Raw genomic sequence first — 52,069 nt, 5'->3', positions numbered from 1 at the left:
ATTAAAAATATTAAATGAATAACTAAGTGTATAAATGTATAAATACCTCACCCAGGTTTTTTTACCCATTGGCCAGCCACTCCTACTTCCCCAACTCCAATGCTATCACCATAGTAAAATTTTCACATCAAGTGTGAAACAACGGTGGAGCCACAGCAGGCTTCAGGGGAGAAGGGCTATTTTGGAGCAGTTATGGCGATCGTAGTCCTCAAATTTTACCCCATAAGAGGGCCGTTCTGCCTACGAGGTGAGAATGGGAGAGAAAGGAAGGGGCTTTGTACTGAACAATAAGAGATTTTTTAGTAAAGAAAAAATGAGAACAAATTCTTTTTGAGAGCCGAATTTTAAACATTAATTAATAATTTCCAGTAATATAGAAAGTAAAATAATTGTTTTTGGCTTTGGTCCCTACGCTTGTCATCCAGTTTACCTTTGGTACGGCTCTGACTTCTCTGAGGACAGCGATAAGGCGCCTAAGTGCACAGGGGACAGTGCCACAGCCATGTGCCGTTTGCCTTGGCAAATCACTTGTCATCTCATTTCACTGTGGAGATAATACGGAATTATTAATCACAATGATGAAAGCATTTTGTAGATCAGTGAATATACATATTTTGTGTCACGCGTGGGGTACGTGCAGCTGTGAACGTCTGGCTGTCTGCCAACCTGTCCCCAGAGTGTCAGCTTCTGCAGCCTCGGATGGGTAAGATCCATCCCACATCCCAGAATCCTGCTTGTTTTGCACTTGGGGAGAGTATAAACAAGTAGTTATTCATTTCTTTGGCTGGGTGTTGTGATAGACCAACATGTCTAATATTTTGTGTGTGCAGCATCCAACATTCTAACCACTTAGTAAAGACAAAGCAACATAAGATCTCAATTTGGATCCAAATACTAGTCTCTTTGCCTTTAAGCATAGTAGTCTATTTATCACCTTTTTCCCCCTCTGCTGGTTATCATCCAATTAAGTCTAAAAAATGACCATCCCTGAAAGCAGAGCCTCTCCTCTCTGGGAACAAATGATAAACAGCTATCCTTCCCCCCAGCACTTACCAGCGCATTTCACATCTCTAGATGTTGCAATGTTATCAGTGTACTTAGGTGAGACTGAAAAGACCATTCCTGACAAACAGTTCCTTCCGCCCCAGCTGACTACCGGCTGCCCAGCAGTTATTGTAAACAAGCAGTGGGGCCTGTTACTGCTACTTGTAGCTTTGCTCCTCCCCTTCATTGTTTTAAGAGTAGAAAAATTTCAAACCTACCTGAGACTATAAACCTTCCTGTTTGACATTCCAGTGTTTAGCTAGGGGTTTTCTTAAATCCTTTGCTCTTTGTAAGACTGAGGTCTGGCTTTGCAGTAATGTGACAGGCACTTAGTTTGCATTTTGGTCCAGCAGAGATTGCTCAATCTAAATGAACTTTGTGGTTTGGTCTCCCCACCTCCTCTCCTCACTTTCTTCTTTAATGTCCTTCCGGGGAATTACTTCCCATCAGCAGTATTTGCCCCCAGCTGGTGAATCAGATGGAGCTCCTTTTTATAGTTAATAAGCACTAAAGGCTGAGGGCGGAAAGCCTACACTGTGGTGCTAGCTAATGAAGAGCCTCACATGAAAGCTTATGCAAAGGCGACAGGCATGGTGCAAACGTCCTGGGATCCAGGACTACTCACCCCTCTCCCACACACTGCATAACCGATAGTAATGATTATTAATTATTTAAGCAAAGAACATGAGAGCCAACACAGGCAGCGCTCTAGGATCCTCTGTTGAAATAACTTTAATTAGACAAGCAATAGAGCCAAGGGAAATAGACCAAGATGTGTAATAGCTAAAGAATTTTTCAGAATTTTCTACCACTTATTTTCCCTTAAAAAAAAGACAACTTAGGCTATATTTGTATACAATGCTGACAAACTGGAATATGAAAATGAAACGGCTTCCACAGGCTCCCTCTGTGATGGCAGGTGGGGATGGGGGTGACATGAGGAGGCTCAGCCAGTGAATCCTGAGGCTGAGTCCCACGTCTCCCCTCGAGATGTGTCTTTCTTGTTCAAAACTCTAAAAGTTGTAACTCCATCCATCCTGATTGTTTTCTTTGTACTCTGAACTGAAACCTTCATGGGATTTTCACTCCAAATTTCAAACCTTGTGTCATTCCCTGTAGGTTTTACTTTTTCTTTGTATATATCATGATACCTAGGGTTTCTCCCTACTGGATAAGCTGTGACACTTTACAAAGAACCGAAAAAGACATAGTTTTGACCTTATTTTCAAATTCTTGGACTGTCTTCACTTGTTGGAAATTCACTGATAGTTCTACAACAGTCCAAACTTTCCACATTGTCAGTCCCCCTCCAGATAATGGCATTTCCTCTTATAATCAGTTTTCACTTCTAATTCAGTAATAGTTAGGAATCTAGCTCTCATTGTAACTACCCTGGCTCTGCGACTAATAAGAGACCATGCTTCCTTTGCAGGTGTCTTTTTCTGATTGTGTTCCAATATTCACACTACCTCACACTAAGTTCTTACAGGACCTTTCCATTGAACTAGTTCAGATCTTCAACATCACATGTGAACTATTATGTATCCTTTGGCTTTTGTTCAGCATAGTCTCTTTAGGCAATCACTCATTCAAAAAATACTGAGTACTTCCCAGGTGCATGTCTCTGTGCTAGGCAAGGGATAAAGTACAAATCAGACACATACTGTCCTTGTCCTCATGAAGGGTAAGACAGACACCGATGAGTTGCAGAACTGAACAATTCTTTATAACTATAGTTGAGTACTAAAAGCCGAAATGCAGTGGGCTGTGAGACCATATAATTGGGAATCAAACCTTGCATCAAGAAGAGCTTCTATGGGAAAGTAACATTTAAACTTACACTTGAGGTGTAAGTAGGAGATAACTAGAGAAGAGTGGGGAGGACAGCACACAGTGGGGCCATGAAAAGGCCATGAAGAGAAAAGAGAGCACGGTGACATCAAACAACTGAGCAAGAAGGCCAGATGGCTGGAGTGGAGAGTGACGGGGGAAGAGGCCCCAGTGAGGCGGGTGGAGGCCACACTCAGATCACAGAGGACTTTGTAGGTCTTTATTCCGAAAGTAATGAGAACTAATGGAAGGTTTAAACAAGGATGGGACATGGTTGGATTTGTATTTAAATAGACGACCATGGCTTTAGCATGGAGAATGGGCTAACATGGAATAAGAATGGTGTATCAGTCAGCTATTGCTGCATAACAAACCACTTCAAAACTCAGTGGCTGAAACAAGCCACTTGGTTTTCGCTCAGGCATCTGTGAATTGTGTAGTATGGGTTTACTTTAGGCAATGGGTTGGACTGGGATCAGCAGGGTTTAGCTAAAGATTGGGATTAAGTCTGCTCCACATGTCCCCTCATTCTCTTTGGACCAAATGCTACACAGGGCACGTTCCTCTTACGATGAATGGCAGAAGAGCAAGAGCAGCAAGCCAAACTGTGAGAGCACACTGAAGACCCCTCCAGGAGCCATGTCCATAAACATTCCCTTGGCCAAATTGTTTCATGGCCAGCCCTAAACAATGGGATAAGTATATTCTACCCCAAGGGAGGGAGGTGTGAATAAATATTTGTTGAGTAACATTCAAATATATCAAAGCAGTTATGATCAAGGCATTTTCCACTCTGATGGAAACTAAATGGTAGAGTCTATTGCTTTCCCCATCCTAAGCCACCTTGCTTTAGCTCCCAAACAAGAGCTTTAATTTCCCCAAAGCCTCTAATGGATAGGATGTAAAACTTGTGTAATATTACCAGCCTAGAATTACTTTGATCATTTACAGAACAGTTCAGGGTCCTTGACCCCAATTTTTTTCACTGAGCCTGTGGATGCAGTGTATATATATGACTTGCAGGTGATCAGAAGCACATACTGTAAAGATGGATGGTTTTACAGGTTTTAAGAAACAAATTGATCCCTTTTTACACTTATTTCTAAGTAAACATGAGATGAGTTTCCTCCTGTCAGGGCTGGCTCCAGCTTGCCCAGAAATGCTCACTCTTCTGCCCACTGTTCCAAGGATACCTACCAATTCTACAATGTTTCCCAAATGAAAAGGAATAGTAGGTACTCAATTTATTTGGATGGCTATGGCACACTGTTATGTACTCGCATCAATTTTTAGATAAAATATTTTTCTTTTTAAAAATAATTTAGTTTGAGGGGGAAAAGAAAATCTTTTTCCCCCCCAAATCCTGATTTCTTATCTTTTTAAAAAATATACATATATATAATTGATTTTGAGAGAGGAAGGGAGAGGGAGAGAGAAAAAGCAACATGGATCTGAGAGCAGAACATAGGTTGGCCGCCTCCTGCACACTTCCCATGGGGGGATTGAGCCCACAACCTGGGCATGTGCCCTGACTGGAAATCGAACCAGCGACCTCTCAGTACATGGGTTGACGCTCAACCAACTGAGCCACACCAGCTAGAGCATGTCTCACATTCTTGGGCTCAGCTTTAAAGGGGTTCATCCTTTCCTTCCCTTCTTGCAATTAGGCATACATTCACAGCAATAGTCCTGGGTCTCTAATAAGAAGCTAGTCTTGCTGTGGACATCAATACTTTGGGTGGGGTGCGAGGCTGAGGGGAGAGTTCATGTAACTTGGGAGCAGCCCTGTGGGGAGTAAAAGTGAACTATTTTTAGCTGAATTCAAGTGGAGGCAATTCACTTAAAGGATCCAAAGGCTTCAGCAATATCTCAGATGGGCTTTAATGAGTAGTCAGACTGAAATAGCTCCAGGCCCCAGGGGGTAGGCCAACCATTTGAGGCCCCCTCCTGGAAGAGAAAAAGGCACTTTTACAGCTCGCTTCATGTGGTGTCAGCCTCTTCCATGCCCCGAGCACAGCACTCAGCATGCAGCATTTCTGCTCATCTTACTAATTGGTGGCTAAATACAGACGGAAAAGGGACACTTATTTTACCAATAAGTAGAAAAGCTTTCTTAGGAAAGAGCAGAAGACAGGCTCATAGAGAAGAGGAGGGAGACATTAAGAAAGCATACAGGTGACACTTGTGACTTTTTAAAACAACTCTGAACAGGCAATTTCCACTTAATTTCTTTTCAGAGTAGGAGACATAGAAGCAGCACGCTAAAGAGGCTATGGTGTCTACAAAAGATAAAGGAACCGGTTTTAATTTGCCTTCCATTTCTGCTGCTCATGACACCCTGCTGGGATGGACTATAATATTAGCGCACAAATTCCCACAAACCCAGTAACATTCTCTCATTAGGATGTCTTGGGTTATTGTAAGATCTCTTTAGCACAACTTATATTATTAAGAGAAAGCACAACAGAAAAAGTAATTTATCTCACCTCCAAGAAAGGAAAAAACAAGAGTAACAGAATTTTATATTTATATTAATTTTATATTATGATCTTTATTTCCCATTACTTCAAATGTCTAGAATATGAACACAAGCTTCCTTTAGTCAAACCAAACACAATGACTCCATTTTATTTAGTATTCTTAAAATGTGTTTTAAGATTTAAAAAAATATATATATCTTTATTGATTTCAGAGAGAGGAAAGGAGAGGGAGAGAGAGAGAGAGAGAGAAACATCAATGATGAGAGAGTCATTGATCAGCTGCCTCCTGCATGCCCCTAACTGGGGATTGAGCTGGCAACCGGGGCATGTGCCCTGACCGGGAATTGAACCCCAATCACCTGGATCCTAGGTCAACGCTCAACCACTGAACCATGTCTGGCCGGGAAAGATTTTAAATAATTGTTAATAAAAGTGGTATTATTTAGCTTTTATACAGTTCCTTATACTGTAGTTTCAAAGTAATTTATACAGTTAATAACCATTCCTCATAAAATACCTACATGAATAGTTGGAATGTGACTTGACAAAATGGGATAAAAACTGATAATGGCAGAATTAGCCCAGCTGGCATGGCTCAGTGGCTGAATGTTGATTAGCAGGTCAGGGTTCGATTCCCAGTCAGGGCACATACCCAGGTTGTGGGCTCGATCTCCCGTGAGGGGCATGCAGGAGGCAGCTGATCAATGACTCTCATCATTGATATTTCTATCTCTCGTTTCCTCTCTCTGAAGTCAATAAAAACATATTAAAATTTTTTAATTAAAAAAATAAAAGGGTATCTCTGGCCTTAAAAAAAAAAAAAAAAAAGAATGGCAGAAAGAACTAAAAATGGAATGATGAGATTCAGGACATGATACCCAGAAATCTGGCATCTTGGCATTTTAAGATGAAGGCATTTGAGAAATGGCAGGTGCAGGAAGAACTTTCAACCTTCCCCTGAAACAGGTCATAAAACCTCATGAGCGGTGCCTTCCCAGTACCTGGAGGAAAGGAGAATCCTTATCTCCTGAAGACGAGGGACAGAGACCAACCTGAACAAACAGATGTTGCTAAGTTTTCCTCTGTTTACTGTATTTAGCTTGCCTTTGTCCTGTCACATCTTTCCAGGACTTTCCGCTCTCCATCAAAGCTAGCATAGCCCTGGCTGGGTGGCTCAGTTGGTTGGAGCGTCTCGTACACCAAAAGGCTGCAGGTTCGATTCCCGGTCAAGGCACATACCTAGGTTGCAGGTTTGGTCCAGGGTGAGGGTACACATTGGAAATAACCAATCAATGTTTCTCATATTGATGTTTCTCTCTCTCCCTCCCTCTCCCTAAAAAAAATTTGTTTTAATCAATAAACATATCCTTGGGTGAGGATTAAAAAGAATTTTTTTAAGCTAGCATAAAAAGGCTCAGGTTTAATTGTTCCTCTGGGTCTTTATTTCCTTATAAAGGCTCCCATGCTACACAAAACTTATATTAAATAAATTTATATGCTTATCTCTTATTAATCTGTCTTTTGTTATAGGAGTCTCAGCCAAGAACATAAAAGGGTAGAGGAAAGATATTTTCCCTCCCCTACAGTAGTATTCCAACTTTTTCTCCATTTAATAGTCTCCAAAACAACTTAATAACACAAATATTTTAATGAGATATGCAGTTTACAAGACTGATTAAAAGATGAGATGGAATTATAGTTGAAAGAGATGACTTAGATCAAATTGTATATATCAGGATTATTTCTAAGCATAATATTCTATACAGATACACAGCTGAAGTACTGTTTCTAAGAATCCAGCTAACCATGATAGAAACATACTTTTTTTTAATGTGAGGTCTATTTAAAATACAATTTTATCATTGTAAAATAAACTTTTGGTGATGCAGCTGGATATCTAAACCTCTATTAATTATATAAACACTTAAGAGTCTTATTTAAAGAAAGGATTCCATCCAATATCCATTTTAGAAAGTTTAACAAAAAGAGCCAAGTACTGTGTCTGCATATATCAGCACTCAGTAAATGTCTAAGAATCAGAATAAATGACATAATCAGAAGAGTTAGCAGATAGAAACTGTCCCTGCTCCCACAGTCATTAAGATTTTTCCAAAGCATGTTTTCCTCTCAGTTTCAAGACATAATCCCCACCAGGGAAAAACACGTTTTGAGTTTTCAAACCAAAATGGCCTAGTGCACACAATTTGTCCAGTGCTTTGATTGTAACAAAATTAACCTGGCACAATCAACCTCCACTCGGGCGAGAGCAGCACTGTGGGAGGTCATAAGTGTCTTGTGGGAGACATGCAACTGGTCGTGCAACTAGTCGGGTCAGACTCCCAGAAGACGCATGCACATGAGTGAGCACATGCTCACATCTCTCATCTCTCACTTCTCCCCCAAGCTCACAAGTTAAAAGACAGAGCCCATGTGTTCCTTTCTGAGAATGCAAAGTGGATTTAGGTATGTCTATATACGCTCCTCTGTATGGAATCTTGTTCATGATATTTTCTTGCAGAGGAACAAGCCACTCATACTTCTGGTAGGATGAAAAAAAATGCCACAAGGCTCAGGCTAAGGGGCTGAGAGTTCACCTGTTTGCTCCAAATATACACATGCTCCTTTTGTGAATAAATATGAAACAAAATATTTAAATAAATGAGTATATCCCCAGAACTTTATAAAACAAATCTAAGGTACAATTTACCAAGACCTGAATAAACTTGATGTATGTAAGGTTTGAGATGCTAGCAAAGTTATCCATTTTCTTTTTTTTAAAAAATGCATATGCCCTGACTGGGGATTGAACCTACAATCTTGGCGCATCGGGACAATGCTCCAACCAACGGAGCTACCTGGCCAGGACAAGTTATCTTTTTTATTTTTTAAATAGTAAAAGCACCACATTTTCTAAGGTCATAATCAAATCAGGGTTAAGGCAATCTGTTATAATCTAATCCAGGCCAAATATCTGTTTTTGCCTAAATTACCAATCTCTTTGATTATCACTGAAGATAAGGCTTTCAGTTTTCAGCCTGGCTTGGTTTATGAGTATCGGAGGAATAACACCAGGCCTAAACGAGCCACGTTTACACACAAACAAAAAAAACCATGAATCTCCTCTCGTAGGAAAGAGTGTTCCCATGTAACACAAGTGAGCAGCACCAAAAAAAGTACCCCACCTACTAAGACATTTTAGTATAAACAGACATAATTAAGATAACTTAAGCTCTGAAACCATTTATTGAAATTATGACTATAACACAGAGGTTCTTGTGGGAAGGCCTCAAAAAATCAGTCACAGTTGCCAGCAGTCAGGGGCGGAGGATCTGTGGCTGAGGCATAACCTTACAAAGAACCCTTACTAGTACTGCCTTCCTCTTTTCTAACTCAAAAGAAAATTGGTGGCTCTCCCTGACTCTTTTTCAGCAAATAATTTTTTGCTAGTTTACTTCTTTTTAATTTAAGTCCAATGCCTGAGGCTGTAAGGGATGTGATCATCTCAGAGGAAGACAGGCATTAGGAAGCTTCCAACTGACAGCCTCAAACCTCTCACCTTTCCCGGTCCTCTGCTGGCAATAGCGCGGACTCTCCATTGTGAACTCCTGAGAACACTACTGACCCCTTGTGTCTGAGGCCCTTTCAGCATTACAGTCTCTCCACTTTGCTATCAGTGTGAGCAGGGAGAGGGATTTCAAAAAGCGAGCGAATTAGGATGACAAAAGGCCATATTCCAGGGGAATATCTAGAAGAGCCACATTTTTAACCTGTGTTTTTATGACTTAATGAAAATATTAAATGCTAGTTTAGAAACCCAGTTTCTAAATCTTTCCATTTCAGGCCAGACAGACTGGGAGCAATTACAGCTTGTTCAGGGGTCTGTGGGAATGCTGGCAGTTTTAATTTACATATTAATGCTGGAAAACATTTTCAGAGGCAAAGAAGAGCACTCTTTGGTCTTAATAATGAATAGAATAAGAAAAAAATAGACAGGAAAGTGGCTCAAAAGCTCTAGGCAAAATGGTCTGGGTTTATTTTTTTTCTGTAATAATTTCAAACTATCCATCATTCACTGTAATAAGATACCACGGCAATGGTGGCTTTGCAGTCTTTTCTTTTGCCTAAGATGACCATTCTTTGGCTGAGTGTCTTCAATAAAAGGCCTAACAATGAAAGTTAACAATCCATCTGTCCCAGCTCCAACTCCTTCCTGGGAACAACCCACTCTAGTTCTTGGTTTCTTCCTCTACCGCCCACCTAGAGTACTTATCTTACCACTCACAGAGTAAGGCAAAACACGGAAACATTTAAATTATTAGATTTCATTAAACAGCCTAGTTGGACACTTGGTCACTGGAATTTACTTTTGCTTCAACTCCAGTTCTTTGAAAAATGCAAAAATTCTTTTCATTAAAATATTAGCTTGACCCAAGGATATAAAAGAGTTAGCTGCCTCAGCATTAGTTATTGCAGTCTGAGACCTCCCAAGAGGTCTAAAAAGCCAAGATTAAATATAGCAAAATATGAACAGGAAACATAGTTTGCAAGTTATTTAATAACAACTATAGCTGTACAGAATTTTCAAATTATTTATTTTTCAAATTATTTTTCTGAATTAAATACCAAATTTGTGAAACAAAATCTATCATATGGCCCTTGAAAGAACTATTAAGTGGTGGATTAACTCCAATGCAAAACTTCTGTACTAAGGAAGAGAGGGAACACAGTCATCCTATGTGGTAGGTAGGTCCTATTATCCCCACTGAACACAAAAGGGAAATGAGGCTCAAAAAGATCAAAGGTCACATGGCCATGACTGGCAGTGTCTTTCGAGGCACTGCAAACTTGACCTCTTTTAAAGAGGGGTTGAGCTTCGACCTAGGATCCAGGCGACTGGGGTTCGATTCCCCATCAGGGCACATGCCCGGGGGTTGTGGCCTAGGCAGCCGATCGATGACTCTTTCATCATTGATGTTTCTCTCTCTCTCCCTCTCTCTCTCTCTGAAATCAATAGATATATTTTAAAAAAAGATTAATTTTAAATGGAGTACTAGTCATTACTTACAAAATGAATACATTAATGTGGTTAATGAAAATATTTCACTGATGTTGGTCTTATAGAAAGTTTAAGAGAAACCAAAATTAAGGACTCCAGATTCATCTAGGCCCCTTTCAAATACAAAATAGTCCTAATTTTCCTCATCCTGCTACTGGAGGGGAAGGGGAAGGTGTGCTATGGCTTAAAACATAAACAGCAATTCCACTCCTAGGTACCTATCCAAAAGAACTGAAAACAGGTATTTAAACAAAGAGTTATACACAAGTGTTAATAGCAGTATTATGCACAAAAATCCCAAATGTCCATCAAGAGATAAATGGAAAAACACAGTATGGTATCCATGCAAGGGAACATTTTCACCCACTGAAAGGAATGAAGTACTGCCCGGCCGGGCGTGGCTCAGCGGGTGAGCGTTGACCTAGGATCCAGGCGATCAGGGTTCAATTCCCGGTCAGGGCACATGCCCGGTTGCGGGTTGGATCAGTGACTCTCTCATCATTGATGTTTCTATCTCTCTCTTTCCCTCTCCTTCCCTCTCTCTGAAATCAATAAAGATATATATATATATATATATATATATATATATATATATATATATATATATATATAAAGAAAGGAATGAAGTACTGATATATGCTACAATAGGATTAACCTCAAAAATGTGCTAACCAAAAGAAGCCAGACACAAATGGTCACATACTGTATGATTCTAATTATATGAAATATCCAGCATAGGCAAATCCATTAAGACAGAAAGTAAATTAGCGGTGGCTATGGGGCTGGGAAGGGACAGGGAGTGTCTGCTTAAGAAGTATGGGATTTCGTTTAGAGGTGATGAAAATGCTTTGGAACTAGACAGTGGTGGTGATTGGCGAATGCATTGAATGCCACTGAATTATACACTTTAAAATGGTGAATTTTATGTTATGTGAATTCACTTCAGTTAAAACAAAAATACAGAATAATGAAATAATGATGATTGACCATAAAGCCCTAGATGAAGAACAGGTAATTTGCTTTTTCTTGGTTTGTCACAATTTCAGTGAGTTTTTAACCATCATAAACCAATATATAAAAAATTACCCATTAAAAGTTCCAAATAAGGCATTAATGTAGCTGAGTTCCCCTAATTTGTCCAGTTGACAGAGCACCTAGTTGAGTTTACAGTATATATGAAGCTTTAAAAAGGTTTTTAATTTGTATAAAATGCAAAGGAAAAGAATATTGAGAAATACATGAAAGAGTAAGTAGCCAGAGCCTAGGAAAGAAGCAAACACATGCATATGGGGAAAGCTATATGCTTGAGCATACAGAGAGATGTAAACACTCAGGAGAGAAACCTGCTTTTCCTCAGAACTTATTTTGTGTTTCTCCAAAAACTGACTAGTAAACAGCAATTTGCAGTCACCACCCAACGGGTTTCAGCAAAGAGGTCACACACAGGGAGGGCCTCTAGCTGCCACTTCCAATTGCTTCCCCGGTGAAACAACACAGGAGGTTAAGTTACTTCAGGAGACTCTCAACAGGGCTCCCATTGTTCCAAGCTCAAAACTCAGAGATACAATAGGCCCCATTCATCAGGAGAGCTTATAGGCTGGGGAATGGTCCCTTAGCGACAACTTTCTGTTGGGACATCGAATTTTTATAAACATGGACTTGCACAAGTACATGTTAATTATTTTTAAAGAACAGAACAAAATAAAAAAATAAAATTCAATAGACTCTAAACTGAGCTGGACACCCAAGTTTTATCCCCAACTCTCTGATGTGACTTTAAGAAGTCACTTTGTTTCTGAGCCTCGGCTTCCTTTTTTTTTTGTAAAATGAAAATGGTTTCTAAGATCACTTAGGACTCTAAAATTCTGTGAACACTTATGAGGTCTATTAATGGTGCTGCTACACTATTCACGCCAACAAGTGGGGATAAATTATGAGCAGGAAAGAACGACTAGTTCCCATCTTTTCATTTACTAACAGCACCTAAAAACAAAGAGCCTTAAAAAAAAACAGTCAGAGAAAACAGTCTACTCTCTCTCTTAAACAGACAAATCATAATGAATAGGTCTAGTGATCCCTCCATCCCACCAAGTCGAGGACCACTCAAGCAGATAGCCCTGCACAAAGCACAGTGGTGAAGGGCATAAACACAAGCCACAAGTATGTTTTTCTGTCACCTTTTCTTAGGTTATTAATGCACTTTGAGAATCTCTTGATTTCTTTGCAATGACTCAAAATCCCCAGAAGAAAAATGCCATTTACAACAAGAATGTGATCACTGTCCCAAGCTTCCACACCATGTCATTTTTTTGTTTTTTCAACCTCAAAACTTGCCAAAGCAAGAACTTTGTCTCCAGAGCCTAAGGAGAAAAACACATAAACGAAAAGGTCATTTCAAATGCATTTACAGTTCCAGGTAAAGAGGCAAAAACTTGTTACATACATATTAAAAAAGAAAATAAAATTAGCTCCTATTATTAGAGAATTACAATTTCCTCCCCCCTACAAACAACTCAGCTACATAGAGCCATTTATTGGTTACAATTTATTTTTATATTTATGTTTAGATGACAAATATTTTTAAAACATTAGGCTTTAATTTAATTTTTTAATTAGAAAGCATTGGGAAATAAACTCAATAAAGGGGATTTATAAAGAACACAATTCTGGTTTTACCTCTAAGCTTGAGAGAAGGCAATAAAGTTATCTCACCCATGCTATCTGTCTATCGGACAGTAATTCATGTCCAACTTTCAGAAATATGAAGGTACTCACCAAGATCTGTAGAGACTTTCTCAAACTGGCTGAGTATAGCACCTGCATTTGCTGACAAGAAGGCCTCATCGTCTGCAGTCAGCTAAACAAAAAATAAAACAAAACAAAACAAGTGGAGTGGGTTCAAATCTTAACAAGCAGTTCTAGGAACCATCATTAAGAATGTCTCAGGACCACAAACTAGATCACGGATCAAGAGGTTCTGTACCACATACTTTACATTTTTCTTAATGCCTAATACTATATTATATTAAATACAGGTACCTTCTCTCCAAGTTTCCTGAGAGCTGTTAGTATCTCCACTTTCTGTTGAGTGTACAGGTCTCTTTCCAACTTTCCTACCATGAGATCTCTATCCATCTACAATGGATGAACACAAAGCATATGGTATTTCAGTTAAAAACATTCTGTGCATAAAATCCAACTTTTCAGGTCTACTTCTTTAAAAAAAGATCCTTTAGCTGATTAATATTATAAGGAACTATAGAAACAATTCAAGACAAACATGACAGAAATGCTATTACACAGTTCTAATAAATCTTAATGCTAATAACCATTGTCTTAGCTATAAACTTTACTTAGTAGTAGACTGTAGGAATTAGGAATTACTAAGTCAGTAGCTTCCTTTAGAGAGGAGCCATCCTCTAAGACCTCATTTCATTAAACTGAAGTGTGGTTTATAGGCTTGAATGAGATAACTGGTATCAGGTCTCCTGGAACTTGGGTTAAATATTGCCTTTACTACCAGAAACACTGAGAGTATATACTATGCATTGGTACTATCCTATGTGCTTTATATATATTACATATTACACATACATATGTGCTCTACACATATTACTTCACTTAATTCTCATAACAACCATAAGAGGTAGAAACTATCATTATCACCTTTTTATAGGTGGAGAAATTGAGGCACAAGGGTTTAAACAAAATAACTTCTCCAAGGTCATATACCTCCATATGGAGCAAGAATACAAATCCAGCCAGTCTGACCTAAGTCCATGCTCTTAACCACTATCCTACTGAATTACCAGTGCTTGCAAATAACTGTTAATGCCTTAATTACATCCAAGTCTATAAATAGACTTCTCTTCTTCAAGTATTAGGTTTATAAAGAGGTTTGAAATTCTTAGGTGAGAAAGGCCACACACGCATAAAGCAATGCCGCTAATGAATTCTAGATAGGATTTCAACTCAGGGCTTCAGAAGTAAATAGTAAAACCTTACAGGTGGAGTTCAAGTAGAAGCAGTTGGTCAGTAGCAATTTAAACTGCCATTTGCTGTTTAACCTTCTATATTCAGTATCAACAATAACTGATCAAAGGGCTAATTTTGACCAATTTTTTAAAAATAGAATATTTTTTAGAGCAATTTTAGGTTCACAGTAAATTGAGCAAAAGGTACTGAGATTTCCCATATACCCCTTGCCCCCACTCATGCACAGCCTCTCCATTATAAACTTCCCCCACCAGAGTGGTACATTTGATGCAACTGATGAACCTACACTGACACCATTTATACTAGGGTTCACTCTTGGTATTGGTACATTCTCAACTGACCAATTCTTAAACTTCAGAATAACATAATGAGCAAATTCTTGGGCTAAGAAAAAAAACCCCACACATAGCAATTGGATCAATTTAAACAAACTTTGCCCAGTCGGGCGTGGCTCAGCGGTTGAGCATCGACCTAGGATCCAGGAGATCGGGGTTCGATTCCCGGTCAGGGCACATGCCTGGGTTGCGGGCTAGGCAGCCGATCAATGACTCTCTCATCATTGATGTTTCTATCTCTCGCTCTCCCCCTCCTTTCCTCTCTCTGAAATCAATAAAGATATGTTTAAAAAAATAAGTAAACAAACTTTACCTCTGCTAACCTTGTCCGAAGCTGACCTGGTTGTTTCTTTGCAAACAATCTGATGACCTCTGGGGTTTTAAAGGCCTGGCTGATAGCTGCTTGGATAGCCTAGAAATACAAATAGGTAAAAACTAACCAAAATACTCCAATGAATCGAACACTGCAATAATTGATTGATGGGTCTTCAATTATTAATAGGTCTTCTTTATCAAATACTGTTACAATTTTAGTTTCCATCTGCTATTTCTGTGCATGTCACTGGAGTCAAATACCTAACTAAGTAAAGATCTGGAAGCATAAGCTGTTTTATCCACAAGTAGACACTCATCTAGAAGTTAAACCCAAAAAAGGGTACATTTTCTATCTTAAGTATACTTACAAAAAAAAAAAGAAAGAAAAAAGTAATCTGTATCGCCAATATACGTAAATCATGCTTACCAGCTGCATTCCACTTAGCTCATCTACCAAAGTCATATTTCCAGACATAATTTTCTTCAGGGAATCATTAAATTCACTTAGTTGCTCCAGAGTCTCCTTTTTGGTTTCCTCATATTCATCTGTATCAAGTTCCTCTCTGAAGTACCATGAGCATAACATAAAAACACAGGGTTCCAAGTGAAAACAGCAATGTTTGTACACTAAGACTTCACACACGTGTGTTTACAAAAAATATCTTGGGGAAAAAGGCTAAAAGGAAATATCAAAATACTAATGATGGATGTATTCAGATATTTAAAATGTGGGCATTTTTCTGCAATGTAGTTACTTTGATAATTAAACATTTTTCTTTTATTAAAATGAGGCACACTTAAACCATATAATAACTTCCTTTTAAGCAGTCTATAAATCAATGGTACAACCTTGGGCAAGATGCTTAACACAGCCAAGCCCCAGTTTCCTTATCTATAAACTGAAGATATTGAGAGTACTCTCCTTATAGCGTTGCTAGGAACATTAATTGAAATACAGAAAGTGCTTGGTATGTAATAGGTACTAGATAAATAGCTGATATTATTACCATTAATGGTAGGTAAAATTTTGTGCACCTTGAAATACAACAGCAATGCAGTACTTGCCACCTGAAGAAGAGACTACTTTTATTCACCAAAGCATTTATTAAACATTTATTACAAATAACAACAGCTACCATCAAGTACCTACCCTGGGCCAAGCCTTTTGTTGGCCCCTTCATTTGTAGTATTTAGCACGGTTGAACAGTCTTGGTCCTTTAAGTAGTTAAGTAATTAAGGCTAAAAACACACCAGAAGTTCAGGTAGTACCTTCTCAGCTTGATACCAAACAGGGTTATTTTATTTTATTTTTAAAAAATATATCTTTATTGATTTCAGAGAGAGGAAGGGAGAGGGAAGGGGAGAGAGAGAGAGAGAGAAACATCAATGATGAGAGAGTTGTCATTGATTGGCTGCCTCCTGCACACCCCAGACCAGGGATGGAGCCCGCAACTTGGGCATGTGCCCCAACGGGAGACTGGGAATCGAACTGCTATCTCCTGGATCCCAGGTTGATGCTCAACCACTGAGCCACGCCTGGCCGGGCCCAAGCAGGATTATTTTAAATACTGAAAACAAGGTAGGTGTTATTATTTCTACTTCACATATAAGGAAATGGAAACCTAAGTATTTTGCCCAAGTTCACACTCAATTGGTAATTAAGTGAAAGACTTTCATATTCTGGCCTTTATGACCCCAAGCCTGCACTGAGTTTCTTTCTCCAATAGACAAAGCACTGTGAAGAACACTACAGGGGAAATCGAAATCACACATGGGCCTGAACCCATGGAGTTTGTAATTGCACTGCAGAAAAAAGCCATTTTACAGTATAACAGCATACAATTATACTATTACCTGCATTCTTCCAGATCTTGTAATTGCTGCATTAGTCTATCCAACTGTTCTTCTAAATTCTGCTTTAATTTGCTTGTCTCTGTCTTTCCTCTGGAAGCCATTTTAATCTCTAAGTAGAACAATAAACCCACATACAGTATATATTTGGTTATTTAATTGATTCAACATACCAGGAAAATTTAAAATAGGCTATACTCTTTCCAAGCTACAGGTGTGGGAAAGATAGTTGTGCAAAGAAAATCTCAATTTATATATAAAAGTTTAAACTCATGTAGTAATAACACTCCACAAAAATGCCTGGCAATCTTGAGTTTATGAATTAATTAGAAGTCTTCACTAGTCTATCTTACTTTAAACAAATCTGACAGATGAAAATACAGATTTATAAAGAAAGAGATTAGGTGTAAATACATATTCATTATAATATTCTTTTTCAATCTTAATAAGTATGTTCCAGGGCTTAGCACACTCCTAGTATTCTTGCTGGCTCTTATGTGCATTTAAGAGCCAGTTGTTCATGTGGGCATGAACAACTTTTGACATGAATTTCTTCTTTGGAAATGTGCTCATTTTTCTACTGGATTATATTTCCCTTACTGATTTATATAACATGGATATGAAGACTTTGTAATTATGTTGCAAATATTATCTTGTCTCCTGACTTTAAATTCTACTTATAGTGTTTTTGTCACGATAAATTATTATTTTTAATGGTCAAATCTGTCTTCTCCTTAAATTTTCTTAGTCTGTGCCCCATGAAAGCACACCCTAACCATCTCAAGATTTTAAAACATATACTATTTTCAATTCTAAAACATATATATATATACACATATATATATATATATATATATATATATATATATATACACATATATATATAAACGTTTAGCTCTTTAAGCCACTTGCATCTTTTTTTGTTAATGTTGTGAAGTAGGGGTCTTTTATTTTTTTTCAAATGGATAGTCAATTGCCCCAACACTGTTTACTAGTCAGTATTCATTTATGCCACCTTTAATGTACTCAATAGTAAGACTCAAGTCTGTCTCACTGGTAATATTCTGGTCCTGAGGAATTACCTCGCTATTTAATTATTATAGCTTTAGAGCTGGTATATACTGATAACCGATAAGTTGTTTTTATTACTGTGGTTTTCCTTGCCCAATAATTCTTGGCTATTCATGTGCATTTTCTCTTCTAGATGAATTTAAGAATCAGTCAGTCAAGTTTCCTTAAAAATTCAATTGAAATTTTGACAGGGATTACATTAAAATTAGAGACTAATATAGAGAAAACCTGTATCCTTGAAATTTGAACCTTCCTATCAAGCAATATCTCTCCATTTATCTAGGCTTTCTTTTGATTTTTAAAAAGGAAATATTATTGTTTTTTACAAAGGCCTTGAACATTAGCTATTCTTAGATATTTTGTATTTTCTGTTAATACTGGGAATAGGGTTTTCCTTATTACAAGTTCTGATTATTTCTGGTGTAGAGAAAAGCTACTGATTTTGGTGTTGATACTATATGTACTTAACATTTATAGCATTTAAGTTTTTCCATTTATAAAAATGAAACTTACATTCCTTTCAGGAAACACATTTTGCTTAATATTAGCTATAAACCATTAATCAAAACTTAAATCCTAGGGTAACTTATTAAAGCGTTTAAAATTTTCCTACACATAATTATTACCAATTTGATATGTGAACTTCAACGAAGAGAATTTCTTACATCATATTCCAAATAGAATTTAATCAGTGAAAATCTATGCTTACTACCTACCATCTCTCTTAAAACTGGCTTAAATCATCTACAATCATTAATAACATATAAATGAGTATAGCCAGAAGTGTAATTTATCATAGCTGTGCCTCATGTATAATTTCTTCTGGAAGTACACATTTAAATTTTATTTTAAATCTGTTGAATTTTCCAGTAAAATTCAAGGCAAACCCAAGAAAAAACTGAAAGTGTCTTTTCAGGATTAATTTCCCACAGTCTAACCACACTGGACTACTTGCTATTTCAGAACACATCCATGAACTTTCATCCTTCTCTTGTGAGCCTGCATTTTTTTTCTACCTATCAAGCCCAGGTCATGGAGTCGTCGGGGTCTAACTAAAGTTCCACCTCCTCCATAACCCTTCCTTGGTTACCCCCCATCATTAGATTGTGAGTTATGTAAGTAGGGGTCTTACTCTTTTCATACACCAGCATCTAGCACAATGCTGAGCAAATACAAAGTACTGGATAAATAATTGGTAAATGAATAATGAAGAGAGACTGCTTCTTCCACTACATTCCGCATCTCATTCTCTATTTATCACTCATCTCTTCCTTGAATTACATGAGTTCATTATAGCATGTTTTTTGTCTGCCTCTCCAGACTGTAAACGCTCTAGAAGCAGAAAACGAGTCTCATTCCGCTTAGCCTCGATCTTCAATAACTGGACGAAGTGTAACTGCATAAAGGCACAACATCGTTTAAGGATGTAAAGCTATTCTAAACAAATTTCAGGGAAGACGGAGGCACTTTAAAAGCCTTAACCTGGTTCTACATTATTCGAGATTTATCCCAGAGAGAGTAACTCGCTGGCACCACCTAGTATTCAATAACGGTGGTGCATCTTTTACCGAAACCGCAGAAATGGTTCTCAAACACTAATCGGGCGAGGAAACTACTCATTCACGCTCACCTGTCTCGTATTACCCTGAACTCTGCACAGCGCTGACCGGTCTCAAATTGCATAAACCTCCAGTTCTTGAAGTTCCAGTGTCATAAGCGTGAGGAAAGCGAACCTGTTCATCAGGACTGCAAGAGGCTCAAAGTTCAAGCCACCTTCGGGCGGAGCTGGCTGGGAAAAGAAACACCATGAACAAGAAGTTTTTATTCACTATAATCTTGGCCTGAAGCAGTCCAGATCACTTCCACTCGGGCAGCCTGCCATTGAAAAGCACCCCTCTCTTTCTAGCAGGACATCCTGGCGGCTGGGGGGAGTGTGGAGGGCAGCCTTTCTGAGATTTTTTCCTAGTGAGGTGTTACTGAGGAAAACCCCGCACGCGGACACGCCTTGGGGGAAGTTGTCAAATCTAGAAAAGCGCAGAAAAGATACGGGCGGAGAGCACACCTTTTCCCGTTTCCCGGCTGGCAGGGAGGCAGCGCCTGGACCTCAACCATCCCGACGCTGTCCCGGAGCAGCTCCGGCCACGGCCCCAAATCCCATCTCCGCGAGGGAACTTGAAGCTCCCGCACTCGGGTCCCGCGGCGGCCGGGCTCGACTAGGCCCGGGTAGCCACCAGGGGTCGCCGTGAACCCGCCACCCCCGAAACTTTTCTGGCCCTCCCCGACCAGCCTCCGAACAACCTCCTCAGGATTTCGGGGTTCCCTCTCCGTCTCAGTCCACCAGTCCTCAGAGTTCCGAGCCAGGGGCCCCGCCTACCTGACAGTCCCGGACCGGCGGGCGCGCGCAGGGGAGCACTTCCGGCAGATGCACGCACTTCCGACCTCCTGGAACCAATGAGGGTGCGTCTGCGGTGTTCCCCACGGTGGCTTCCGGGCTGCGGCGCGTCTCCTGGAGGACTCGGGCCGCTTTGCACTGAGGACGTGGTAAGCTCCCCCCGGAACCCCTGAGAAACCCGAATCTAGGGGAGTCCGCTTAGCACCCCTTTTCTGTCACATGCTTGCGAGAGTCCGAGGCGGTGGGGTCTTTGAGGGTCAAATTCAGCGGTTGGCAAGGCAAGGTCATTTCCAAGGGTGGGGCGAGGAGTCCCCCCCTCGTTCTCTCCATCTCTCTCTGGAACCAGAACCCCCGGTGAACGTGCCTCGGGCCTTCGGAACCGGTGAACCCAACCCGAAAACAAAGCAGAAAAGCTCCTCTAGAAGAGGCCTCCTGAGCTAGGCGGAGGCGGTGGGGAGCGGAGCAGGAAGCCCTCCGTCCTGAACTTCTCTTTCCTCCTAAATCTTTCCCAAATCTGTGAAATACTAGACCCGCCTCCCTGAAAACGGTTTGACGCTCGCGCCCCTTGGGAAGGAGGCTCCGAGCTGCTGGGCAGCACTTGAAAAATGACTCAGAAATCAGGTGGCGACCATTCTCTGGTGTCCCCAGCCCATTTCCTTGAAGCCAGTAGGGTCTCCGGCAAAACTGAGGCGTTGTCTTGAAAGCGAATTCTTTTTCAGGCGCCCTGAACAGACTTCCAGCTGAAATGACCAGAGAACGCTTCCAGAATGAATTACTTCTGTCAGTTCTGTGCGATGGTAGAATTCCTGACTCATTCCCCTAAGTTGAATCTCAGAGTCACACTGTGGATGTGAAACCACTGTTCCTTCGGGCCCAGCTTAGAAAAGGCTGCTGATGGGGGTGTAAAGGACAGCGTGGGGAAGATAGTCAATCATATTGTAATAAGGGGGTCGTTTCATACGTTATTTAAATGTCTAACCGCTCTGCCATAGGCCTGAAACTAATACAATGTTGAAATGCCAACTGTATTGGAAAAAATGTGGATTTAAAAAAAAAATAATAATAGGCTGTTGACACACAGGTTGGAGTGGTTCAGTAGGTTACCTTGCAAAACCCCTCCAGATTCACGGAATGCCCTTTGTAAAAGGAAGTGATGGTTATGTTATAGAACTACCTCTGATTTCTGGCACGTGAGCGGATGGGTGGTAGTGTCAAGGTCTTGAGTGATACGGAACTTTCAGTGACAGGATCAGTGCCAAGCAAAACAAAAGTATCTTTTCTTCTTTTTCACCATTTGAAGAACTTGCTAAATAAGCGTTTGCTCTCGGGCACTTCCCGTAACTTTCATGTCAATAATCCAGTGTTCTCTTCAGGCCTTCGTGTTGGTTTTGGGTGTGTGCAATCTTGAAGAACTTGCTGAATAAGCGTTTGCGCTTGTGCACTTCCCCTGGCTTTCATGTCGATAATCCGGCGTTCTCTTCAGGCCTTCGTGTTGGTTTTGGCGTGCGCAGTCTTGAAGCCGTGGAGGAAAGTCCTCACCGTGCATGTGTTGCATGTGCCCACTCTTCTTTCTCTCTGACTTCTCTCATCCAGTGGTTCTGTACTGAGTGTTCTTATATCCTTCTGGGTTCTTGTTTAGAGTCAATGGAGGATGAAAAAGTGATCCTTGGGCATAAGTAAGAGAAATTGGTTTGGGTTCCAGTCCTCAAAACAAAACTAGAATCCAAGCCCTGGGAGTAGGGGAGAAGAAATTGAAAAAAGAGGAATGATATATTAGGTGGGTAGGTAGTCATGGGAGAGAGCATTGGGGAAAATAAACTTCAGAACTGAAAGTCATAACTGGAAAACCAGATATAGACACGTCTCTGAGATATTGTGGTTCAGTTCCAGACCACTGTAATAAAGTGAGTATCCAAATAAAGTGAGTCATAATCTTTTTTCTGGTGGAGGGACTTGCCTTTAATTTGTTTAAAAAAAAAAAAAAAGGCAACACCTGTGAAGCACAATAAAACGAGGTATGCCTGTAAATACTACTTGGCAGCTGCAGTTTAGAACTTGGATTTGGACTTGGAATGGGAGCCTAGAGAGTGCAAGTTGCTCCAACAAGGTAGGGAAAATGCTGGGGCTGATGAAACTTGAGTGACTAACAAGAAGTACCGTGAGCCAGAGGCCCTCTGAATACATGGACCTCTTTTAAATGTCTACTAATAGGTAGTTCATAGCATTCTAAGTGTTGGGGTGGAGCTGGCTGGGAAAAGAAAAACCATGAACAAATAGTTTTTATTTACTATATATAATCTTGGCCAGATAACTTCCACTCAAGCAGCCTGCCATTGAACACACTCCTCTCTATTTCTGCCTGCCTGCTAGCTCGCTCTCCCCTCAATGCCCCTCACATTCCACGCCTATAAAGCAGTCGTCTGTCTCTTGGTGCCTTCCCTCCATCCCTCCCAGCCTGTGTTTCCCCTGATAAACTCCTTATTGACTAGTAGCACAGCACCTGCCCAGTCACGTAGGTCAGAAAGGACCTCTCGCATCCTGTTCCCCTTCCCCTTCAGTCACCTGATATGCTCGCAAACCCTTGGACTATCATCTCCCATGTTATTACCGTCCACTGTCTCTCATCTGGACGGATGGAGTGCTCCAGAGCAGTGCTTTGCAAACTTTAAGATGCATACAGATCACCTGGGATCTTGTCAAGATACAGATTTTGATTCAGTAGGTCTACAGTAGGGGCGTGTGATTCTGCATTTCTAACTACCTCCCAGGTGATGCCCATGCTATGCTGCTGGTACATTCTACCCCCCCCTCCCCCGCCGATACCGTCTCTTTCAGATGACCCCAAACTCCAGTAAATCTCTAGTCTGGACCTCTTCCCCTGAACTTGGCTTTGTTCTTCATTTGTCTGCTTAACATCACCGTTTGGATATCTAATAGATATCCCAGATTGAACTTCTTTATAAACAGAACTACTGATCTTTCCTAAACCAATTCCATGGCCATCTTTGTCTTCTCAATTAAAGGTAACTCTTCTTTTAGTTGCCCAGGCCAAAAAAACGTGGCATTGACTCCTCTTTCTTTCACAGCTCATGTTCCATATATCAGCAAGTCACATTGGCTCTACCGTTATAATATGCCTAGAATCGAATCACTTCTGCTGCTCCCACCCTGGTCCAAGTCAGCATCAACTCTGACCTGGGGTATTGGAGTAGCTTCCTATCTGGTCTCCTTGTTTCCACCCTTAATTCCCCCATCATTCTGTTCTCAGAGAAATCTTTAAAAATATGTCAGATCATGTCGCTCCTCTGCTCAAAACCCTGCAAGGGCTCCCTATTACCTCTCTGACTACATCTGCTACTGTTCCTTCCCTCTGTTAGCTCTGCCTCACCCGTTCAGGTCTCTGCTCCAGGCATGCTTCTGTCTCAAGGCTTTTGCACTGTTACCTTTGCTTAGAACATTCTTCCTTTAGATACCTGCATGGCTCACTCCTTTGCTTCTTTAAGTCTTTGCTCAAATGGCAGGCCTTTCCTGACCACCCTATCTAGAATTCCAACACTCCTTATCTTCTTGCCCTGCTTGGTTTTTCTCATGGCCCCGTTATTTAATAGACCTCATATATATGTATTAATTTTGATTGTTGTTTATCTCCCAACACTAGGATGTAAGCTCCACATGGATAGGGAATTTTAACAGTTTTGTTTACTCCTTTATACCCAGCATTTACAGCATAGTAATTGCTCAAGAAATATTTACAGAACCATGATGAATGAGTGAGAATTACTTCTGAAGTGCACTGGTTCATTACTCCCTGTTGAAACCCTCCAATACATCCATTTCCTATAGAATAAGATCCAAACTCCCCATATCGCACCTGAGGGAGGGGAGACCCTAAAAACTGTCTTCCAGTAGTTTCACGTTAACTCTTTAAAAAAATAATTCTAATAAAATAGGAAAAGAAAAATAATTTGTGGAATTTTTTACCTTTCCCCAATGAAATGTTTTAACTATAACGTGTCTAATTCGAAATTCCATCATTATGTATATTTTTAATATAAGTAGAGAATATATCGAAGACTAGTGGTATATTGTATACAGCCAAGCTTCCAGATTAAGATGAGCGTTTAGAAATTTAATATTCAATTCAATTAGTAAGTAGAAGTTTTTTACTTCTGGAGTTTAGCAGCCATGAAAAAAGTAGTATGAAGACTAAAATTTTAAATTTCAATCTTAAAAAATTTTAAATAGGAAGCAGCAGATGTCAACCATCAAGTATTTTTTTCTTATAGTAAATTTGATGAGTTTAATGCTTGATGTTTTTAGTTTCTCAAACTTCCCTGGACATTCTCCCAGAAAGCTGCTCGTATGTGCGCACACCCAACAGTTTGCTTATAACTTAAGAGACAGTTATTTCTACTGTGAAGGCCTGTGCCTGTCATAAATGTTCCTCCTGCCAGTGGGTACTTTCTTTTCCTTAAGAAATAGAGTTGTCTCCACATCCTAAAGACATTCAGAGCACCTCTGAGTACCTAGGTCCTACTTAAAATACCTCAGAATCTGAGACTATACAGAAAAAGTAAGAAGACAAAATATCATGTGGGCGTCTTGGCTATTTTCTAGATAGTAATTGACGACCACAATGCAAAAGATTGTTGTAATCCATATGGAGGAGATTGTGATTATTTCTAATTATTTTTACTCTAAAATTTTCTGCTGCATTTTTTTAAAGAGCATTAAATTGACCTGTTCACATATGCAGTCTGAATCACTGTTCTTTTGAAACCAAACCTTTGTTCATTACTAAGATTTATAGTTTCCTTTTCCTTTTCAATATTTATTTCCATAGCAACCATCCAGGTCCATGCTACTAACGTCACTGAAACAATAAAGGAGGTTCAGAAAGTCAAAGTAATGATCTTGAAAGTATTTAACAGGAGATCCTTATTTGGGGTGAATTTGGTTGTGATGCCAGTCCTGTGGTTTTGGTTGCACTCTTCCTTTCTACCCACTGTCCGTGCTGGTTGATGCTTAAAGACAGCGTCCTGCCATGAGCGGTTTTGATGTGCTTTCCGTTGTCCTAGCTCCGAGGTTCAGCTGAGCGTTCCGTCTCCGATGAGCTGGGTAGGAGATGGTGACGTGCTTGCTGGCAGCAGTCAGGTGCAGTGCTGCTGGGACAGGCTCGCCCTGCTGGAGACCTGTATCTGAGGTGGGAGAGCAGCAGGGCTCCAGGGCCAGCTTCAGACTGTTGGCTTAGCAGCTGGTCTTGCACAGGTCGTGCTGGCCAGCCGAAGCAGCCCCAGGCCTGAGAAAAGCGCTGCAGGAGGAAGGAAGGGACCTAATTAAATGGAGTGGAAGCAACGTAAGAAGGGTGGCTTTTTATATCCCATTCCAACCCTCTCTGCCTTTTCCCTTGCTTTTCAGACTCCTTAGCTTCTTGGACTTCCCCCTGCAGTGTCGTAGTCCTAGCTGAACAGTTACCTCCCCTGGAGGACTGATAGCCTTGGACAAAGATAGGTTACTTGGGACGTTTTCCACTTACCTGTAGAAACCAAGCTGCTCACTGATAGCAGCACAGACAGGTAGTAAAGTTCAGGAGTCGTTTTTTCCTATATTTGGGGGGGGACGACACTGTGAATACTTGTCTTTTAATTGGAACATATATTTAGCAGGGTTTTGCTGCAAAGATTTAAACAGGCACCTACTTAGCGAGAGATGGAAGGCTTGCTACTTAAGGTGCCAAACCTAGTCCAACAGTTCCACTGTTAGTATCTTAACTTAAAAAACAATTCTAGCAAAGTGGAATTCACAAAACACACCAAAAAATACCTCTTGTGGAATTTTTTTAACTTTCCCTGGCAAAATGTTCAACTGTGACATACATCTAATTAGGAATTCTCTCTCCACATATCTCTATTTTTAGTGTAAGTAGAAAATAAGCAGAAAAGACTAATGATGTATTGTCTACAGCCAAGCTTTCAGCTTAAGACCGGCCTTTAGGAATTTAATATTTGAAAGGATACACAACCCTGGCCCATTTTGCTCAGTGGTTAGAGCATCGGCCCGCAGATTGATGGGTCGTGGGTTCGATTTCAGTCAAAGGCACATACCTCGGTTGCAGGCTCCATCCCTGGCCCTGGTCGGGGCACATGCATGCAGGAGGCAACCAATCAATGTGTCTCTCTCACATCTATGTTTCTCTCTCTCTCTCTCCCTTCCACTGTCCCTAAAAAAATCAATGGAGAAAATATCCTCCAGTGAGGATTAACAAACATACAAACAAACAAACAAAAGCATACACAGTCAGTTGCCAAAACTGTTAACACCATGGTGCAGACTCCTTCCCCAAAGGATCCCACACCATATACAGAAAACATCTTCTTTAGTGCCTGTGGAACTGGGTCCATGTGAGTGAGCAGCACAGTGAAACCTAAAAGGACAGCAGGACAGCATCAGTTTCCTAGGCTTCATCATCTCAGAAATACATTCCTGGATGCAAACCTAAATAGAACGTTGCCTTGCTTCCCTCCCGTGGAGCAGAAGTGCTCAAAATCCAGCCAGCGAAGGTTTTCCTTTGACAGGCTGTGTTCTTATTGGCAACACTGGTGATAATAACTGGGGCTATTTTGGGAATAACTTCCCCATTATCTCAGTTAAACCTTCCAGCAAAACTGTGAGGAAGCATTATCTGCGTTTTATAAATGAGGAAAGGGAAGCTCAGAGGGGCTGAGTAACTCGTGCCATTGTGGGGCAAATGAATGGGCCTCCCTCTGCCCCTAAAGCCCGTGCTTGTCACCGTTGCATACGCTGCCTCTGGGGGAGTCCCGGCTTTGTGGGAGGCCCTCTAAGTCTAAGGCACTCAAGAACTAGTTTTTCACTTTAAAAAAGTCTCCTCTGGCCCTGGCCAGTATGGGCCAGTTGGTTGGCGTGTAGCCCGTGCACTGGAAGGTCGAAGGTTAGATTCTCAGTTGGGGCACATGCCTAGGTTGCAGGTTCCAGCCCCCTGTCAGGGTGCTCACAGGAGGCAACATCTCACATCGATGTTTCTCTCTCTCTCTCTCTCTCTCCCTCCCTTACTCCCTGTCTAAAATCAATTTTTAAAAAACCTCTTCTGTATCACTTTTTGGCTTCACGTTGTCAAGGTTCCTGTTTTTCTGTCCATATCATGTCCAGCTCAGTAACTATTTGTTGAGTGAGCGAATACATCTGCTATTTTTATGTAACCGTAAAGAAATTTATAACAGGGACACAACGTATTTGAATTTAAATTTAATGTGGTTTCATATTCAAATCACAGAACAACTAAAAGAGTGACTAAGAAGCTTTAAAAATTTCCTTCACCTGAATTTTAAATGGGAATTTTTTCTTACCTTTCAGTCCGTGAGCTCCTGAAAACAGGAAGTCCTATCTTACCCATTTAGTTGACACTTAATAACTTCTGGCAGAGTGACTGCACACTTACCAAATGCGAAGAAAGTAAAGGCGATGTTAGCAACCAAGTTGTTAAGGAGAGGCTGACTGCAGTACCGAGAAGAACTGGGCCTGAAAATCAACCCGCTGGGTTATACATTCCTTCCTTCCTTATTAGAAGAGACCCTCTCTAAACATAACACCAGAAGGCACTGCGAATCTTGCGTTCCCATCCTAACCTGGCACTCGGTTCATTTGGCTCCAGGCAACCCACTTCTCTTAAGAACCTTGGTTCCTTCAGTGTGGCTGCAAATTAGTGCTGTGAAACAGCCCACAAGTAATATTCAGAGCTGTTAATATTCATAATCGGAGACAAATCAAGTTTGCCATTTTCCTAGTTCATGTTAATTTGCTGTTTTGGTGAAAAATATTCTGTGGAAATCCTGGCCTCCCTGAGTAAGGAACTGTGCTTTACTACACACAGGCCTCCTTATGACAGAGGCCAGCAGGTCTGAGGTCGGCCAGTGACAGCGGGTGTCGCAGTCCATTGCATAAGTGGCTTCTCAGTTTTTAGGTACTTTTAAAATATCAGTGCCCGTAGGACTGCGATTTTCTTATTTTGAATGTACCAAGTTGCATTCGCTTCCTTTGCCCGATAGGAAAGTTAACCGACTGACTTTTTCTGCTAGGACTAATTTCCAGCGTAGAATCTGAGTAAGATACCAAGCCGTCATCTGGGCGCGTGTGCCTGTGTCGCCCTCAGCCCCGCAGACATTAGCTAATACTAAGCTATTGGGCCTGCTCTCTAGGGAGCACTTAAACTGAAACATCCGTGCCCCCGTTGTCTCTTCTTATACTAGAAGAAATAAGTATTGGTTAGAAATGAAACTCAGTCTGCCCAAACCCAGTTATCCTCCCTGTATGGAGATTTTTGACTGTTCAAAGAGGGGAAGCGGGTGACTGCCTTCGATAATAGGGGCAAACACAATGGGGCAGGCTGCAGTCAAACAGGTGACAGGAATCGCAGAGAGCACCCGAACCACCCCCACAGGGGAGACACAGACGTGCCCAGGCGAGGGCTCAGCTGATGAAAGAACTTACCGTAGCAGAACGTAAAACTGGAGAGCCAGGGTGGTGACCCCAGACAAGAGCACTGTCACTCGGCTGCATGGGACACAGTGTGTTACATTTTATGTTACTGTTCAGCGATGAAATGGCTTCAAGAAGCCAAAGCCGGGTTCTGTTTCAGGACGATGTAACATTAAGCCACAGAAGTAAAATTTTCAACAGAGCAAAGATGGGTTGAGATCCATCCCCTTAGAGCTGAATTGTGCCCGAGAATACGCCAGTAAGAGTACTAGAAGTAGCTACGATTATTCAGCTCCTGTGATGCCACAGGCACTGTCGAAACTGGTCCCTAAAGACTCTTTAGAGCCTTGGTTCCTTTATCATGACTAAATGAATGCTCAAAGGCAATCCACAAGTAAGCACATGAGTTGTTAATATTTATAATTAGTAGACAAATGTGTCCAACATTTTATATGCATTTTTCTCACTTCATGTGCACAAGTCCTATGAGGTAGGAACTGTGGTTCCCCATTTTACAGATGAGGAAACCGAGACTCAGATTAAGTGTCTTGTCCAAGGACAGACACCTCGTAGTAAGAGGTAGAGCTAGAATTTGAACCAGGTCTGAGAGTCCTAACCATGCCCCTGTGATTGTTAGCTCTGCCTCCAGCCAGATGTTCACACTGAGTATCACTTACACACTGAGGGTTAATCTACCAACCACAACTTAACCACCAAGTCTGCTATTACTGCTCAGACATTTGGGAAATTCTTTTGAGATTACGTGTATCTAGTTTCCATGCATAAAAAAATCTTCCTTAACTAATAGTTTTATCTCTTCATCATAAACTCTCTTAGTCACTTTGATTATTTTATTAATTGGGTTTAGCCCTGAATGACGTTAGGGTATTTATAGAAATCAAAGACAAAGATATATCCCCAATAAAGGTACTAAAAAAAAAATAGGCAATTTCAAAATATACCCCAGATTATCTAAAGCAGTGGCAATTTGTTAGAACTAGAATATGGCTACCTGCTTAAAGTTACTGTTTTAAAAGGAACAGAGGTATGAATTCTAGAGATTGTCAAGGCATTCCCATTATTTAAGCCAGCTAATGTAGCATCCTGAAATGTGACAAGCAAAGCCACACAATTATTGTTCTTCCTGGAAAAGTTAATGTTTGACAAACTGTCTTAATGTTTAGAAAATGTTTTATTACTGTTCACACATCAGTGTTTTTAAAACCTAAGAAGGTCAGTGAAATTGAACTTGAAAATTGAAAGCACATTTTAGTTACATGTCAAGACCGCCTCAGACAGAAATGACTTTTGTCACGGTGGGCTGGGGAGGGACACTTACAGCCTGAGCTGGTGAGACCTCGGCAGCCAGCAGTGCACATGGTAGGCTGAGTGGGCCAGGCAGAAGTGAATCATGGTGACACCTGTCCTCGAGCACCTGGAGCAGGGCAAGGAAGATCCAGAGCAGTCCTGTTAGAGCTCTCCAACCACCTCACCCATCGTCACCTGCCCCGGCCCCCTTCCCTGCACATGTACCCCAGGGAGATGCAGAGCAAGTATTCTCCAGTGGAGAGGGGCTGGTCCTTGTTTTTCTGAAGCCTCTCTGGGCTATGATAGGAGCTCACTGTAACTTAAGTCTTCTGTGGCTTTGAGGGTCTAAAGTTTAGTCCAAACCCAGGTTGGTTGTACTCACAGTGAATTAATAGGACTGAGCTAGATATTTGAGACAGGTCATGAATGTGACAAGGGAGAAAGCTTTCTTTAAGCTGAGAGATCAGCTTCCTCAGCCCCTTCCCCAGCCCTTCCCCTGGGGAGCACCTGGAAACCTGAGCTCACCCCCAGGGTCAGGGAGGGGCTTCAAGCTCTTTGTTCCATCCTTGCCTGGACAGCAGGCAGCTCCCTTGGGAACCAGTCCCTCCTGATCTCAGCCTCACTGTTTTTCCAGCTCACAGTTCAGCCTCCCTTGGGGAATGGCACCTGAAACTTGAGATGGGTGGGGCTGGAATTGACACCCAGCTCCAGTTGAACCCAACCCCTCCACTCTAAATAATAGGCATTTCCAATGGGAGGCAGAAGATCATGCGTGAGACAATTCACGGACGTGTTTCAGAACTGAAGGTTATGACTTTTGAGCTCGAAAGGGCCAACTCAGTGTCCAGCACAATGGATGAAAGTGGAACCACACTAGAGGACATCACTGAAATTTCAGAACACTGGGACAAAGAGATCTCACAAGCTCCAAGGGAGAAAATAAACATCACACCTAAAGGATCCAGAGTTGAAAGTGACTGGATTTTCCACGGTTGGCACTGCCATCTAGAAGCAGTGCCTTCAGAATTCTGGGAGAAGATGATTTTCAACAGAGACTAGAGATAAACTGTGTGCGATTGTGTGTGTGTGTGGAAGTTTGGGAGAGGAGGGTGGGGTATCTGAGGGCTAATCCTCACAGATCATAAGAGAAAGTAAGTAGGCACTGTTTACATTGAATAAATTAAAGAATAGCATTAAAAGCACATAATACAGAATTATGGTAGAATCTACCAAAAGAAATAGCTGAAAAAGTTAAGAGTGGTTGCTTTTTGGGAGCTGGGTGGAGGGGCTGGTGAGCGGGGTATGGTCGATGACTGTCACCCTGTGATTTCTAAATCTAGTCATTTAATAAAAGTTTTAGATAGCATGTCTTGCATTACTTCACTAGGTTTATGCAAAGATCAAATGGAATCATTTATATGAAAAAGAAGTTTATAAACTGTAAACTGTTATTCAACCAAAAATGATAATATGATTATGTTGACTTAGAGGCAGAATACTGTTCCTGGGGAGTCACGTCTGGCAGAGGATAATGTCATTGTGCCAGTTAACTGTGGCCACAGCAGCGCAATCACAAAACTGCGGTAGCATGCAAGAGTGAACATTTGTTTTTGCTCATGAGTCTAGGTCAGCTGTGGGTTTGCTGATCCAAGTCAGGCCCAGCCCATCTCACCTGGACTTGCTCTTGTGTCTGAGCCGGTTGTGGTTTGGCTGGTCTTCGACGGCCTCAACCACATAGCTCGCGGTGGGCCGGCTGTCAGCAGGAGCACCGATTCTCTCCGCACGCTCTGTCATCCTCCAGCAGGCTGGCCTGGGCCTGTCTCAGGCAGAGGCAGGAATCCAAAAGAAAGTGGACGTATGTGTACAAAGCCCCAACTGGCATACTGTCGCGTCTGCCACGTTCTTTTGGCCAAGGCAAGTCACAAAGAGTGGGAAGGAGATCCCCATCCTTTACGGTAGGAGCTGCAAATTCACGTTGAAAAGGAATGGTGGAGAAATGGGGCCATTTTTACAATTCATGGGGCATAGTCAGCGAAGCCAAATATTTCAACCCATCTATTTGGAATGAGAACACGAAAGGTTGTCAAAAGACCTATAACTGGTGTTCTTCCTCCTTTGCAGACAACAAGGGAGGTGTTGGAGCATCCCACTTAGATCAGCAACTTCAGATCCTCAGCATGGAAAATTCAGAGAAGACAGAAGTGGTTCTCCTTGCCTGTGGTTCCTTTAATCCCATCACCAACATGCACCTCAGGTTGTTTGAGCTGGCCAAGGACTACATGAACGCAACAGGTAGGAACAGTAACCAAAAACACCAGTGGGGTTCAGGACACACTGTCCCTAACTCTGGCTCCATGGCATATTGGATATTTTAAGCTGAAGGAGTTTGAGCAACCTGCAGAATCAGGAAGGTCACTCTCACCTCCTCCCCTGAAACAGGTCACAAAACCCTACATGAGAGGTGCCCTCCCTACTCCCAGGGGAAAGGAGCATCCTTATTCCTGAAAAGCAAGGGGTGCCAGGAAGAATCTGAATAAAGGCCCTTAGTTTCCCTGAAGTCACTGCACTTACCTTATACCCCTTTCCTTACGCTGTTGTTCCACAGCCATCTGCTCTCTATCAAACCTGGCATTAAAACCCTCAGGTCCACCTGTTTCTTGGGGTCTTCATTTCCTTATGAAGGCTCCCACATCATGTAAACCATACTTTAAACAAATATGTATGCTCTCCTCCTATTAGTCTATCTATCTTTCTTAGTTTAATTTTCAGACCCAGCCAGGGACCCTAAGAGGGCCGAGGCAAACTTTTTCCTTCCCTAAATAGGCAAGAGTTATTTTGTTACGTAAATGATCGTGCTATATGCTAATAGATAGGTGGATGGGTGCTCACACTCACTAATAATCAGGAAACTAAAATTAAAAATGAGGTATATTCTTCCCATCACATGGGCACAAGTTTTTAAACTTGATAGTGTCAACTGTCAGAGGTTGGGGAGAAATGGGCGCTTTTTACACTATAGGTGGACAGTACAACTTGATTACGATGTTTTACAAGGCAGTTCTAGGTTATGTCTATTTTACCACAGCTATGAATGAATGAACCAGAATCCCTGTTTAAAGAAAAAGAGAATCTTTGATTATAAAATCATATCGATGCTAATATTTCCTGTGCATAAAATCTAATTTGTTAAACCTCATATCAAACCTAACTCTTTATCCAGGAAAATACAGAGTTATCAAAGGCATAATTTCTCCTGTCGGTGACGCGTATAAGAAGAAGGGACTCATCTCTGCCCATCACCGAGTAATCATGGCTCAGCTTGCCACCAAGGATTCCAGCTGGGTGGAAGTGGATACCTGGGAAAGTCTGCAGAAGGAGTGGACTGAGACTGCTAAGGTGCTAAGGTATCTATGGGGAATCAGCCCTGTCGTTCTCCGGGAATGGGTTGGGGCTTCCTTGGCATTTTGCCATGTGTTAGTGCTGCCTGCGTCTGTGAGCACACAGGTTTACAATACTGTCACTGGGGATGGGAAGGTGGAGGCTGTGCCACTCCTGGGTCAGGTTATCACCGCTGAGAGCACAGAAACAGGCCGCGGCGCCCCTTAGCCTTTGTATCTTTCCTTGTATGTCGAGATGCTTGCACGCTGGTTACTATGTATAGCCCTCCTGCCTGGCCTGCCGTGCCCCAGGTGAGAAGAGCAGAGTTGTAAGATGATGTCATTGTCGTCGGTCTTCTTAGGTGTGAAAGAGAGGCAGGTAGTTTAAGGAAGGAAAGCCGTGATACTTGGTCATGGACGGACCTGTCTGTGCGCTGCTTCCGTGACAACACACAGGGTTGTCACACACCTCTGTGCTCATACCTCTGAGACAGTTCCAGTTAAGGGGTCAGAAGCCAGAGTGAGTAATATCTAGTTGTTACTTAATGTTATCCTAAGACTAGAATAGAAGGGCTTTCTGAGAAACCTTTCTGTCTAACATCCATCCTTGGAGTTCTCAACCTTCCTGTTCTGACTGTATCAGTTAGGATTCAAATAGGAACTGGAAACCATTCTGAGTATTATAAGCAGAAAGCGACATAGGTGCTTAGGCACAAGCCTAAAAGGGCTGGAGGAACCCAGTGTGGCTCAGCGGTTGAGCATCAACCTAGGATCCAGGAGGTCACAGTTCGAGGTCAGGGCACATGCCCGGGTTGCAGGCTCGATCCCCCGTCGGGGGCATGCAGGAGGCAACTGATCAATGACTCTCTCATCATTGATGTTTCTCTCTCTCTCCCCGTCTCCCTTCCTCTCTCTGAAATCAATAAAGATATATTAAAAAATAATAATAACAAGTAACGTTAACACTTGTTATGACCCAGACACATAAAGCTTAGAATAGAACAGCTGCGGTGTGTTGAGCTCCCAGGAGTTTCCTTGCTTTCCATTCCCAGTGGCAGAACACAGGACTGCAGTGTAGTGCCAGCCTCCATTCTGACCGGCCGTGCGCCTGTGTACCGGTGGTTAAATGTTTTCAACATCACCCCACCTTTAACACTGGATTGGAGGCTCTTGGGCATCTGCAATGCTTTAGTTGAGCCTTGTGAGAAAGAGGAATGTTCTGTTGCTTTGTTGTTTTATAGACACCACCAAGAGAAGCTGGAGGCTAGTGGCTGTGATCAGCAGCAGGACTCCCCTGTGCTGGAGAGGCCTGGACGGAAGAGGAAGTACACTGAACAAAGATCAGAACCTAGTCAGAAGAAATCCCTAGAGCCAAAAAGAAAAGGTCTGCATGTTTTACCAGGACTTACCGACTGGGGGATAAGATTCTAGAGCTGAGCAAGCCCCCTTTCTGCTTTTATTTTCCATTGAGTACCTGTGGGTGCCTGGAAAATGCCCTGTGTGTTTGCTGACAGGGAGGGGGAGTGAAAGGCCTGCACTAGGCCTTAGTTTTCAGGTGTCCTAGGTTTCTCTTGAGAATCTGAATCTGATAAAAACTACGAACCTTCTTTCCAGAAAAACATGCCCACACATTCATTTTCACGCAGGGAGTTATTAAGAAGCAAACCCTGAAGCAGTGCTTTCTTCTCCTCAGATGTGCCAAAGGTCAAGCTGCTGTGTGGGGCAGATCTGCTGGAGTCCTTTGGTGTCCCCAACCTGTGGAAGAGCGAGGACATCGCCAAAATCGTGGGAGACTATGGGCTCGTGTGCATCACCCGGGCTGGAAACGATGCTCAGAAGTTCATCTATGAGTCCGACGTTCTGTGGAAACACCAGACCAACATTCACCTGGTGAATGAGTGGATCACCAACGACATCTCATCCACGAAGATCCGGAGAGCCCTCCGAAGGGGCCAGAGCATTCGCTACTTGGTGCCGGATCTTGTCCAAGAGTATATCGAAAAGCATGATTTGTATAGTGCCGAGAGCGAGGAGAGGAATGTTGGAGTCATCCTGGCTCCTCTGCAGAGAAACACTGTAGACACGAACTCAAAAACTGCTACAGCGTGAAACTTGGGACGTCTCCTATGGGAGTCTGAAACAGTCTGCGCGTTAGTAACTGGGGAAAGGAGTTATGATCCTGTTTCATAACAAACTAAAGCTTGAAAGTTTGGTAACGGTAGTGAATTAAACTCAGGTTTATTTTTTTTCTTTTTGTCAGAAGTTGGGAAGATGAATGTTTTCAATATTATGATTTTTTTAAAGAATGTACAAATCCTTTTATCTTTAAAACAAGAGATTAGCAGCACTAAAACCAGAAGACTGTTTAATCATGAAGGGAACTGACATTTACACATGCCTATTTCCAGGCCATCTTCACTCAGGGTGGCTGAAGAAGTTATTCTTAAAATGGCCATCTTGCTAAAGGCACAACCGATCCGTCATCTCCAGCTGTGCAAAAACAGGCTGGGAATGTGCCTCACAGAAACTTTGGGCCCATTGTTCATTCTCTCTGGCACACATCAGGATGGATGGTTAAGCTTTGCCAAGACACACCTGCCTAGAGCTCCACCTCTGGAGGCAGGGTGTGGGGTCTAAGCCCTGGAATGTTTGCAAAGGCACACAGGTGCCTTCAATGCCCACCAGACAGAGTCTCTGCTTCACGTGTTTTACACGGTTCTCTTAGCACAGCCCTGCTGTAGCTCATGTTCTAACCCCAGCCATCCGCCATCGTTTTATCTTCAAGAACAACTTCAAGGATGATATCACACTACCGGGAACAGAGAGAACCACAGAGAATGAGGTGTCTTATTCAAGAATATTATTAAATGTCAGTGCTCTAAGACTTTATTGATAGCTTAGTAATCAAAAGACAAACCGATACCCTAGAGACATGAAAAATGCCCCGCTGGGTGACCAGTGGTTTCAGCTCAGGATTTGGGGCACTGATGAGTGGCATGTGGAAGCGGTCATCTCCGTCTAAAGCTCGAGGTTCTGAAGAGCCCTGCTGTTTCTGTGCCAGCCCACTGTGAATCTATCTGCCTTTTGTGAATTTAAGCAGAAAAAGGGTCTCTCTCTCTCTTTTTTTTTTAATAGTTTTTCTCTTCTTATCCTTTTGTATGGACTTTAACCAAAGCAGAACTCCCAAATAATAAAGTCATAGGTTTATATTAAAAATACAAGTTTGTTATATGACCTGATGCTGATTAAAATTTTGTGGAAGTTTTACCAATTGGTGAAGCAAAAAGACCAGAAATAGTTTTTTATAGGTTTATGTTTTATGAAAATCATTCTGTGATAGAAACAGGACTAAAGTTACATTTCTAATGAAAACAGAATAATTTACCTTTTGCAATTTATATTTCATACCTACACCACTCTAGATGGAGGATTTATAACTGCAGAAGAAAAAAAATACTTATAACTGTGAAACTGTATAGTCAGACCTGAATCCTCAGTTTACAAAGGAAAATGTTAAATAAAGCTAGCAAATGTACATCCTGTGGCTCCTGACATTATTATTAACATTAACAGGTCAACTTCTTGAAGAGGTAAGGGGTGCAAAGCCTGGCACTGAGTAGTTTTTTTTCTCTATCTGCTGAATTGAATGAAAAGTTAGAATCTCAGATCATATAAATGAGAGTCATTATTCTCCCTCCTTGGCTTTGTGGAGTTTAAGAGTTGGAGCAGTACAGGCCCACACCAAGATGCATCATAATTAAAATACAAAAGGTTAAAGACAAAGAGAGAACCTTAAAAGCAGCAAGATAAAAGCAGTTAGTTACCTACAAGGGAGCTCCCATAAGACTGTCACTAATTTCTCAACAGAAACTTTGCAGGCCAGAAGAGAGTGGCAAGAAATACTCAAAGTCATGAAAAGCAAGAACCTACCACCAAGATTACTCTAGCCAGCAAAGCTATCATTTAGAATTGAAGGACATGTAAAGAGCTTCCCAGACAAGAAAAAGCTAAAGGAGTTCATCACCACCAAACCAGTATTACATGAAATGTTGAAGGGTCTTCTTTAAGAAGAAGGAAAATAAAGGTCATAAATATGAATAACAAAATGGTAATAAATACCTATCTATCAACAACTGAATCTAAAACATAAATGAACAAGCAGAACAGAAACAGACTCATAGATAGAACATTTTGACAGTTGCCAGATGGGAGGGGGTTTGGGGGAATGGGTGGAAAGGGGGAAGGGATTAGGAAGTACAAATTCATTGTTACAGAATAGTCACAGGGCTGTAAATACAGCATAAGGAATATAGTCAATATTCTAATAACTGTGTATAGTGTCAGATGGGTGTGAGATTTATGGAGATGATCACTTACTAAGTTATATAATGTCAAATCACTGGGGTGTACACCTGAAGCTAATATAATAATGTATGTCAAATGTAATTGAAAAAAATGATTAAAAAGAATTGGAGCAATACTGAAAAATAATGATCTAGAAGTAGATGAAACTATCAAAATTTAACTTTGATTTCTTTTCCTGGAAAACTACAATTAGTTCATCTGAAGTATCATGTGAGCTGCAGAAAGGTTCCAATGCTAGAAATGTCTCTCATACTCTGTTGCCTTGCTACCTAGAAGTGCCCATACCCTACTCAGCTATGAATACATTGACCTCAGGCCTCACTGGGTAAGGCACGTGGGGACCCTCCCAGGAGAGCTGGTGATGGTGAAATGGTCCTTTGTTGTGCTATTTATGGATCAACAACTTTGTACATTAAACGAGCTCCTTGACTTTTTGTCCCAGTACCAAGGATGCTGCTAATGCCACAGCATAATAGCACAGTTCTGGGTGTTTCCAAGGACAAAACTTCCTTTTTAGATAATGGATATTAGAACAATGAATTTCACAGGGGAATAAATATTCATAACTGCTGTGACCTCCATGGAGGAAGAAGGAAATATGCCATTGTTTTTCCTGTACCATGCCTTTCTCATAATTTGCTTTTGTAAAGTGAGAGTTTGGGAAATGTGTAAAGCTGGCATTTTGTTTTTTCAATGCTGGTGATTTTATGTGTCGTACTCCTTTACCCCTCACATGGTATCGTGTAAACGCTGCAAACAAACTTGCAGTAAGTCCTTTCCTGGCAGCTCCATCAGCTTTACTCAGTTGAACGTACAGCACGTGGAGAGATTTTTGCTGTTGTTTACCTGTTTCATGGACAACTGGGAACAGCAAACCTTTTTTTTAATTTTTATTTTGGAGGGTGGGTGGTAATAGATAAAATATAATTAAAATCATGTTAGAAGAATATTATTAAGGCATTAATATCCTAAGAATGATCAAAGGGAGATAGACCATATATTTGTTTCAGGAAGACTGAAGAGCCACAGCACTGCAGAGTTCCCTTGGTCATGATGGCAATGCAGAAGCTGCACTTTGTGCACTTGTATTGTTAACTTTTGGGGTGTATATAATGTTTCTAACAAAATAACAAAGTCACCCAGGATGTCAGCTTCATCCATGTAGTAGCTGGCCACTGAGATGGTACGATCCTGTTTATACTGCTGAAGGGATCCCAGGTGGCTCTTCTTGAGCTGGGGTCCATGCCGGATGATGGTTCATCAAGCATCACCACCTTGGGCTCAGGCGGAGGGAGAGCAGAGTGGACCAGAGCTGGGTGAGGAGAATCCAGAGACACTGGCTTGGGGGATAGAGCCAGAGGGCAGCCATCTAGATTCCATGCTGAGCCATTCCCCCCTACAGCAAACCTTTTAGATAAGAGGAGGGGCTCTTCCACCATGTGGGGATACAACTAGTAGTCTGCAACCCCCAAAGAGAGGCCCCACCCCACCATGCTGGCACCTTCATGTCAGATTTCCAACCCCCAGAACTCAGTATCCCCTAATGATCAAGGCGCAGTGTGAGAAAAGCCTAGACCAGTCTCCTTAGCCAAGGAAATTAAGAGGAGGGATATTACAGGTAACTTAAAGGAGCATGCTCAGCAGAAGCTGCATTTTGTGCATTTGTATTGTTTAACTATTTGGGTGTATATAATGTTTCTAACAAAATAACCGTCACATTATGGAAACTCAAAGAAAAACCACCACACGTGGGTTCTCCTTGGTGATGAGGGTATAGAGATTGAAGCAAAGAAGTGATTTCGGCTCATCTTGCATCAGAGGCTGCTTGTTCTGCCATGTGAGGATCTCACCACTGGGTAGAAGAAAGCACCCTAATTTGAAGGCTGTTGTCTTCCACCCCAACCTCTGAGTCACTTCTCTGGGAGCCCAGAAGTCACTGTATTATGAAATGAGCTCCTTTAACACTTATTTCTGGGTGCCACGGGACTTCCATTCCTTTGCCATTTTCCTAACTGTGTCCGAAGGCCTCTTGATCTAAAATGTGCCCTGTGGCACGAACGGGTCCATCCCTGAAACCACCTCGTTTACCTATGACACTGTTTGAGCTTCATAATGCCAACACTTACTGAGCACTTCCTGTGTGCTGGGCATGAGCTAATGAGGGCCTCGTTTCATGAACTGGGCACACTTAGGTGACTGGTGTCAGTGGCAAAACAGGCTTGAATGAGCAGTTAGTCTCAGAGCCTCTGCTCTTAATCCCTCCACACTCTACGTGATGTGTTACTTTTCAAAGAACTTTCTAGCCAAACCTTGAAATTTTCACCTGCCCTAAGTGGATGAGTCCAAGTAGATAAAACTCAACAGCATGATAGTCCGATGGCGATGGCCGATGTGTTCAGTCCACCCAGAAGGGCCCAGTCGAACTCGCCCAATGTTAGCAATACCTTAGAACTAGGGCAGCGACAGCCCAGAGGGAGGGGGTGACATGAGCCGCAGCAAAAAAGGAAAGGAAAGGCCCCAATGCCCATCTCGTCCCATGATGCCAGCACGCAGGAACGGTGCCAGTGAGGCAGCCGGGAGGCGGGCCTTAGTGCCAGGCATGCCTGTCAGGTGGTTGCAGAGAGAGTCACTTGACTCTCTGTCCCTTTCTCTAAAGTAATCTGATGATCTCTGAGGCCCCTTCCAGCTGTGACACGTTGTCTACCTGACGGAGGGTTGGCACTCACACTGGCTTCTCACCGCTCTGAGCTGCCACCTGTCCCTTCCCTTCTGCATGGCCTGGAAGTACGTCTTGGAACATTACCGTGACGTGAAGTGCCAAGGGGAGGCACGAGTAGGAGCCAGCCCCTGGGGCAGGTTGCCCACAGCTAGGGGAGAAGAAAATGCTGTGTTCTGAGCACCAGCAAGGGCTCTCCAGGACCACTCCTGACGGCTCCGAAAAATGAGCGCCCTGTCCCCTTGGGCCCTGCAGGACGGGCAACCGGGCCCGAGGCTGTCCCAGGGGCAGCAACTCAAGTTAAACTGTTTGAACTAATAGGTAACAGGACAAAAAATGACGTTTTCAAACATTAAGGAAAATACAGAACATGAGCAAAACTAGTGATAGTAGAACGAACCCCTGTGAAGCCACCACGCAGCGTCCGCCGTAAGTCCTGCCGGTCTCGCTCCATCTGCGCCCTCCCTTGCTTTTGTTTTGCTGGAACCTTTGAAGCAAATCCCAGATGCGTAACTTCCTCTACAAACACTTCAGGGTGAGGCGTGCTTGCGACCAATCTGTCCGTGAAAACAATTGTCCTAAAGGCTAGCAGGGGGGACTGAGAAACCCAAATCAGTCAAGGGAGCGGGGGTGCTGTGTTTTGTTTTGTTTTCAGGATTTATTTTGATTTTTTTAGGTACAATTGGCATATAACCTCTTGGTTTCAGGTGTACAGCACAGTGTTTCGATATTTGTATGTTTCATAATGGTCGCCACTGTAAGTCTAGTTGACCTCCATCAGCACACAGTTACAAAGTGTGTGTGTGTGAATTATGAGAAAAAGGAGATTTGGGAAAAAAAATCATTTGGTCCTATTCAGCCTGCCTCAGGAGCTCAAGGAAACAGTGTTGTGGGAAATCAGCGAGCACAACCAAGACCCTCAGATTTTGGCGGCCTCGCTGGCATCTCTCCCTCTGCGACGCAGCACGGAAGGGCAGGGCTGAGGGGCCCCGTGGTCTTTGTCCCAGCTCTCGGAAGCGCAGCCCTAACTTCCCTTCTTCAAGATTCTTGGGGGCCAAAGTTTCGCTTAATAGGCTGTATAAGAGTGCGGCTGAAAGTATCGGTGTCACCAAGGCAGACCTGAGCCCCCGGCCACGCCGTTCTGGTTGCGAGAACGGTGCTCATGCAGTACAAGTAATTTATTTAACACTAGTTAAGCACGCTCAGGACCGAGCCACAATTAGCTTGTCTTGTGCCCTCAGACAGGCTGGAAAAGGCCAATAAACTGCTCAAGTGGACAAGAGTCCCTTGGTTTTAGTGCCTGTAGCAGGAAGCTCCACTCCACGTGTTTTAAACAATAAGGACATTTATGCCAGAAGTGCAGCCAGAGGGCAGGCGAGACTCAGGGTTCATGGGTGCAGTGAATCAGTGGTGTCATCAAGGACCCCGGCTCTTCACCCCTCTACTCCCCGGCTTCGTTAAAATCAAGCCTCTTCTCAGCAGCCCCCCCCAACTTCTCATATCTCCTTGGCCAACTGAGATTCATTTAAACCTGCTTGTCCCTTAAAATCAATCACTGGCAAAGGAGGTAGACTTTCTGCGGTTGGCTTAGCCTTGAACTCCATGGTCTTCCCCTGGGCCTGGGCCAAGCTCCTTGATGGCATTGCTTCCTTGAGTTGGGGAGGGGAGGCATGGATGGTGTGAGGTTCGCCATGATGTCCACACCATTCTGTGCTGGACCAGTATCAGGCTCCACCAAGTGACAGAAGAGTGGTTCCCCCACTAGTGCCCCTCATCCATTCCCATCCATTACGGTCTAGGAGGAGCAGTGTTTGTACCCAGGTTTAGGACCTCACCTTGGCTATAATTTTGTGGTTTACTTTGCTAATATCAAGTGGAAGGAAAGAAAGCGCTCCAATTTGGCCAAATGTATGCCCTCTTTCCTTCCCAGAGACAATTTTGACCTTGTCTAGCAGAAAGATTTTAGAATTGTAGGGGAGAAAATGACTCCTTAGCCCATGGGCCAGTCCAGTTAATGCCACTTCAACTGAAATTCAGCCCTATCCCTACTACATGGCCCTTGCCCAGGCCGGCCAAAAGCCACACCAACCAGCACAAATGTTAAAATCATTCTTAGTTGTTTCTGTGACCTTCATTTTCAGGCCAAGATTTAGAACAATACGATTTTAAGGATGGGAAGTACAATTTCTTCACTTCCTGTTCATCTGGAATTTAAACAGGTTTCGTGCTCCAGAAATCTGTCAGAGTTCATAGTTCTGTGCCCATTAGCAAGGTATAGCTAATTCCAGGATTTGAAAACAGCCTGTCATATTCCACCAAGGGAATCAATGTCTTCTTTTCTTTTTATAAATTTAATTTTTTATTTATTGAATTTATTGGGGTGGAAAGGAATCAATGTCTTATAGTTACAAGAATCAACAGTCTCATTCTGGGCAGGGCAAGGCAATGCCACTCTATTTTTTTCAATAAAAACGGCATTTCTCCTTTAGAAAAGGTTGTAGCCATTCATTCAACAAACATTTATGGAACACTTGCCAAGCGCTGTGCTAGGCCCAGGGGATGCTGCAGTGGTAAATGAGATGAGCATGGTCTCTGCCCTTGAAAAAAAATTTTTTTAATATGTTTGTATTGATTTCAGAACGAGGAAGGGAGAGGGAGAAACATCCATGACGAGAGAGAGTCATTGATCGGCGGCCTCCTGCACGCTGCCTAGTGGGGATAGAGCCCGACCGCAATCTCGTGCTTCATGGATTCACGCTCAACCACTGAGCCACCCGGCCGGGTGGAGAATACTTTGTTTGATGCTTCCTGTCTTGGATGTGTTAAGTTTGAGATGCCTTTAAGACATCCAAGTGGAGCCATCAATAGTCAGTAAGAGCTGGCACATGAGTTCAGGAGTCAGGACGCCTGGGTTTGAATCCAGACTCTTTCACCCAACACTATGACCTTCGGCAAGTTACTTACCTTCTCTTTGTCTCAGTGTTTGTCTCTGTCAAATGGAGATAACAAAGTAACTATCGGAGAAGTAGGATTTTGTGACAAATGATGATACACATAGTAATCACTCAATAAATGTTGGCCGTTATTATATCTGAGTCTAGAGCTCATGGGAGGGGTCAGAAATGGACATAAAATCTTGGAGGCGGCCTACACAGGTGGCGTTGGTGGCTCATGTTCCCGGTTAGCCCCCCCCCCCCCCCCCCCCCAGTTCCCAGCCTCCCTTTTCCTCTGCCTTTTTCCACTGCCCAGACTAGATCTAGAGACTAGGTTCCCAGGCTGCTTGCAGTTGGAAGCGGCCTATGACACAGCTTTGGCCCATTGAATGTAAAGAAAAATCTGAAGTGACCCTGGCAGGTGGTGCTTTCCTTCCCGGTTCCCATCTTGCATGGGCACGTCCTGGCTGCAAATGCAACACCCAACTCATGACCCTGAGGCGAGGGCGGGGGGAGACCACCAGGGCCCTGGAGGGTTTGCTCAGTGGTTAGAGCCGGAACGGTCCCCAGTTCGATTCCCGCTGGGGTGCAGGCTCCATGCCAGCTCCAGGTTAGGGTGTGGATGCCTCTCTCTCACATCCATGTTTCTCTCTCTCTCTCTCTCTCTTCCACTCTCTCTGAAAAGCAATGGAAACTGTATCCTCAGGTGCAGATTTTAAAAAAAATGTAAAAGGGCCGCAAGAATCCCAGAGAAGCCTCTTGCCTGTTGCGGAGCTGCCAGCTGGCCCAGGACTGCGTGATAGGTTAAGAAAAACGAGCCTGCGTTTGCTGAGCCCCCCCCCCCAGTGGGGTTTATTCCTGTATCACAGCGATTAATGCCACGAAGTGGAAGGCGACCCCTGGCTGGCGCTTCCCACGCGGGCGGAGGGAGGAGCGCGGCCCGAGGGCAGCGGGGTTCCAGGGGCGCGGCCCCGGCAGCCCGCGGGGACCCGGCTTCTGGGACACGGGGTGTCGCGCGCTGCCCCGCCCCCGGCCCCGGGCCCCGCCCCCGGCCCCCGGCCCCGCACTTAGGGCCGAGCGCGCCCCGCCCGCCCGCGCGCCCCGCCGCCGCCGCAGCCGCGCGATGCCCGCCGACCTCAGCGGCACCTGGAACCTGCTCAGCAGCGACAACTTCGAGGGCTACATGCTGGCCCTAGGTAGGCGCGGGGTCGGGCGGCCCGTCTCCCCCGCGGCCGTCCGCCTGTCCCGCAGTCTGTCCCGCATCCCGGGTGGTCCACCTGCCCGCCCGCTCGTTCCCCGGTTGCCCGGCCCCCCCTGTTCTTCCGTCTCCCGCGTCCCCCTGGCCCCACGTCGGTCTGCCTCCCCCAGTCTGTCCGTCTGTTCGCCACCCTGCCGTCCCCGCCAGCTCGCCGGCCCCTCGCCCATCCGAGCGTCGCCCCGTCTCTGCCACCTGTCCCCACCCCGTCCCCTCGGCGGCCAGGGCCCCGTCCCCGGGCGGGCTTCTAGCCGGGCGCAGGTGCGGGGGCTGGCGGGACCCGCGCGGGGGGCTCGGGCGCGCGGTTCCCACGGGTGGGTCGCCCCGACTGAGGCCCCTCCCCCGGCTTTTAACGCGGGGCTCTGGGCAGCCGGCCTCGGGGTCCCTGGAGCCCAGGGGCGCCCCCAGGGGTCACCCCCCTCCGCGTCGGCGGCATCAGCGTCCACCTGGAGCGTCCCCGGGGCGCAGGGTCGGGAGCCGGGCCCCCTGCCCCAGCCGGCTCGGTGCCCGCTAGGCTCGGAGCCGCTCGAGATCTTTAGCTCTCGGACTCCCACTGCTTCCCGCTAGGACTTCGGGGCGTCCAGGAACCCAGGCCCCTTAGACGCTGCTCCCCCGCGCGCCCTGCCCCCGCCCGGCCGCGCCCGGCTGCCTGGGGCGCTTAGGGAGCCAGGTCTCGGAGGCCGGGAGGAGGGGCCCCAGCGGCCAGCAGGGGGTGTCGGGGCTGCGGGGGTCCCCCCAAGGTCCTTGCTTGGTTGGGGGGACGTGACGAATGTTTCCCGCCCTGACGGTAGAAGGCTTTCCTTCCTTGCCTCTCCCCAGTTTGTCCCACTCTTCAGGTTTGGTGGATCTGTGCACCTACTGTGTGCTAAGTGCTTTGGGCCGAATGACACCGCTTGGTGGCACTTTTGACAGAGGGGCCAGAGCTGCTGGGAATATGGGGGTGCTCTGGCTCTGCCTCCTTTTACTGACACGGGGCCTCAGTTTCCCCATCCCCAAGTTGAGCCGAGAGTCCACTTGTTTATTGTGGTAAAATGCGTGTAGCCGAACGTTGGCCACTGTGACCATTTTCAGATGTGCGGTTCTGTGGCCCGTGGTGTGTTTTTAAGGTCTCTGAGCCCCTGGTAGCATTTTCCTCCCCTCCCTTCCTCACGCCGAGCAGGGGAGTCTGGAGTTCCGCAAGGGAAACCTGATGTCTATAGACACAAAACCTTGCGGGGAAGGAAGTAATGTATTTTCCTTCTACCCCTCTGGTTCATTGGCCGGGGCCTGTAAGTTAGACTAAGAAAGGACAGAGTCCCGAGAGGCGGACAAGCAGAAGCTGAACACAGTCGCTGTGCATGCGCACGGGAGCGCTCGGGGACCAGGGCCTCAAAGGAGCTTCCCGGGGGCAACTAATGGGAAAGTAAATGCAGGCATCTGGGAAAACCCAATGGAAACGAAGGGCTAGTTAGTCAAGTTCCTGATGCAGGTTCCTCTAGTGTCGCCTCCAGGCTGCTAAGAGTCCAGCGCCGTCTCCCCAGCTCCCTAACTCCTGTCCATCCCGGTACAGATGGGAGGGGCGCGTGTGGAAGGGAGGCTGTGCCATGAGGTGACCGGTGTCTGTCCTGCAGGCCGGACTGGGCCAGAAAGGAACCTGGTAGCGTTCGCATCCTAGTTCCTGCGACTGTCCCCCACTTCTCACCGGCCAAGCAGCAAGGGGTCCATCTCATGTTGTAGCCGCCCAGGACGGGCCTCGTCTGTACGTTCCCCTTAATAAACTCTATTGATCACCTGGCTGGAGCGGCCAGCCCCTTTCTTCGGTCTCTCCTGCCCTCCGCTTACGAAGAAAGATTTTCAGTCCCAGGATCTTACCCGGGGTCTGGGTGTACAAACAGGGGCACCTTTACAAACTCAGGCCCTGCTCTTAGGCACATGGAGGAGGGCAGAGAGCTTTTCTTCTGTCTGCTCTTCCCAGTGGTTTTTAGCTCAAAAGAACCAATGTGGCAAACTGGCATATTTTGGGCTGGCAAACTCTGCTACCCTTCTATCCGACTCTCATTTCGAGATTCATAAGGAGGAATTAATGCTTACTTTTCCCAAAGAACACACGCTCCATAGTCAACCCATTGTCCCCTGGGCAAATAAGGGGCTTGGGACCAGATGAGTCTAGGATCTCCTCACTCAAGGAGCAGCAAGAGCTTCTTCAGATCGGACTCTTGTGTGCCAGCCCAGAGCCGGATCTGTGCGGTCAGAATCTGCCTACCCAGGTGCCCAGGTGTTTCGGATGCAAATGGAAACTGAAGAGGTGCCGCTCGTTGGTATATCAAGTCCTAGGTGGGACAGCGTGCAGAATATAAATGCTGGAACACCTATTGTCCCTACTTAAATATGTTCTAGTGCTGACTTACACAGAAACACTTGGACCGTCCATGAGGACTTCTGCTTCTGGTGGTGGCAAATATATTTGTACCAACTTTCATTGAAGACAGAGAGCTACCGGAACAATAAAGAGGTGTCAGGCTGAGGTCTGGGGGAAGACAAGAATCCAGAGATGTGAGCCCAGCACTTCAGATGGCTCTTACCGTCAGGGTGTTCGTGAGACTAAGCTGCAGTTTGGGGAGCTTCATGAGATTAGGGGGGCATAAATTGGATTCCCAAGTCAGCCAAGGGTGGAGACCCTCTGAATACCTATTTTGGGCGAGGTGTCTGAAAAGCTAACCCAGGGAAGTAAGGGAGACCTGGAAATAAACAGCTTTTGAACAGGCTGGGGGTGGACTTTGAATCATCGCTGTGGTCCAGAAAAATCTCAAGACATGAACTTGAATTAAGGTGCTTCCAGATAGTGCCCTGAAAAGCAATTTTTAAAAAACATCTCCTTTGGAGAAAAAAACATGCAAAATCTTAATTGTTTCTACAAATAACTTTTCAAATGCAATGTCTTGTAACCAATCAAAGTTATCAAGTACATAAGAGATAAGACCCCGGTGACAAGGGGACTCTGGGAGGTGTCATCCGACACATCTATTACCTTGGTTGTGGTGATGGTATTACAGGTGTTTATTTGCATGTGTCCAAACTCGTTAAATTGAACACATTGAATACAGTATGTGCAGTTTTTATATATCAAGTATACGTGAGTAAAGCTATTAAAAAAAAAAAAAACCCAATAGTAGGAATCAATAGAAATAAACAACAGAAACAGGGTCTCCAGATACTGGAATGTTCAGAAATAGACTATAAGCAGTTATGCTGAGCTTAATTTTGGCAGGGAATCAGAATCTGTTAAAAGAAACATCAGCAGAGTTGAAAAACAAATAGAATTTTAGAACTAACCGGTAACCAGCAGACTTAGGAAGGTACCAAGACCTGCTCCCCAGATCCTCTCCGTGAGCCTTGCTGGTGACGGCGAGGCTGCCCTTTCCTGCTGTAGGGAGGGCACCTCTCTGGCGGCTTTGTGACCCGCGTCGGGGGAAGGCCGGAGGGCCCTTCCCGCACCCGCCGCTCCCCCCCGCGCCTTCCGCTTGAATCAGTCGCCGCGTGGAGGTGCCACGCTTTGAGGTCGCGTGCCCCGAGCCTCCAGGTGCGGAGTTTCTGTTTGAGGCGGTGAGAAAAGTCTGGAGATGGACAGTGTGGACGATTGCCTAACATCGTGGCTGCACCATGCCACCAAACTGTATGCTTAAAAACAGGTAAAACGGTAAAAATCAGTGTCTTTCCCACAATAAAAAATTACCAAAGATAAAAAAAGAATTACAAGGAGACTTGGATAGAAAACCTACACTAAATCCTATATTTCATTTAAAAAAATGAAAGCTCCTTTTTTTACAAATTTATTTATCAGTTCTAGAGAGAAGAAGGGAGAGAGAGAGAGACAGACAGACAGACAGACATCGATTGGTGGCCCCCTGCCTGCGCCCGACCGGGAGTCAGACCCTCAGTTTGGGCATGTGCCCTGACCGAGACTCGAACCCCCCTTTGGTGCACAAGGTGATGCTCCAGCCAACAGGCCGCACAGCCAGGGCAAATGAAAGCGCCCTTTCAATTCACGTTTTGTGAGTTAGCATTCTCTCCTCTCTGAGCCGTGTCTTAGGACTTTGCACAGTAAACTAAAAAGTGTTTTCTTAAACACAGAGGTTTATATTTCAGGTGGATAAAGATGGCTCCTGTAATAAAAACCACAGTGTCCTTATCTTGTTCATTGGCTGGGAGGAAAAGACAACCAGGTGATCTGTTGCTTTTGGCCAAAAGCAGAGCTTGAGGCCTTTGTCCCAGTTAAACATTTAAGTTAGCAAAGTGCTTTAGTGAATTATTCAATGTCCTGCATCCAGATTATTTTTAAAGTCAGCACACGGCATATAGAGGGTTTTATGGCACAGAATTCAAATAATCCAAGTGCGTTTAGGTTCAAGGAGGTGGTTTCCAACTTCCCGTCGATGGGAGCAGATTCTCCTTTTAAAGGGAGGGTTGGATTACTCTGTTTCCCCTTCATTCTTGGTTATAAAATCCTGAAGGACAGGGAGCGAGCAGTTGCAGCCTCTGGCCACATAACGTGCTCAAAGCTAATAAAAGGAGACGTGGGATCGAAATCCACTTCCTATACCAAACCCCTGATCTCAGGTCCCATGTTTCCTTTTGAAAGCTTGTTCAAGGTTCCTGAATGAATAGAATTATGTGCGTGATGGCGGTGGCTTCTGAGGGTGTCTTCTTGAAATAGTTGTTGTTCAGAAACTGTTCAGATTCTGTCGTAATTGGAAGTGTAAATACATGAAGCAGAAAAGGGAAGGACTGCTGTGATTCAGGTTGGGTTGGGGGCCTGAGCCCTGTCCCCTTGGTTTTCATGCTCCCTTGTCAGCCCAGGATTGCTTTCCCGGTAGATCCAACCTCAGCAGCAAATGACATTGACATTGTAAAAGGAACACTAGCCGTCCAATGCAATGATTTTGGGGATAGCTGCCAAGTTCTCTGCTTTTGCATCTCTGGTGAAAGCTGAGATTTCTTTTTAAACTTATTTTTAAGGTATTGACTTTGCCACTCGTAAGATAGCCAAGTTGCTGAAGCCACAGAAAGTGATTGAGCAAAATGGGGATTCGTTTACCATCCACACGTACAGCAGCCTGAGGAACTACCTTGTTCAGTTTAAAGTTGGAGAAGAATTCGATGAAGAGACCAAAGGCCTGGATAACAGAAAATGCAAGGTAAAAATTAAAGTAATAACATAGGTTCTTTTTTTTCTTTTTTTAAATTGATTTCAGAGAGAGAGGAAGGGAGAGGGGGAGAGAGAGAAACATCAATGATGAGAGTCATTGATCAGCTGCCTCCTGCCCGCCCCCCACTGGGGATCGAGCCCGCAGCCCGGGCATGTGCCCTGACCGGGAATCGAACCCCGATCTCCTGGATCCTAGGTCAGTGCTCAGCCGCTGAGCCACGCTGGCAGCGCATAACATAGGCCCTTAATTTTGCCAGGTTAATTGTCATTCTACTTAGTACTAGGCCAGGCTAACTGCCAGAACAAAGCAATGTTTTCTCCCCTCCGTCACGCAGAGTTTGGTCACCTGGGACAATGACAGACTCACCTGTGTCCAGAAGGGCGAAAAGAAGAACAGAGGCTGGACCCATTGGATCGAAGGCGACACGCTCCACCTGGTACCCGCCACACGGCTCTTGTGTATAGTGAGATGATACCATATTGAAGAAAACGTTAAACAGGAGTCAGTGACCAGCAGCCCCGTCGTTCCAGCCCCTTCCCCTTGGCCCGCTACCTTCCAGTCTCTGTCGGAACGCTCTGCCTTTTCGTTTAACACAAAGACGTGTTCCGGGTTTCTAAGTAGCCTTCCTGTGGAAGTCACCATGTAGTAATCGAACATTATATATATTAAGGTAGCAAACTGGCTGCATAACATTCCACCGGGCTGAGGAACTCTCATTTTAGTAAAACATTTTCTTCAAAGTGTCCAGAGTATGGTTTCAGGGTGTTTGCTGCTGCTGCTTAAACTCATGGACGCAGAGCTTTCGGCGTCTGGGGTCTTATTCCCGTAGGAAGAATTCCAGAGGGGATCGCTGCTGTGGGGGGCGCACTCCTCATTGCCTCTTGCTACTGTGAAGCTTTACTTGCCTCCAAAAGGGTGTATCAATCCCCCAGGCCACGGAGATACGTACAAATTATAGCTCAACCTAAGCAACCATTTCTAAATCTGAGCTTCCCGGTTGGTGAAAACACTGAAGTGCTGGGAGGCGGTACTCCTGGGGAGGGCATGGAGGCTCCACATACCCCCCCCCAGTACCTCCCCCATCCATGTGTTCCATTGGGCTCTTCCCGAGTTGTAACCTTTATAAAACACCTGTACATATGACTGAACAGTGTTTCTGAGTTCTGTGAGCTACACTAGCAAATTATTGAACCCAAGGAGGGAGTCATGGGAACCCCCAATTTATAAACTGGTTGGCCAGAGTATAGGTGTCCTGGGACTTGCCATGGACGTCCGAAGTGGGGGCCGGGAGCCCTTAACCTGTGGGCCCTGCATTAACTCTGGGTCGTTGGTGTCAGAACTGAGGTGACTTACTGGACGCCGGTTGGTGTCAGCGCTGGAGAAGGGGGCTGGGAAAGACAGCACGTATGTGGTGTCAGGGAGAAAACCGCCCACACATCTGGGGTCAGAGAGCTGTGAACAACAACGGACCCCATGCCAAGTCACCTCCTTCCTTCTTCCCTTCCTCCCGACCCTTAGGAGATGTTCTGCGAGGGCCAAGTGTGCAAGCAGACGTTCCAGAGAGCCTGATGGGCCCACCAGCGGAGCCAGGCGGGCTGGAGCTTGATGCCAACTCGCACGCCAGCGCCAACAGCTGTTAACCTGTCCCGATCTGGCGATGGGGCCTCGCGGTCAGAGAGGCGTCACACAGCCTGTACCAGAAGCCATTTGGGTTGTGGGAAAACTGCTCAGCTCAATAAACCTGTCCGATGGCTCTGATTTCTCCTTTCTGCGTTTTAGCGTATGCCACTATTTGAAGAAATATTTGGCCTAAGATGGGCATCCAGTGAGTAAGATGTAATCCTGCCTTCAAGGTCCAGTGAGGAAGATGGGTGAAAGGAGCCATCTGAACGGTGGCAATGAGAGCCCAGGGGGGACAAGCCTGACTTTGGGGATGGGCAAGTGGTGGCAGGGGTCTGGGGTGGTGGAGGTGATCTTTAAGCTAAGACCTGAAGCATCGGGAAGTAGGAGGCATCGGGAGGCTTTCGAGGTGAGAGGCTGGGGTGAGTTGGAGGGATGGGTCATGA

The 52,069-nt window shown here is 44.0% G+C and overlaps 3 protein-coding genes across 5 annotated transcripts; 2 read left to right on the top strand and 1 right to left on the bottom strand.

The window, feature by feature from the left end:
* Positions 1–9,891: 9,891 nt before the first annotated feature.
* On the bottom strand, positions 9,892–19,698 carry LZIC (leucine zipper and CTNNBIP1 domain containing). The gene is made up of 7 exons (XM_081144965.1): positions 19,609–19,698; positions 16,911–17,019; positions 15,484–15,619; positions 15,055–15,153; positions 13,450–13,545; positions 13,186–13,267; positions 9,892–12,770 (listed from the first exon to the last, which is right to left on the bottom strand). The coding sequence occupies exons 2-7, from the start codon at positions 17,009–17,011 to the stop codon at positions 12,712–12,714; spliced, it is 573 nt and encodes a 190-aa protein (XP_081001091.1). The 5' UTR covers positions 17,012–17,019; positions 19,609–19,698; the 3' UTR covers positions 9,892–12,711.
* NMNAT1 (nicotinamide nucleotide adenylyltransferase 1) lies at positions 19,686–38,811 on the top strand. Of its 3 annotated transcripts, none has more exons than XM_081144963.1 (5): positions 19,686–20,519; positions 32,293–32,463; positions 33,392–33,575; positions 34,790–34,932; positions 35,242–38,811. In XM_081144963.1, the coding sequence occupies exons 2-5, from the start codon at positions 32,349–32,351 to the stop codon at positions 35,655–35,657; spliced, it is 858 nt and encodes a 285-aa protein (XP_081001089.1). In that variant the 5' UTR covers positions 19,686–20,519; positions 32,293–32,348; the 3' UTR covers positions 35,658–38,811. The 3 variants fall into 3 exon arrangements, with proteins under 3 accessions (XP_081001089.1, XP_081001090.1, XP_081001088.1); XM_081144964.1 differs by lacking the exon at positions 19,686–20,519 and adding an exon at positions 27,910–28,111; XM_081144962.1 differs by lacking the exon at positions 19,686–20,519 and adding an exon at positions 28,736–28,952.
* A 5,851-nt stretch (positions 38,812–44,662) lies between these two features.
* Positions 44,663–51,759, top strand: RBP7 (retinol binding protein 7). The gene is made up of 4 exons (XM_081144951.1): positions 44,663–44,758; positions 49,813–49,991; positions 50,338–50,439; positions 51,522–51,759. The coding sequence occupies exons 1-4, from the start codon at positions 44,686–44,688 to the stop codon at positions 51,570–51,572; spliced, it is 405 nt and encodes a 134-aa protein (XP_081001077.1). The 5' UTR covers positions 44,663–44,685; the 3' UTR covers positions 51,573–51,759.
* Positions 51,760–52,069: the final 310 nt, after the last annotated feature.

Source organism: Miniopterus schreibersii (genome assembly GCF_964146895.1).
Source record: "Miniopterus schreibersii genome assembly, chromosome: 8".
In the NCBI taxonomy this organism is placed as follows: domain Eukaryota; kingdom Metazoa; phylum Chordata; class Mammalia; order Chiroptera; family Miniopteridae; genus Miniopterus; species Miniopterus schreibersii.
Note: the sequence above shows the minus strand (reverse complement) of the source record. Positions and strands in the feature narration are given on the sequence as shown.

Bases quoted from the DNA above. Each gene is read 5' to 3' on its own strand.
- LZIC (XM_081144965.1), bottom strand. From the start codon at position 17,011: ATGGCTTCCAGAGGAAAGACAGAGACAAGCAAATTAAAGCAGAATTTA. The intron at 15,154-15,483 runs GTAAGCATGATT...TTGTATTTCTAG, and splicing joins AGCTAAGTGGAATGCAGCTG to GCTATCCAAGCAGCTATCAG. The intron at 13,268-13,449 runs GTACCTGTATTT...TTTTTTGTTTAG, and splicing joins TCAGGAAACTTGGAGAGAAG to CTGACTGCAGACGATGAGGC.
- NMNAT1 (XM_081144962.1), top strand. The intron at 32,464-33,391 runs GTAGGAACAGTA...CTCTTTATCCAG, and splicing joins GGACTACATGAACGCAACAG to GAAAATACAGAGTTATCAAA. The intron at 34,933-35,241 runs GTCTGCATGTTT...TCTTCTCCTCAG, and splicing joins CCTAGAGCCAAAAAGAAAAG to ATGTGCCAAAGGTCAAGCTG.
- RBP7 (XM_081144951.1), top strand. From the start codon at position 44,686: ATGCCCGCCGACCTCAGCGGCACCTGGAACCTGCTCAGCAGCGACAAC. The intron at 44,759-49,812 runs GTAGGCGCGGGG...CTTATTTTTAAG, and splicing joins GGGCTACATGCTGGCCCTAG to GTATTGACTTTGCCACTCGT. The intron at 49,992-50,337 runs GTAAAAATTAAA...TCCGTCACGCAG, and splicing joins TGGATAACAGAAAATGCAAG to AGTTTGGTCACCTGGGACAA.